Genomic DNA, 55394 nt, shown 5'->3' with positions numbered 1-55394 from the left:
TTTCATTTTATAGGCCCAAAATAAGATTAGAGTTTTACTAAGTACACTCCTTTTGTTCTCTTTATATTTCTGTTACCAAATATACCCTTTAGATCCTATTTGTTCACCAAATTTTAGTTATTCTTTAAAACCATATTTTGAAACTCCCATCTTTACTCCATATTTATTATTCTTTAAATCCTATTTATATGATACCGTGTTTACCTCTACGTGGCACTCCATTTCAAAGTACATTTAATGCCAACTTCATTATTAATTAAACGTTTCACAAGGTATGTGTCCTTCGTTTTAGTGACAACTTTCAATTTACAAACTAACAAATAAGCTTTCAATAAGTTTCGCAACATATTATGGTAGCCTCTCAACTTTTAGTTTTGTTTCACAAAAGACGCGTGCATTCAACTTTCAATTTTGGTCACGCGTTTAGTAATTTGAGGTGCGTATGCGTTCAATTTCATTTTCTTTTATTGCTACAAAAAAATACTTTATAGAACAACATATCCCAATTACATAAAGAAATTTTCAAGACTGTGTTTTTGGTTAAAGCATAATTTCAACAATTACTTTCTAAAATCACATATCAGATTCCAAAAATTACTTTTTAGAATTGGGCTATGCTATTCCATAATGTAATTTCCTGTACTTTTTAATGTTCATTTTCCCAATTATAATTTTTTAAATCACGAAATTGATTCATTTTAAATTTGTATTTTAAACCATCACAAAATATTAAAAATTAATATAAAATATCAATTTATTATACCAGGGACTAAAAGAACAATTTATCAAAATTCAAGAATTAAAAAATATTTTTAAATTCCAAAAACAAAAAAAAAAAACATATTCCTTAAATTCAATAACTAAAATAATAATTAAGTCTAAAATATATTAAAGAAAAAGAAAGGGGTGTACTTAGCACTCTTGGGAAGTACATAGAAAGTGCTACAGCTTATCTTGTGACCTCTAAATTGTCACATATTTAATTACAAATTTTACGTGATCTACAATTTAAAAAAATACGTAAAATCTATAAGTAAATAGACACTAAACTGTTAATTATTATCTTTAATTAAATATGACACTAAACTGCCAATAATTTTCTAAACTGCTAGCATTTCTTTACAATGAATTATAAAATTAGAATTTTAAAATTAATAATTATTATCTTATATTTTATCTTTTGAAGTATATCACGTATTTTTGGGGATAAAAATTTGTGATTTTATATCCATTGACAATTTCACCTTTCCTTCAAAAAAATTTCCATGACAATTAAAATAGGTTTTTTATTTATTTATTTGTTGTAATTTCAAACTTCAAAGTTTAGAAATAGACTTATTTCACACATATACTATTTTATTTTTACTTATTTGCTGTAATTTCAAACTTTAAGTTTAGAAATAGAGTTATTTTTCAAAATATGTAATTTACACACACATTCTTACTTTCATTGTTACTGATTTTCACCCACCCACCCACACCCTATTTTTTTTCTTTTTACTTATTTGGTTCAATGTCGAATTTTAAGTTTAGAAATAGAGTTATATTTTCAAAATACTGAAAATAGATAACTTAAACATATTTTTCACACGCGCACATATTTAGTTAGATACATAGACAGAGGATTCTTTTTTTTATTATTTAAAAAAAAATACATAGATAGAGGAAGCGTATAGTGAGGATACTTGACTATTGTGATGAATGAAAATTTTAATTATGAGGAATAAACACATATGTCTTTTTTTTTTTTTTGCAGAATATACATACACACATATTTAATTATTATACTTTATGTCAGTTAAAAAAATATTATACTTTATCTTTTAAAATGTATTGTTGACTTTAATCAAGTCAAATACAAAAAAAGTACCCCATACATCATTCTCATTTTGTGGGAAATTATGGAAGTAATCTATGATCTTGCTTCACATCACTTAAGCTTAATAGAATAAGTTGCAAATTCGAGTAACGATTATTTTTTTAATAGATTCCTTAGTTTTTCCGGAAATATTTAAAAATACAAATGAATTTAAAAGTAAAAATGTAATAGACGTATAAGAAAAATTAGGGTGTGTTTAGCAGGAGCCCAATGTAATGGACGTATTCCTTCACCATAAGAAAAAAACTATAACCAGAATATCGGATTGAGGGTTTTAACCATATGGCTACATTAGAAGAATCAAGATATCAAGATATATATAAGAAAAAGGTAACATTCCCATCTTGTTAATCTACATGAACGACAAGGTTGTAGATATCCTTGAGATTAACCTAGAACTATATGCAGTTCTTCCATGGTAAAAACGACAAAATGGTAGGAAACTTCACATTTAACCGGTGATTAAAATGTCTTTGAGAAACATAAATAAATTAAATTGATATGTAGGAAGTACTGGATATTTGACAGCATCATCAGCATGTGTATCTATTATTCTTTTGTCTCTAATTATAAAATTATTTTCAAAAGTTTACTTGTTTTTCTTTATTAGATTTTATTTTATTTTATTTTTTAATGTATTAATTATATATATATATATATATATATATATATATTCTTTCTTAATTATTTTCTTTTCAAACATTAATGAAAAAAATAAATTGACAGAGAGACAAGAAATGAATAATTTTAAAACCATCATACAAATAATTGATAAATTTAAAACAATAATTATTTTTTTAAGAGGTGTGAATTAATTAAAAAAAGTCCAGAAAAGGAGGGAGTAAGATGTAATTATCACTAAATGTGATAAACTATGAAAATATAACTGTCCGGCTCTCTTTGTTGAACATTCCCAGTTGCCAGTGGCTATGCCAATGCCTACTGTGTGATTCCCAATATTATATAAGATCATAATGCTATTTACTTTGGAATTCAACCAAATTATACTGAGTAAAATTGAGTTTATTTTAAAAATTAAATCTCTTGAATTTGATATGGTGCGTTAAGATTTAATATTTAATTTAAAATATTTTTAAAAATAATAAAATACTTAATATAAGAGATGTCATGTGATTTAAATTAATGAAAAATAATTTAAAAAAAAGTAATTATTTAAATTTATAATATAAAATTAATTAATCAAATACTAACTGAAATTCATTTAATAGGTGAAATTTATTCATTATAAATAATTTTATTGAATATTTACGAGATTTAGGTTGAATTATCATTCTTAAGTAGAACTAAAATAAATACTAAGTTAGAAAAATTCAAATTTTAGAAAAGGTTTAAATTATATTTTATTAGGATATTTACCAAACTAGTGAAGTTTTTCTTGGTAAGCGTCTAACGATTATGGGATGAATTGAATTGGAATGAAGAGAGAGAAAAGAAGTAAAAAGAAAAATATAAAAAATGATAAATAATGCAATAAAAAAGGAATAAAGAGTAATAAAAAATAAAATGAAAGTATATATGATTATATAACATATTTTTATGTAACTACTTGAGAATTCAAAAGTTCGGCCTATTTCCAAATGGAGCTCTCATGGTTCTATCCTGAGCCTGACATTAAACTTTTATTTTTTTGAGTAAAATTGTTTGTGTTTCTTTTTAATCTTTTTTTGAAGAAATTATATATATATATATATATATATATATATATATATATATATATATATATATATATATATATGTATATTGAACGGAAAATGAATTGCAAATAATTTTTGTCGTTAGTATTTAAAAATCTTATATCATAGTTGAGCGTAAAGCTAAAATGTTCATAGGTAGACTAGTTAATTATACTTTTTACAAAAAAAAAAAGCATTTAAAAATATTACTGCTCTACTAATATTATTAAAACAAATAATATGTGTTTGAATTCTAACAAAATAAGTTGATTCTAATAAAAAAAAATAGTAACCTAACCAACATATCTCACCGATGAATTTCCCGTTGTCCAATGCAAGATTAAGCAATTCAATGCAAAATACCAAATTATATAACGCCAAAAAATAAATGACAAACTATACATACTAAAATGAAATACTAGTGGATAGATGTACTAAACATAGGAAGATTCATGTTCCAACGTTAAGCCTTGTAGTTAAATAATTCGTGCCTCAGAACAAGCAAGTACGAGATTTTCCCCATCTTACTACCAGCACGTAATTACTATATGATTTTTTTCCTTCTTTGGTCTTACTATTAATTTCATTTTTACGTACTGTTTAGTATTATAATTAATATCTACAATAAAAGTTAGAGTTCACCGATTCCCAAATTCCCATGAAAATACCAACACATATCCACAACAATAAATTAAATTTATAACCTATACGTGGCTCAAGCAAGCAAAGAGGTTAGGAAAATTCCGAGAAGCTTCATAGCACTACATGGCCACGGACATTGGAAAGCCACCATGGCACCATGGCACCTTGGTTATGTGTATACAATGAAAGCACCAAAACATTTTTTTCCCTATAGCACAACTTATCGTACTCCATAATACATTCATTTCAATCCAATTCAATTATAAGCTTCTTGTCCTACATATTTAAGCTCACTTACACTTCACTACCAATAGAGAAAATTAAGAAGTAGTCCAAACCTTCAGTTTTTTTTTTCACTCTCAAATTAATGCACATGAACACCTACTCGGAAGCCACCACATCACAATTACCAATACCACCAACCATGGACGAAGATTTGGAGAATAACACGGAGGTTTGTGACGGTAACAATGCAATGACACCAATGGTGAGAAAGAAGTCAGAACTAGTTGTGGTCGCAAATAATAACTCTCGTTTACAAATGCTTAGGAATTTCATGACCAATTTGCAAGAGGTCTTCTTCGGCACTAAGCTTGTGGTGCTTTTTCCGGCAGTCCCTTTGGCTGTTGTTGCAAATTTTTATAGCTTTGGAAGGGTGAGTATCATATCATTCATGCAAACTATGTTGTTATTTCCAATTCAATTTGCACATATGCTATTTGTTATTAGTTGTGGTAATGTATCTGAATTGAACTAAATATTTACTATGTTTCAATATAACTTAATTCACACGTAATTTTTTTACATAATTTTTGCACCAAATAATTGATTGTAAGTTTTGTTAAACTAAATAATAAATGTGTTTTTTTAGAGAAAAATGATAAATGGTATTATATATATATCATTAATAAGAGTTTAATATTGATACACTGATAATATAAAATAATTTTATATTGATATTCAATCATAAATTACCATTAATAAAACTTTTAAAATATAATAATTTTATAAAAGTCAACAAACTTATGATTTATTATGATTTATGATTGAATAATAATATAAAGTTCCTTTTCTCATTTTGTAGACTACTTTTATTAACAATTATTAAAAATAATGTGTAATACTTCATTTTTTTTAACTCTATAATATAAAATTTTCATTACTTAGACAAAATAGTGTATATATTTACAATTTAGTTTTTTTACATTGTCATCCAATAAAAATTAGTATATATAATAAATTTAGAAAAAAAAATAATTATACACTAACAATATATGATAAGTTTATTGACTTTTAAAATAATTATCTTAAACTAATTAAAATGATAATTTATAATTTGATAACAATATAAAATTGTTTTATACGATTAGTATATAAATATTAAACTCATAAATTTATTGATTTTTAAATAATTATCTTAAAAGTCATATTTAGCATAGTTTCTAATTAATTAAAAATACTATTTTTTTTACAAAATTAAACTCTACTGCATTAAGTAGTTTATTGAAAGGGTTCACCATATCATATAAGTAATTAAATCTGAATTATTCACCAGAAAATCTAATTGCTATTTTGCAACGTAGCCTTGGATTTTTGCTTTCAGCCTACTTGGACTTGCTCCGCTAGCTGAACGAGTTAGCTTCCTGACTGAGTAAGTTTGCATGTCACCTCCTAATTCTACAGACTCACTACAATTTTATATACGTTTCTAACTTCTTTTTTTTATAATTCTTATTACTCAAAAACTTCAAGGCAAATTGCATATTTCACCGGCCCAACAGGTACTGTAGAACGAAACTTCATTGTATGCACTGAGAATTACTTTGCATATTATAACATGGTAAAGAAAATTAACCAATTTGGTTTTGGTTTGTGTGGATGTTAATTTAGTTGGAGGGCTTCTGAATGCAACATGTGGAAATGCAACCGAAATGATCATAGCATTGTTAGCACTTCACCAGAACAAAGTTCATGTTGTGAAGTTGTCCCTGCTGGGTTCCATTCTCTCAAACCTTCTCTTGGTTCTTGGAAGTTCACTCCTCTGTGGTGGTTTAGCCAATCTTAAGAGAGAACAAAGATATGACAGAGTATGCATCCATTCTTAATTAGTTTGTTCAAATTAGAGTTCAAATTTAAGATTAAGAAGTGTTAATAATATATTTTCTAACACACCATTAAATATTTTTTTATTTGGTTAAAATTTATTAAAATACAAAATCAGAGAGAGAATCATTAACATAATATAAGCTTACAAAATTTTGTTATTTTCATTAATTTTAATGAGAAAGTGTGTTCAAAAGAGTATGTATGTGTTTATATTTTATAGTATTTATATAAATAGTATATGCATGATTGTCATTCAATTACTCCCTCCATTTCTTTTTATTTGTCTTCTAAGGTCATTGTCTGAAACTAAGAAATGTAATATATTTTCTTGATTTTGATAAAATAGTTGTGAAATTTCTTATTTTTACCTTTTTTTTTCATTCTACAACAAATACATGAATAAATTAATTAAAGATTACGAGACAAATGAATGTATAATTGATAAAATAATAATTAATGTGATATTGAATTTTGCAAATGATAGATAAATGGAAACAAAAATTCTTTAAAAATCCAACAATTAAAAAAGAATGGAGGTAGTACAAATTTTAAAGTATAGTAAGTTTGTTGATTTATATAAATAATAATTTCTGATTGATTGATAGTATAATTTTTTTAGACATTACATAGAAATTAGACTAAAATGAAATTTTTGTCTTTCAATTTTTTTAAATAAGTGATTTTAAGTCCTATATTTTTAATTGAGATATTTTGTCTTTTATTTTTTAAAAATTTATAATTTTAAACCCCTATTTTTTTAATTTAGATATTTCGTCTCTCATCTTTTAAAAAATCAATGATTCTAATCCTTTTTTTTCAAATTTAAACTTGACTATGTACTTTTGTAATTTTTTTTAATAAATTAAGATTGTTAGTAATTAAATAATTTAAATTTTTTTATCATGTATATAATAAATAAACACATGTCAGATAACATTTTAGAAATGAAGGAAAAAATATCTAAATTAAAAAATAAGAAACTAAAATCATTAACTTTTTAAAAGTAAAGATAAAATATTTTAATTAAAAATATGGGAACTAAAATCACATATTTTAAAAAATAAAAAATAAGGAAATGAAAATTATATTTTAGCTTATAAATCAAACTCCAAATTTAATTAATTACAGTTCATCTTAATTTTTTCCTAATCAAATTGTTTTTGTTATTTAATTACTGAATGAACAGAAACAGGCTGATGTAAATTCACTGCTTTTGTTGCTGGGGTTGTTGTGCCATTTGCTGCCATTGCTGTTCAAATACGCCTTAGGAGGAGGCGATCATTCTATAGCCACTAGCACTCTTCAGTTGTCAAGAGCAAGCAGCGTTGTTATGCTTCTAGCATACGCTGCTTACATCTTCTTCCAATTGAAAACCCATCGTAAATTGTTTGATGCACAAGAGGTGATTATGATTCATAATTTAGCATTTTTTGTTTTTTTTATACAAAAATATTAATCATTAATTTATTAGTTTTCATCAGTCGAGAATTTGAATCATTTACTGTTTATCTACAATTTATTTATGTTTCATTTTTGCTGCATATAATTAGCTACTACATCATTTCTGTAAATTAAAGGTGTATATATACCACCAGAAAAGTACGTAATAGTTAATTAATTATAAGCTAAAATAAATATTTAGAGAGGAATGTTGCCGTAGTTTCTGCCTCGCACAAACTAGTACACTCTGTCTCTTTCTATATATGGAAATAGTGAAAGGAAATATAAATGATGAGTCTTTACTTTATAACATTAGAAATTAAAAAATATAGAAATAAAAATAAATAAAAAATAATTTTATGCTAAGAAATAAAAAGAATATATTTTTAATTACTATACAAATATTATTTATATAATTTATTTATTTCCTTCCACTCATACAAGTAAGCATAAAGAAACATTTTTCACATTTTTTCTTGTTATTTTTTTAATTTATTTAGCATTTGTAAGTGGGGTCTTATATTCTCTAGTATATCTCAATGTATTCTTATAAGTTTTAATCCTTTGGATTGATTATGAGATTAATCTTCGATAAAAGTTTAATCACACTTAAAATTCTTCATTCCTCTTCAAGAATGTATTCTCAGATTCATCATTTTCGTTTTTTTCTTATTTTTATCCCTCCAAAACCTTTTTATTTCTTTTCTCTCGATTCATTTCTAATCCAACCAAAACAATAACGTACGAGATAAGCGCGGTGGTCGAGCTAATGATTCAATCTCTAAGAAAAAATCGATAGAAGTACCAAAGAAAAAGTTGAATTTGTAATTTATATATGTTAGCGTTTCACCCGTGACACGGGATATATGCTTGGTTACGAAGTGATACAGGTTCACCAGTATTTCTATTTTTTTAGGAAATGTCTTACAAATATTATAATCTTGTAATTCAATATAATATAATATAATATATAACTTGTTTACGATTAAGGCATTAACCTTTTCCCTCACATTTTTAAGAGTTTAATTTTAATATATTGTTAGTAAAATAAGTTATGTGAAATATTGAGTATGCAACCACTTTTAATTAGGTGTGGCGGGTTTGATTCGTCATTTGCAGGTGGACGATGATGAAGAGAAGGCAGTTATAGGATTTTGGAGTGCATTTACGTGGTTGGTGGGTATGACATTGGTCATATCTCTGCTTTCTGAATATGTTGTGGGAACTATTGAGGTATCTTGCATAATATTTAATTAAGGATTTTGCAAATTATATTTCTTATATATTGATTAAGAAATTAAAAAATATATATTAAAGAAATCATAGAATAGGATAAAAAAAATCATAAGTAGCACAACATCTAGATGATTTTTTTAGTTCCTTAATCAATATCCTAATAATACTAGTTAACATTTTCTTTTAATTAATTATAATTAAGTAATGATTATGATAATCATTAAGAATTTGAATGGCATGAGCCAAGCATACATTAGATTAACGGGTTATCATTTTTTTATACTTAACCAGGCTGCTTCAGATTCTTGGGGCATTTCTGTAAGCTTCATTAGCATAATTTTGCTGCCAATTGTTGGAAATGCCGCAGAACATGCTGGTTCAATCATATTTGCTTACAAGAACAAGTTGGTAAGTACGGTTTGTCAATTTGTATATAGGCTTAAGTTTATTAATTGGCTTTTAAATCAATGAATTAATGGCGCTATGTGGTTGATTTTATCATGCAGGACATATCGTTGGGTGTTGCTATGGGATCTGCAACTCAAATTTCTATGTTTGTGGTAAGGTTGAATTATTAGTATTACTATTATATACTAATATGATCATGCTTAGAATAAATTCTATAATGTTAATTACCAACAAATGTTGATGATCTAATGACTAATGAATTTCAGGTTCCATTAAGTGTAGTTGTTGCATGGATAATGGGTATAAGAATGGATTTGGACTTCAGTCTTCTTGAAACTGGATGTCTTGCTTTTACAATTATAATTACAGCGTTCACTTTACAGGTATGCACAATGCATTCTATATAAGCCATCTTCTATTTTCTTTCCTTTAACCGTGTTATTTGTTGTCTTTCCTTATAGGATGGAACTTCACACTACATGAAAGGAGTGATTCTTACTCTCTGTTACATTGTCATTGGAGCATGTTTTTTTGTTCTCAAAACTCCTCTAATTGGTAAGTATGCACATATTGAATCAACATTTAAGACTTTTAAATAAAGTGATTATTGAATTTACAAGGTTTTAATATGTTACAGGGCAATCTCCTAAGGCCAGTTTTGGAGTTAAACCATCCTTTGAAGCCATCACCACTTAAAATGACTGTTTCCCCTACTAATATAAACAATGTCACCCATGGATAACTGAACCTCGTCTCAAGGATCAATTGCAGAGATGGACATTTTTATTCATGGTGGAAATTATGTGCCTTTGACTGAGGCTTTGAACAACATCATAAACTACAAAAAAAATAGAGACTTCAATGCTTTATATAATTCTTTCTTCGTAATAAAGCTTAACAATGACGTTTTGGGTTTGAAATCGCGCCTATGCTCTTTTTCTCTGTTTTAATTTTCTGTCTTCCCTTCTTACGCTTTATAGATATGATAATTTTCCGTGTACTTAATTCATGATCGCACCACTTTCATGTACTAATGAATAAGAATTTCTTTTTGTATAGGATGTAAAACATATTTCTTAATAAATTTGTCTTTGTTACAATGTGTACATCTCTATTACGTCTTTCGCAAGTAATAGTAATTATTCATAAAATCGCACACATCACGCAACTATTAATTTTTGGATGGGGATAGGCATTTATGAATATGTGGCTCATAGTTGTGTCAAGGTCTGATTTGGGTTGTAACTATGGTTTTGCGTTTCGCTTATGTACGTAACTTTTATGATCATTTAGGAGACATATTTTATATATTTGTGGTAGGAGATTGCCACTTATGCATGGGCACGAGGCAAGACAATTGCTGTTACAACATTTGCTGAAACACGAAAGTGAAAGAAAGAGCTCAATGTCTATGAGCAGTTGAGCGATAATAATGCTATGAGAAGAATTCAAGTAAATCCGAAAATTCCAAATTTATATCGCTTCAGAATTTGAATTCCTTTGACAATTAGCTAAAAAAGAAGAGAAGAAAAGAAAAACCTCATCTGTTAATAACTCATGTATTTCGAGAGCATCCAGAACACCTATACGATGATCCAATGTGTTGTGCTGTGATATTAAAGAGCCACCTAATTCTCTCATTTTTTTCAAACTATATATCCTCCACTCATCTCTTTTGGAAATTCAAGAGTTTGACTGATACAGCAAAAGAACCAAAGAACAGAAGAATAAATCCAAGAAGCACAATCACTGAAAGGCCCACAGCTGAAAATCCGTTGATTTCAGCTTCATATCCAAGACTAACAGCTAAGTATTCTTTCATGGTGCCCTCAAATCCAGGTCCTAGAATTTTGGTTTCCACATCACCAAGCTGAGGCATGATGATACCACGTAACGTCCATGGAATCGGGCAAATATAATAGAAACAAATCCACCACCCGGGAATACTCAGAGACATTGCAAGGAGTGTCATTTGAATCCCAGAGAGAAAAGACAACTTTTCATATTTACAAAAAAAAACCATGAAGCTACTTGGATTTTAGCAGCAAAGATTGATCATTTCTCTATTTCTTTCTGGAATAACAACGTAAAAGCATGGAAATCAATACACAATTGCTCTTAAGAGCAATACATACAGAAAACAGTTTACCAGTGACTGCATTAACAAAAACCAAAGTTTGTACTACAGTCAGTATCAGCTCCATGATTCCGGGTTAAAAAAAGGGATATAAGTAACTGAAACTAGATACATGTTTTGCGAGTATGACATTACTCACCGCTTTTGGGATGAGAAAACCTGAAAGAAGATTCCACAGGGAGTAAAATGCTGAAGAAATAACCGCTGCTAAATGTTGGGAAGATGAAAGGCCAACTGCCATAAGGCCGTAAAAGGTGAAGTAGGTGAACGTTAGGAACATGAACACAAGATAGAGAAAAAATTTTCCTGCAATAAATAAAAAATTATCCACTTAAACTTTTATTCACATGTAACATCTAAAACCATTTCTGCCTTCTCTTTTCCATTTTTAAAAGAAAGCACAGTTCAAAAAATTAAATTACAAATTTAAATTATAAAAAAAAATCAAATGTAAAAATGTCATTTCCCAAGAAAAACTAAAGAAAATGATATGCATATTCACCTTAAATTGATATTAGAAATCTGAAATGTAAAAGAAACTAATAAGGAACACTTATCTTTCATCACACATCAAGTTGAGTTACAACATTATTAGAGCACTTTACAATTATGCATGTTACTCATCTTATTCCATACTTTTGTCTTTCCTCTTCCAATCTCTAATTTGTAAAATAAAATGTATACAAAGGATGTACAACTGTAATTTCTCCATCACATTTATAGTTTTTTCTCTTCCTATCTTTTCCTTCTCCCACAAGATAGATTTTACACCTCTGAAGGGTGCAAAAGAAAATCTTTCGTGAATAAAAATATGGGACAGCTCAGTTTGAGAGGCTCCCATTACTACAAGCTTAAAGCAGGGTCATATATATGTATCCTTACCAACAACTACCATATTACAAAACATCAACATTACTCTTCGCAACAATGTTGTCCACATTCTGAACCCTCATACAGACATATTGGACATTATAATGGTGCAAGTAAATATTAGAATCTAATCTAGCATCAGTTACCTTTGGTTTTCATCAACAACAAAAAAAGTTACCTTTGGCACAACTGTGTATTAGGGAAACAAGGCAATATAATAAGCTAAAGAATGTGAGATGATGCCTCCAGGTTTAAGACTGGTATTGAGAGAAAACATCCAATAAATTTGTTTATGAGTTGGATGACAAAATAGTTAACATCAATCATCTATTTAATTAATGGATCATTTTGCTTGGCTCGCATTTGACTACTTTAATATGCCCTCCGACATTATAAAACAATAGCATTTATGGAATGACATACGAAATACATTAGGTTTCAAATGTAAAAGTACTGTCAATTTTTTAAACCATGTATGAAAACATATCTTATTCACAATTTCTGGATGGAACTAGTTCCGATGAAGTTTTGACTCTTGTCAATAATCAATCTATGGATGTCAACGTGAACACCAAAAGAATCATGCGCTATGATTCAAAGGTAAACAATTCAACTATGAATTTCAGGACACTGATTGATTTTGGGTGGAAGGAGAGGTGATGGTCCCTGTTTGCATCACTAAATTGTAAGGTGGATTCCAAACAACATAAAGCAATAAATATATACAAATGGAAAGTTGAAATATTACTGGGTGCCCTTTCAAAATTGATCATGAAATATGTGATTACACCAAATACTACTGTCTGAACAGCAATGTATGGTATCTCTATAAGCCCCTGTCAATCATATTAAGCAATTACTACAAGCAATATGCATAAAACATCTAACCTTGGAATTAAATTTTCAGTATTATAAGACTTACCTGGGCTGCCGCATAAGTGATTGGAGAGTACATTCCAGCAGCTTTCTCTCTATAAAACACTGTCCTTTCTATTGAAACAATTGGCTGTACCGAAGAAGAGTTGTTTACCCCAAGAAACATGCATGCAGAATAAAGAGCTCCCATAACCACAAACAGCTCTTGAGTTGATTCCCTACAGAATAATAATGACAACTGTTTTATTAGTATAGGGGTTAGAGATTAAACAGAAGAAAGTTCTAATGCCTTGGAAAAATCCGATTTAAATATATAAAGGTGACTTTATGTGTGATTTTGTTTTCATTAATAAGAGATCCCAAGTAATAATCATTTTATCAAGCCTCAGTCATTCCTCTGTGTACTTAAGACATTCCATAAATTTCTGTATTCCAATTCCAATTTGGTCTCTTCTTTTAGTTTAGTGTTATACTTTAAGACAATTCCCTTTACAATAAATGATAACAGAACAATTACCTTTTTGAACCAATGTCCCAAAATAGGGTACCAAATATCAAAGCACTTATTGCAGTGAAGTATAACCTCATGGTATTATATGCTGGAATTCTCCAGTACACTAGATTTTGTTTTCATAAGCATCGCAAAAATTGGTTAAACAAGTTTTGTGAATATGTGGTGTCAAACGTCAGTGGTTCAGATTCTGCAGGAGGATGTCCATATTGCAAAATAGAAGACTCCACCCCCCTGAGAAAAACATTGAGGAGTCTCTATTTTCTCTGCTCAGTTGATAAGCCAGAACTATCTGGCATACCAACCAAAGCATGTCTCAAAGTATCAAGCTCAACTAGTTTCATCACTTGTTCAACAAATTCCTGTAGAATATTTCAGTGAAAAGTTGGAATAACTGCTTATAAAATAAAAGTTTGGAAATAATTCAGCAAGATCAGATAGACAATGTGTTATGAAACAACTTACATGTCTTTTAACAGTTCCAACTTCCTTTGGCTGTATTGCAGGATGACTTTGCTACTAGGACCTCCGTGAGCGGGCAAAACCTCCTTGCTTCTAGCACTCGCGGGAAAGCTTGATGGCAACCTTTTAAGGTTTGTATCCATAAATGATGAATAGTGTGGATGATATTTACTTTTCTTTTTCTTAGTGGAAAATTATCACTAAACACGCTTATAAATGAGGGAAAGAAAATTTCAACTCATCTTTTTGTATAATTCTGCTCCCATAGCTTATTTTAGCAACATAGTTTATAATTATGAGAAAGATAGGGAAGAGAATGAGAAATTTAGAATAATAAAAAAGAAAAAATAAAACGACTTCAAAATGACTTGTAAACAATTTGAGAATAATATGGATTTGTTTAACTCACACAAGGTGAAAAATGAGTTAAGTAACCATCTTTAATTTTCAATAAAATTTAGATATTTGTCTTATTATTAATTCTATTATTAAATTGATTAAGACTATATTTAATGTATTTTTTTTCTTTCATGTCATTTATATTTAAATGTGATTGAAATTACTTTTTTATATTTTAATGTGATTGAAATATATTACAAATATTTTTTCAATAACATTTGACTTCTATTTTATTTTATTACTTAAGGGTTTGTTTGGGGTGGTTATGAGTTTTTGGTTTTTGGGTTTCAAATATAATTTTTCAAACAAAATGTTTTAAAAAAAATGAAGCTCGAATAATTTTTAAATCATTTTCGAAACATTCTTATACTCATTTTGAAATCCAAGAAAAATTATTTTGTGAATTTGATTTTGATTAAAAACAACACATATTTCTCTCATTTGACAATAATATTTTTTGTTATCACCACTGCTACCATTATTACCATCGCCACTACCACCTTCATCATTTCCACCATTACCATCATTGTCACCTAATAACTACTTGTCACCACCACCAATGTTGTCACAACCAACACCACTATTATTATCACTGACATCACCACCACCACTATCAACAATACTACTTTTGTCGTCGTCACCACAACCACCACCAACGTCATCGAAACCACCACACTGCTAACACATGTTGCCACCACCAGCCCACCATCGTCATTGTGACACCCTCTACCCCATACATATGTACAAATAATAAAAGAAATAATAAATCAAACTTAATTAAAAAAATTTAAAACACGTTTAAATACAAGTCTTTCAAAAGGGTAAAAGGCTCACATTCACCTTTCTAACATCATAATAAAATTTATCCAAATCAATAATAAATTCACTTCAGCTCAAAACAAGACCATCTAAAACTTCATACAATTAATATAGAACATATACCCTAATGTCACATCCTATCAGAGCATTGTGTTCCCGTGTCCTCTAGGATTAGGTTCTTCATAGTCATCCACCTATTCATCTGCTCCCACGAACACAAAGTTCGAGATCATCACAGGATCCAAACACAAATAACACACTGGGAGTGAGTTATCACATTCTTAACTAATAAAGAGTAACAAGGTAACATATAGGTGTAAATATCATAAAAATAAAATTAAACTTACTTAAGCATAACTCACATCATTTCACCACTTTGTCACCCAACATCACATCATAACACAACATGTCTCATTCAGTTTCACAACATTCACGTACTTAAGGATCAACACACAATATCACCAAGCCAATCAATATCGATCAATACACAAGCGTTATGCAACATATACACTAAGACTTAATCTTATATGCAATGTGATACCATGTCAATGAAAAACCTCGTCGGACGCCTAGGAGTACATGACAAGACAAATCACACACTAGCAAGTCAGGTCACTCTCACTAGGTAAGATCATAGGGAGACCAGTCAGGGTCACAATGTTTTGCGAGAATGCTCCAACCATATGGGATCAACATAGACTTAAAGGAGCACTCAAACCGGGTGACCTCCAAGGCCTACACTCCGAAGAGTCCGTCAAGGCCTCTCCCTCCTGATTCAGGTCCAACCCAGAAAATATTTTAGCACCTAGACTATATCTATGAACTGTACAAAATACACGACTCCTCAATTGTTCTCAAAATAGTTTATCTCGTCGCCCTTAAAGGGTCTTAGCATTAACTCGTCGCCCTTAAAGAGACTTAGCATTAACTCGTCGCCCTTAAAGGGACTTGACATTAACTCGTCGCCCTTAAAGGGACTTAACATTAACTCGTCGCCCTTAAAGAGTCTTATGGTCATGTGATTGTACAATTCATAGTTCACAACTCAATGCACACAACATCTCAATGCACATATATATCTCAATCATATACATACTCAATTTGTCAGATACACTTGATCTCAATCACAATGATATAATCTCAATTTAACACGTTATCACACCTTATGAATCATATACACTTTATCTATGAATTATGCAATACACACAACTACTCAATTATTTTTTCAAAATCATTTTGTCTCATCGGGTTCCCACAGTGGATCCCATCACAATACCCGTCGCCCCTTAAAGGGTCTTACAGTTTTCTGATTGCACAGTTCATAGCTCACAACTCAATACACACATCTCAATACACATTTATTTCACCATTCATCACAGGTTTAATTTATTACATACTCACAATTTGAATCATCATTTCATAATCTCACTGTAACAATTTATACAAAAGGTTTATCACAACATGGGCAGTAAAACCCCTCAAATAATTTCACACAATTATATCAAAATCATGGGTCAAAACACAAAACATCAAGAACACTCAAGTTTATCAATTAATTCTTATTAGAACATCAATTGGTATGTAAGGACAATAATATTGTATTTATAATTGTAAAGGAAAATTATAATTTAATAAACACCACAAAATAAACCCCAATTTAATCCTCTAAGTATCTCTACACATGTTCTCATTAATCTCCAATTGTGAATAACTAATCCCTTACCTCTAAGCGGGCTCACGTGTCTTTCGACATCGATAGCGGCATCTCTAGTGGTTTCCTGAGATTTATCATGTTTTTCCTCCCACTGCTCTGATAAAATTTCCAAACATCAGAGAGACAGAGAAGGGATTGAAGTCTCCACTTATATTGTCTTTGTGCGATTCAATTTTCTCTCTCCTTGAATATTATTTCACAAATCCCAACGGTGAAGGTGTACGGAATTGAATCTCAAACCACATATCAAAATTTTATGAAAATCCAACGGTTAACGAAATAGGGGTCGTAGTTTTATTGAGACCGTTTTGAGTTTTTGCGGGAAAAGAGAAAGCTACAGTGCGAAGGATATTTCTCTTAGCTCTGACATGTGTTTGCAGTTCCCAACAGTGAGAATGCTCGGAATTGGGTTGCGAACGTGGTGTTTAAATTTCACAACGATCCAATGGTGAATGAGTCCGAGATCATCATTTCTCTGAGACAAGTTTGGTGGGTTGTAGGAAAAATAAAGGATTTTGAGGAGGAGGAGAGAAAAAACGAAATTGAGGGGATAAGGAGTCCTAAAAACTATCGTCTAACCTAACATATCGTTATTCATACCTAGGGTACTCACAACCTATTATTTTATTTATTTTTATTATTTTATAAAAACAAACTCTATTTTATTTTGTATCAAATGAATAAATAAAATATCCTTTTTATTTTTTTATCAAACTATTATTTTAATATACTTATTTCTCTTTATTTATTTAATTACAAAAATCTTATCATAAAACTCTATTTATTTACCAATAACAACTCTTTTTAAATTAATCTATGAAAAATAGGGATGTTACCGTCATTGTCACCATTACCACCAATATTGTTACCACTACCATCATCATCACTGTCATTGTCACCACCACCACCATCACCGCCGATGCCGCTACTATCATTGTCATCGCAATCATGATCACCATTGGTATCTCTATGACCGCCTTGATGTATAACATTATTACTATCATCATTATCGTCACTACACACAAAAATATTTTTAAAGTAATTTTATTATGATATGAAACTTTCAAAATGAATTTATTTAAAACTAATCATATTTTAAAATTGATCTAATTTTTTAAAAAAACTAAAACTAAAAATTAATTATTATTTTTAAAAATTTTGGAACTTAAAATTAAAATCCACCCAAACGGACCCTTAATGTCTCATTATGTTTAGTTGTTAAATTTGAACTTAGTTCATAATTTTTTAACCACTAAGAAATTGGTTTATATTTCAGTAATATATACTTTTATATTATAAACTTGAATAGTCATTTGAATGAGAATGTGTTTTTATGAGTTATTCTTAGTATTTTTAATAATTATTTGTGAGTTAACTAAGAAATTGTGAAACAGTGAGTTTTTTAAAAAAATTAATTTTAGATATTTAATTCAAATTAATAAATTAAAACTATTTTTCTGATTTTAAAATTAAATGAAAACTATTTAAGTAAAGTGAATAATGAGTAGTTTCTTTATAATTAATTAAGAAATATTTATTAAGATTTAATATTTTTATATTATATTACATATACTTATGCATTTTAGTATAATTCAAATTATTAGCTTTTAATTAAAAATTATAACTTAATTATTTATCTATTAAAGTAATAAATAATATGACATGAACGTGATAATCAAAATGTTATAATTTCAGATTTTCAATTTTCATAATTTTATCTATGAGAGAGAAAGGATAAAATATCAAATGATAATAATTACATCAATGATAAAATTTAAAATAAGAAAAATGTCTCTAGATTCTATTGTTCATCGAGAGGATGAATTGTTTAACCTCATTTTTACCATGGGTGAATTAGACAAACGCAATAAGACAAACCTATCAGGCCTTCTTTGATGGTGGAGAGGAGGCGGTAGTTCTCTTGGTCGTTGGTGGCGAGTGCTTTCTTAACGACTTGTTCGCAGCAAGAGCGGCTGAGTTTTCTGACATACATTAAGTTCTCGGTGCTGGTGCCGGTGCCGGTGCCGGTGCCTTGCGTCGGAGGTTGTCGGTGAGAAGAGGAGAGCATACTTGATGCGTTTTTGCGACGGCAACCTCGACAGCACCGCCAACTGCAGCTCCTCCTCGTCCTCCCTCACCGTATAAAATGATGCGGAGGAGTCTCTCTAGGTTTTTGTGAGCGAGTAAGTTTCTAGAATTACAGTTACTTATTTACATTGATTTAAAATTTATAAATTGATTATATTAACTTATTTTATATCAGATAAGTAGATTATAAATTTTATATTTTTTACTAAAAGTATTTAAATATTGTTAATAATTTACATTATTTTATCTCTAGTTATTAATAATTTGTAATCAAACTCTATTTTAACTCGTTGGATTCAAAACGAAGTTTGCTTGAAGAAGAAAAATTTTCCTTCAGCAATACATTATACAATAGTAACAAAAACGTATATGAAGCATGCTCCAAGTCGGTTTTACATGCATGTTTAATAAAAAAAAAAAAAATTCACAGCCTTTGAGGTGTAAAATACCTTAAAAAGGATAGAAAAAGAAAAAGAAATTAGTAAATATAATTAATGATATGATAAATAAATAAAAGTAAAAGATATAAAATGAAGGTAAAAGGGAGAACAACAATTAGAATTTATTTGTAATACGTATTCCACATGTGATATGGGCAAAAGGATGAGATCAAAATCAAATACTTGGATTAAAGGACTGAATGGGAAAAAAGAAAGGGAAAAAAAAATATTGATTAGATCGTAGTGTCAAAACTATTTCAAAAGCACACGTTAATGCATCGGTCGTAAAATGAGGAAGGGTTGTTTTCTTTCTTACGATTTCATTTCCTACATTGCCGTAATACGTAGTCATCACTGTGAATTTTGGTTTAAAGTGATTTTTGTCCATGTCCTTGTCCAAAGTACAAGCCTTTGAAAAACTGGTTTAATTTCTTGATTTGAAAAACTGTTAATAATATATCCAATACATGTTATGTGGTCTCTAAAAAGAGTATTAATTCAGTCCAAAAAAAAGAGTATTAATAACAATTTTAAACTATTTTTTAATACACTATATTGTAAATTAAATTATTTAAATTACAAATTTTTAATAGTTATTAAATGAAAAAGAAAACTCAATCGTATGATTTTGATTTTTAATACAGTTCAACTATTAACAAAAATGATATTTTAATATGATTACAAAAAAAAATGATTAAACTTATTATTGTATAATAAGTTTATTAATTTTTAAAATAATTATCTTAAATAATAAATTTATTAACTTTTAAAATAATTATCTTAAAATAATTCAAATGATGATATGCGATTTGAAATAGACTTTTAAACTATGCTACAAAATTTAGTTTAAAAAATGTTTTTCTTTTTTAAGAAAGCATCATTGATATATTAAAAGAAAAAAGAGGCTATGTACTACACAACAGTTATATGCTTTAATACTCCCTATATCATTTAAATTAATACCGACGAGTAAAATTATAAAGATCCTTGAAATAAACTGCACCTTTTCACTAAAGCATTCATTGAAAGACAGATTCATAGAAAGACAAAAGCATGAAGATAATATGCCAATCTTAAGCTTGAAGAGACTATACCATTTACAAACATCAACAAAAAGGTACAATCCAACAAAACACTATTACTATATCCTAAAATGCTATGGTGCATTATGTCCTAAATATGATACGCTAGCACTACAAAATACAAAAGCCAAAATGGTGGCATAAGGCTTGTATCTGATACAAAATCACTACTTCAAGAAAAACATCAAATCTTACAACCAGGGGAACAAGCCAAGAATGTGATAACAGCATCCATCCCATTTCCTAAAAAACAAAACAAGGAGGGGAGGAGTTTGGCCACCATACAGGGTTAGCAGTTGGATTGGAAAACCTTACAAAAAAAACTGTAGGAAAATCCTCAATGCACTCTGACTTCATTATTCAGCGATTATCCTTAGTAGTGCAGCGAGACAATTTCCACTCTGTCTTTTTAGACTTAGACTTCTTGGACTTGGACATGAATCCTTCATCATCAGATTCATCGCTAATATTGCCATTTTTCTTTCCACGTTTCTTCTCAGCTTTTCCACAAACCACAATTTTCTGTTCATCCTTCTCCTCAACAAGCTCTGACTTCTCCTTGGGCTTCCAAATGAACAGAGATCTGAAAAGTTATGTCAGGTAAGTCCAAGAATCTAGTAACAAATCTGACATAGCACACCTCGGTACTATTTTTTTTACATCCATTATTGAAGAAGTCAAATTCTGAATCAAACAAAATAATAAGATTGTCAAAGCATAAATTTGATGACAATTTGCATAATGATACTCATATGTCAGAGAGTTCAATACAATGCATCTGTACCATCTACAATAACAATACTCTTTTGGAGGAAAAATAATAATAATTGTTTTAAGAGTTAGTTGAAGAAAACTTGAAAATTTTACTTTCTACTTTAGAAGTAGCATCATCACAGAAGGCTAAAAAGTTTGAATTTCATCCATAGACATGTAAAATCTCATCAGCCAAAAGAATTCATCAGTAGTTCCTTCATCATTTTCATCATCCAATATATTAGGACAAAAAAGATAAGTCAAACCTAGAACTCCCAGTTGCCAGGATATCATCACGGGGATGCAGCTTATTCACAGGACTGATGGTTGTGATGTTTGGGTCCATCACTTCGGCTACCAGTTGCCCTGTACTTGTATCTATAAAATCAATGGGATGGAGGGCAGCTCCATTGTAATTTTCACTTATATAACGACCAACAACAGCAAGGGACTCTGATGGATCCTGCAATTACATAAATAATATTGTTCCTAAAAGGCAGAAGAACAAAAGTAAACATCATAAACAACTGGAAGACATTTTAGAAAGAAAAAAAAGAAAATCACCTTTGGATCCCATTCAGCTTTAAAGGGTGTCAAATGCCGATTGAAATCATGACTATGTACAATTTCTCGGCTGGGAGAGTCCACATTACCAAAGATAGAATCCCATACACGAAGACGGTTGTCCTGCGATGTAGTGAGAATTTTGGTTCCGGATATTGGAGAGAAATATGCAGAGTTAACAACACGTGTATGCTTGAGGTCATAAAGGGATGATCCAGCTTCTATTTGACGCAGGTCCCAAATACGAGCCTAAATATAGAAACCATTGCACATCCAACAGGCAATGCAAGTTCAAATATCAACTGAACAAATTAAATATATGAATAAAACTGAAAAACTCACAAAATGATCATTTCCACAAGTCAGAAAGATGTCTGGTTGAATTGGATTGCAATGGATACCAACAACTTTTCCTTTTTTGTGGATCAAAATTGCATCACCACTCCTGTTGTTGGAGCGAATGTCAACCCTACAAATGCCACAGGATGTTATGTATACTTGGTTAATTTTTCACAAATGAAAAGCATTCACTGACCAAGAAAAAACAAATATAGAGGTTCTCATGTTATCATCTCCCATGAAAAATTCTAAACCAAATTAACAAAGTCAGATCTTGCTGTCTGCAAATATAGAGGTTCTCATTAAAATAATAGGATGTTCATGGTGCTCTCCTAAACAAGCTCCTAACAGATGCTGTGTGGCAATTGTATTGCACTTTAACTGCTAACCTTCACAAATGACCATGTGATGAAAAGAAAATCAGAAAAAAGTTCAAAATTCATAGCTAGCAAAAATTGGTGTGAGAATAAATTTCAATTGAGGATTATGTGCACACCTAGAAAGATTGTAAAAAGAAGATACTGTGCACATGGAACATTTAAGTAATAATTTATCCTTCAGGAGAAAAGAACTAATTACAAGCCTGGAGATGGCAACTAAGAACAGTGTAGTGTAAAAAAGAAACAGTGAAGTATAAAAACTGGATAAGCTTTCAAAAAGTGATGCAATTATTCATAATATTATGAGCAACCAGCTTGTATTCTTAAGTATTTCTTTGCATTATAATTAACTAATTTCAAGAGGAGGAGGTCCAAAGAAGTTACTTACATGTGAAGAAAACCAAAGCTATCAGCAACAAGAACGAGACCTTTCTCAGAATTAATATCCAAGCCATTGAGCATTTTCCAAGTGTTTGGACCCTAATAAAAAAAGCATATACAAACAAATTTTACTGCCAAAATTTAAGATAAGCTTTTACACTATAAGCTAAAGACAAAATATTATGCCACTACAGATCTTTCCAATTAAAAGCAAAAAATCCAGCCAGGTTGAATTGGCTCACTCTCTCACCTCCTTCTCACAGACAGTAACATCGCCCAAGCTACCCACTATCCCCCTCCAAAAAAATTAAAAAAAGATCACCAATATCATGAAAAAATTTACAATCTTACATCATAACCCAACTGGAAGTGGATGGCAGGGCCAAAAAAATACATCATAATAGGCAGTGTGTCCAAATTTGAAGATGTTACAATTCACAAATAGTGCTTCCGAATTACCTTGGCCATATTCAAGAGGGCACAAAATAAGAAAATGCTAAGACAAATGTTACCTGCCATCCATCAGGATTCAGGTTCAATGGAGAAGATGATATTCCTGTCTCCAAGTCAGTACAACTAATGGTTCCATCTGAGGATGCAGAATAGACCATACAATCATTTGTAGGATTAAACCTACAAAGTTTTCCATTTTAGAACCTAACATTCAGACTTCAGGCTAAGACAAAAAATAATAAACCAAAAGATGAAGAAAGGCAATGGGACAATTACAAGAAGACCATAGTTTAATGAAAACAACTTACCTCATATTGTTCACTAAACAAGAATGTATGTTCCCATAGACTACCTTCTCGTATACTTTACCAAAATCCCATACTCCAAGTTGCCCTTTCTTTTAGGATCAATGCAGGAAAAAAAGAAATCAGTGGCCAAAAAACAAAGGCAAACATAAAATTAATCTCAACAAATGTGATTTGCTGTGATAACCTTATCTCCAGATAACAGGATGTTATTCTTTGTGGGGTGGAACTCCAAGCATGTTATCCGTCTGCTGTGATATCTGATGACAGCACAATTCACTTGGTCTGGGATCACATATTTGGGCTTGATCTAGCGTAGAAAAGAAAAACAAAAAAAAATCATCACAATCAGAATGCCAAAATACTAGGATGTGAGATAAATAACCTGAGACATAGAAACATAAACATTATGGAATGATAGATGCCTTAATGCCAAGAATGTCTGTAGAATTTTATCAATTGTTGCAACTTGAAGCATGTATAGTTCACTAGTTCAGTTCATAATTCGCAGATCCTTAGCTGGGTAAGACTAAAAGGATATACTAGACTCTCTCTTGAAGCAAAAGTAGATTGAGGTGAGAATGTTAAGGAGCAACATAGTTATAAATACCTACAAATGCCAGAAACAACTAAAAAGAATAACAGATAAAACTCGGCAAATCAAGGTTGCTTTAGAATAATTTCAATGTTGTAATTAAAAGTTGACAATACTGACTAACTTAATTAGATAGACCAAAGAGCCAAACTAATATATGGTGTGTATTACCACATCACAAGTAAAGTATAAACATCATAGTAACAAAGCAAACAGCAAAATAAACATACACAACAAACTCGATTCTTGACACTGAGCAAACTAAAAAAAAAAAAAACAAATAAGTTAGGCTTACTGAAGGTAGGGATGGTCGTAGCTGGCGTTCAAACACATATTCCAAAGGTTTACACGCTTTCCTGCGAGGTGCTGGAACAACTCCATGCTCAGTAGAGACACGATGCGGGCAAGTCAAAGTGGTATGCCCTTCAATTCAAAAACACAATGAACTGATGAACTAAAATTTAATTTCTACGCATAGTCATTCAAACGCTATCAACCATTGAGAAATCATGCTAGGATGACTTTTAAGGTAGTTAGTGCAGTGTAAAAACCCTTCAAATATGAGTCCACTATTTATTTACTCTAAAATCAACGGCTTAACAAGGTACGATCATGCCAGAAAACAAAACAAATTAAGCAAAGGTCACAAAGATAATCATCCTAATTGATAAATAAAGATTAACTGCAACTACTTACCAGGCATTTTACACAAAAAACAAGGCTTCATGGGGCAATCAATATACGCGGCACCCTTAAAGCCCGCTTCATGACCAGGCTTCTTACACACCTAGAACATCACCCAGAAACCATTACGGTAACAGAATTTCAAACAGTGAGAAAAAAAAAAAAAAGCAACTTTGTAACGAATAATAAATAATAAATTAAAAAGGGGAAAAAAGAGTGACCTTGCAAACTTTTTTTAGACTAATAGTGATGGGGGCTTTTCCTTTTCTGTTTGCGTCGGAACCCAGTTCCAGTTTCTCGGTCTTCTCATTTGCAGTAGAAACCCCAACTTCTTCTTCTTCTTCTTCTTCGTCAAGTTTTTCTTCTTCTTCTTCGGATGAACTCTGTTCGGAGTCAGAGTCTCTCTCGATGAGAACCTTGGGGAACGCGGTTCTTGGAGTAACCGGTGCCATCAGAGAAGGGGGAAACTTAGCGGTGATGGTGAATGGAAGCGGGAAAATGAAGAGACTCTGAGGCGGTAGTGGACAAACCAGTTATTTTATTTGGCTTTGGATGACACACGTTGTGCGTAATTTCAATTACACAAAATGCCTATGTTTCTCGTACGGACTGACGGTAGCACACTCTTTTTTCCTTCTTTTTTTTTTTTTTTAATAACATGTTATTGATAAAGGAGTAACTATCCACTTTTCCAATAATTTATATTAGTTGAGAACTTGATTGATAATTTTTAATAAAATTCTCAATTCTCATTTACATTTACCACTCGCAACAACTATTCTGGCACTCTTTGACATACTTTTTCTTATTTGTTAAAAAAAGTATAATTGTAAATCTCATATCTTATTCAGAGTATTTGATTAAGATTTTAAAAGATTTTTTGATATACAAAATTTATAGATTTTGAAAGATAAGGTAAAAATATAATAATTTTAAAAAAAAATTAAAAGACTTTCATAATCAGAATTTTATAATTTAAATTTTGATGAAAATTTCTTTTTATTTAACAGGAATTCACACCCGTGACAAAGCTCACCTTTTGGAATTAAATAATAAAAACAACCACAAAACAAATATCAATTTTTGGCAATGAATTCAAACAACTGAAGCCAAATAAACTAAATTAAACTGAAAATGAACAAAACCCAGGAAGGATTTAATGGAAATTCCTTGAAATAAAGAAGTGGGTAGGAGAAGAATGGGTATTTTACAAAATTATTTACTTGTGATAATATTTTTATCACATATATGTCATTTATATGTCATTTAAGTTTTAAAAAATACAACAAATTAGGGTAACACCCTTAGAACAAATAAAAAATATAAGGTATTACCTAAGATAACATCTCATATATCCTACTGACAAAAAGTACACATGACAAGTAAATAACTACTTTTGTAGAATAACTACTTTAATTAATTTTGCAAAATAACTATTTTGATAAAAAAGAAGTTAGAACATCATTTATGATGTCAAATTTTGTAAGTGAGTCTTATCTATTTTTATTTTATTCTTTCACTTTTTTGTGTAAAAATTTTTAATTAAAATTTAATATTCAAGTAATATTTTTACATTTCATTCAATAGTAATTTATTCTACTTTATCTTACAATATAAATTATCTTAAATTGAATTTAGAAAAAATTAATTTTAAATATTTTTTTTACCATGACAATATTTGCAAGTATTATTAATTATATTTTATAAACATTAGATGCGTATAAAAAGGATTAATTTTTTTAATATACTTTTATATTTTTAATAAGATATTATTTTTTCTGTCAATATTTCTTGTAATACCTTCAATTTACAGAGAAAAGTTAAGACCAACAATATCAAATTAATATTGATTAAAACTTAAATTTAGTTGAAGATAAATATAATATTTTTTTCAATTCACTTTCTTTTACCGTTCTTAATTACTATGATTCAAATAAAAAGTACAAAAGTAATTTTATATTTTACGATAAGAAAAATGCGTAATCTCACAACTCTAATTTTCATCAAAATATACATCATATTATTTTTATAATATTTAATCACTATATTCATTTTAATGTTATTTTTTTAAATTTAAAGTAAATGGAAACTAATTTTTCTATAATTTTCAAATGAATTATAAACTTCTCAAATGATTTATAATATATTTATGTGAATACATATATTAAAATTTTATAATTTTACTAATAAAATAATAGTAAATAATATTATAAAATATATTACCTAATGATTTAAATTTAAATTAACTTTTATAAATATATATATATAATTAAGAGGTTGGTGGGAGGCCTAAGGCAATGACCTTGGCCTTACCATATCTTTCACGTCCAACTACAATAAATAAAAGGATACAAATTGAAAAAAAAAAAAAAGCAAAAATTCAAAAAAAAAATAATCTCACGTCCATTTATAATCACCAAGTAGTTCTTATATAAGTAATTCTTCATAGTTGTTGCAACTTGCAAGCCCGCCTTCGGTAATTTTCGTGAGTGATCTCATGGACTAAACAATAAGGAAAACAATGGCACGTAAGGTTTTTTTTTGGTTCTCTTCTGCATTTTTTTCTTCTTTTCTCTTTTTTTTTATATTCTCTTTTGCGTTTTTTTCTTCTTCTTTTCTATTATGCTAACAGAACAATCTACATCATTAAAATAATTATTAGTCGATAAAACTTCATGGATTAATGCACCAGTCCCTACATTGCTTGACTAATTGTTTTTGATTTATTCTCTCTGGTGCCACCATCCATCGAATCAATTGAGCAAAGCAAACAAAAAATGTTATATTCCCAGTTTTTTTTTTATTTGTTTTACAACAAAGTAATGTGTCTCATCACTTTCTTTTTCTTCTTATTTTCATAGTTCTATTTATTTATATTCTTTCTGTTGTTTTATTGTATTTCTTTTTCTTTTTCTCTTTTTATGTTTTTATTTGTTGTTTGCTTAATATAGGGCGTGTCATCTTCTTTCTTTTATTCCATAATGACCAACTTTGTGTTTGACGATTAACTGATTAAGGTTTTCTCTTTTTCTTTTTTGTTCGTTTGTAATGGTCATTTTTTTCTTTTCTTTTCTCTTTTTTTCCCTACTTTCTCCTATTTTTATGTTTGGGATATAGGACATATTAAATTCATTAATTGCTATATGATAGTACCATTTCATTCACCTTTTCTTTTCTCCTCCTTTTCAGGGTTACTCAATGGGATAGAAGGAATGATGCACTTTACTTCTTCTTCTTTTTTTTTTTTTTCAATTCTTAATCGTGTATTATCAAATAGCTTTTGTGCATACCAGAACAATTATAATAGTTGTATATTTCTTCTTCTTTTTTCATACATAACAGATGTTTTTACTTTATCTAAATCGTTATTTTACTTTTTAGATTGTATACACGTTAGTTTTTTTGGTGTCTAATTAAATTAATTACTTGTTACATGCCTCAGTTTATTATTGCCTTGGTTGTTGTTCTTGAGTTGTAAGGCCATTGTACCGTGAAAAGAAAAGGATTGACAAAGATTAAAAATCCATGCACCAAAGCATTACATTTGTTATCATGTTCAACAACAACAAAAATTGTTAAGACGTGTTAGTTTATTCATATACACAATTAAATTTCATTGTATATGAATGGTGAGATATTATCACGTCCAACAATTCTTGCTATGTTTTTTTTTCTTATTTTTCATTTTAAAAAACTGTGATTGATCTTCTTTTCTTTTTTCTTTTTGTTGGTTAATAGTGTGTTTTTTGTGTGAAAGATTAATATATAGTGTTTAACTTTTGTATTTTTCTTGTTGGAAATAATTTAAATCTCACATCGACTAATAATACAATTATATTAGACTTTATAAGTAAGGGGTAATCAGAGTTAGATTCAACAAATGATGGGTACTTGTCACCACAAATAAAAATTTGATGTAAAACTTGATTATTTTCAAATTTACTTTAAATCAGTTTCAGTTTTAAAATCAAAATTAAAATGGATAATCCTTAAAGACTATCAACAAGGCAGCATCTCTCACATGGAACTTGATAGCTTCTGATGACCCTTGGGCGAGACTCGTCATAGCTCCTACATCAAATCCTCAATTTGCCCAGGTAATTAATTTTAGTTTAAGAATCTATCCGGAAAATGTCAAAAAATTTAGAGATCACCTGATTAATTTAACCTTTTCAAAAGTAAATATAAGTATATTTTTTAAAAAAAAAATCATAGATTTCATACCTAAAATTAATTTTATTACAGTAAAACTTGAAAATTTTCGTTCCTATCAAAATCTTTTCTTATCCTCACAAAATTAATTACCACACATGTTAATATAATGTGTAAGAGTCTTTTCTTTGTACATTTTTTTTTGAGAAATTTGAATTTATGATATACTTCTTTGTTTTGTTACAATTGTTATATAAGAAAAAATATTATCTAAAAATAATTGTTATTTTAACCAATGTAATATTAATTATTTTTTATTTATATTTTTTATAATATTAATGATGAATAACAAAAATTATAAATAAATTAATGATAATATAAGATTAATTTTATAAAATTATTATTTTCTTTCTTTTATTTTTTATTTTTTTTGTTTGTGTAAAATAACTTAGGACAATAATTTTTTAAAACGAACGACCAATTATTTTGGAACACAAGAATAATGTAAAATAAATTACCTTAACCTACCAAAAATAATATAAATACCCTAACTCTTCAAAAAATATATATAATCTTGAGTTTTAGCTCAATTTTAGAGGCGTATCGAAGCTATATCTAAATCATGTAAGTTGAGTGGCTATTTCTTTTTCTAATTTTTCTTGGTTTAATTTTATTCACCTTTTTTTATAAATGCTTCTCTTATACATTTTTCTCTTTTATTTTAATTTATTTGATACATGTCACACATCAATCCAATTATATATATATATATATATATATATATATATATATATATATATATATAAAATTAAAACTTTACAAGATAAAATAAAGATTTTGAATGAAGTTTTATGGTCGATAATACATATTTCAAATTTCGTATTCAAAATTTCTAAAATAAAATTAGCTACAGGTGACACTAAAAGTTGCACAAAAATACCCATAAAAAACTTATTCATAGTTACTTGCAATTACTAAAAGATCTGTCTATATTAAAGTGAATTAAAATAAAGTAGATTTAATCTTTTGAAAAAAAAATGTAATTTACCATTATTATTATTATTAGGTTATTTATGTTAAAAAGGTTTAAGGAAAATATCCTTTCCAGGCTTAAAAAATATCACTAAACAACTTAAAATTATCTTAGTCGTGGGATGGTTTTATTGGTTTTTTTCTTTGCGGTCCAAATATCACATAGACTAGAGACGGATTATCAGATTATGTTTTCCCCTTTCTAGAACTAGAATTATCTTCCACTGCATCACGTCATTTTAGGAACATAAACACCTCTGATAAGATGTTCATTCAAAGACATTGGAAAATATTCTTTAAAAAAAAGACATTAATTTTGTTATGATCATATCTATATATATTTTTTTCTTCTTTTTTGTTTTTCCTCTTATATCAATATTAATTTTGTTTTTCACTCTATAATCATTTCTTTATTATAGGAAGGAAAAGAATTCAAATGTCTGTAATTGGAGATTCATTAAAATTGTCTGAATCTTTACAAAGAATGGTAGCTATTAGCTAGAGCAGAAAATGATACAAAACATAATTTGAAATTTCAATTTATCATGGCAATAAGCTACATTGGGAAATATGATCTCATCCAAGCATGTAAAAGTCTAGCAAAAAAAGTTAAAGATGACCATCTTCACTTGAATGATGAAAAGATTATTGAACAGGAATTGGAAACTAAGTGTACTGACTTTTCTTATCCTGATCTACTAATACGAACTAGTGGTGAACTTAGTTTAAGTAACTTCTTGTTGTGGTAATTGGGCTATACAAAATTTTATTTCAACTAGAAACTCTGGCCAGATTTTGGGAAGGATGAGTTTGTAAATACATTAAGTTCATTTTAGCAGAGACAAAGACAGTATGGTGGACGATATTCATAAAACATGTGTATTGAAATATGGTGGTTACCTTCATGCATAAGTCATAACATATTCATTTATTAATCAAGTAATTGGATACAAATGGTTAATAAGTTAAAATTAATGTTAAATCATTCAGATAATATTTAAATTCGATTCTTAACAAAAGTAATTATTAATTAGACTTTATTTACTTTTTAATTGAAGTTTGAATTAATCAAAATTCTTTTTCTAAATTGTTAGTTGAAATTTATTGAAAGCATCTTTAAAATAGTGTGTTAGAGAATGTGTTGTTAGTATTTCTCTTAATTAAATGATAAGTAACATAAATATTGGTAGTTGTCTAACAACCAATACCATGTTTTGGAGATTAGAAAACAACTTACCTGCAAAGACAATTATTTTTTGGTTTAAATATGTTTTTAGTCATTTCAATTTGACTTATTTTTGTTTTTGGTCTCCCAAATTTAAATTAGCTTTTTTTTATCCCTTAATTTCAAAAATATGTTTTTTAGTTCCTCTTGATATACTTTTGGTGGTTTAGACTCTAAGGTTTTTATGTTGAGATTTCTCTTTAGATGACTTATGACGATCAAAGTGTTGTAACTGAATTTTTGCTTAACCCAAGACTTCCCAAAGGATTCCAAACATTCAAAAACATACCTCAAAGATTTAGGGGCAATTTCTAACAATAATTAAACCAATTTAAGATAAAAATAACATTATAATTACAAATTTTATACAATTACATCATAAATCAAAAGATTTATAATACTCAAGAACATAAAAAAAGAAAAACTCAAATCATCATAATCAACAATTTAATTACAAAATCCAAGTACTCCAAAGTATTTACAACTTGTCCAATCATAAGAAATATAAAATCTAATTTATTTGAGGGGTTTTGGGTAACCCCTCTACCCATGGCTAATGCCATTAATTCTAACAATGAGAAGCCACTCCCCCTTTACCTTAAAAGAAAAAAAATACAGCAAAGGAAAAAAGATGGCACAACAACACTCCTCCAATTCCTCCTTCACAAATGTGGTGGTAATTTTTATGGGATCTCTTGCGACAACTCTATAGTGTCAACACATGTTTCTAGAAAGAGTAGAAGAAAAGAATGTTTAGGTTTTTAGAAATAGCAATACAACTTTTAGACATTATTGGATTGTGAGCACGAAAGCCTAGCTAATAAAAGAGACTCACAGGGGAAAAAAAGGCTTGTGCACCACAAAACAATGCCTACTTCAATAATCCATAGAATGCATTTTTTTTTTGTTTAAATACATTTTGTTTCTATAACTTAGTGTTATTTTCATTTTTGTCATTGTAATTTTATTTATTTGTTTTGTCTTTATAAAATGTGTTTGTTTTATTTTTTATATTTATTGTATTATAGATAACATTTTTTAAAATATTATTTAAAGTTATTTAATGATGAAAAATAAAATAAACACATTTCGTAATGACTAAAACAAATTCAGGAACAAAAATAAAAAATAAATTATAGGAAAAAATATTTAAACTTTTTTTAACGTATTTAATTATGAAAATCCAATTTTGATATCCATACTCATATTCCCAAATCACTATTTATTTCATTGGAGTATTATTTATTTAATTTATTCCTTAAAAGCATTTCCACAATAATTATTCACATGTACATATAAGAAAATAAATAGCGGGGTGCATGTTACAAGTTTCCAAATCATTTTCTACAATTTATAGCCTATTTTTCTATCAAAATTCGTCTATTTTCCATTTACAACCATGCATCAACCGTTAGATTAATTAGTCTAAATAGTAAAAGGTGTGGTTTTTTTGCAAGACTCCAATAAAACAATATTTTTCTCATTATTTGACTACTTACTCAATTTGATACATTTACCAATAGGTCAACATTATTTATTATTTGTAAATTATATTTTTACTACGGAGAAATGCTTATATGACCCTACACTCCTCTATTTTTTTAACGTTACACTCTTCTTCCTACAAGGTTATTTTAATATAAATGAGCTATTCCCCTGTTATTAGTGTTGGCATCATTAATGAGTTTTAATTACTTCTGCTACAAAATTTGGGATATTAGTAGTTGAACTAAATATTTTGAGTGAATTAGTTCCAAAGTGATTAATGTGTGTGTTCAAGTTTTCATTTCATTTTTTAAGTTCTTAAAGTTAATAATATTGCATTTAAAATTAATTGGCTGTGACATTAGAACCTGTGGAAAGAATCCGAAGAATTGGTAGAATGAAACAAGATAGAATCTCAGATTTGATCCATCACAAATTTAAAGTCTTGCTCATCTCTTTAAAGTGATGTTAATATAAGTATCCTTTTAAGTGTTATTTGAATTTGAGAATTTTTTCTCCCTTAAACTTGGGTTGAGTCATGCTCACCGGCTGACCCCTACACCTCACCAATTTTTACACTAATTAAAAACATAAAAGAATTATCTTATGAAATTATAATAAAACTCACTAAACGAGTCAATCTAAATTTATTTTTCTGGTAGGTTGAGAGGCCCAAGGAAGTAGCCGACTATAGGTCTATAGCCCTTAACATCTTTGAAAATCTAGATAATTTTCGTACACAGTCATTAGTATCTTACCAAAATAGTAAATGCTAGTTTTTAAGCACAAAAAATTCGTGTTGTTATGTTTACATCAAAGAATTCAAATGCAGATGCAGTTATGAAAAATAAATGGCACAAGAGACCAAATCAGTGGCCGACCTACATAGCTGTGAAAAAATGAATTAAATTTGTAAATAAAATTTTATATTTTTATATTTTATTTATATTTATATAATTAAATCTACTCAATTTATTTTTTATAATTTGGACTAACTATCTTGGGGTCTTGTATTCGCCATTGGACCAAACAAAGTAACTATCCATCACCTAATTGGAGCCAAACGTCTACCATCTTAAAGAAAAATAACGTGGACCATTAACAGTCCAACACTTACCAATCGTGCTACGATACGGCAGCGTTTTGTCGCCAGTGTCGAAAATCATATTTTCTCACTCTTTATAAACGAAAACGCCCTTCAGAATTCTGCAGTGGCATCCCTTATTCCCATTCCAGTGGTGAGTTTGCCGAACCGGGATAACCGTATCCCCATTCAGAAAATACAATGTTCTCGTTAAGACTCCCTATTCCTCTCGTTAAAACGCCACCCTCTTCCTCTTCTTATTCTCCTTATTATCTCTGTCCTTTCCATGACCCTTGCCAAACGCGGGGACTTATCGTCTCCAAGCGCGGCTCCGCCACCGCCAAGTGCCACGCTGACGTGACACTTCGCCATGACAGAGTCTCATTCGCCGGAGAGTCGCCGGATCCATTTCCGGCGGAACTCGCGGCGGAGATGATGCCGAAGCACGTGGCGGTTATAATGGACGGGAACGGGAGGTGGGCGAAGGTGAAGGGGCTGCCGCCGTCGGCGGGGCATCAGGCGGGGGTGCAGTCGCTGAGGAGAATGGTGAGGCTGTGTAGCAGTTGGGGAATTAAGGTTCTCACGGTTTTCGCGTTCTCCACCGATAACTGGGTTCGACCCAAGGTCATTCTTGTCTTTTCATGTTTCCAAGTGCAATTGCATTACCGTGGTGTAGTTAGTATTTTTGTTTTTTTTTCTGAGTAGTATTATTTGTGGTGATGGTGTGCAGTTGGAGTTTGATTTCTTGATGAGGCTGTTTGAGACAACAATAAACTCTGAAGTTCAAGCTTTTAAGAGGTAATAATCTTACCAAACTTCTTTGTCCTTGAATTGAGTGTACGAAAAAGTGAGCCAAAGATCATGCACTTACACTCTATCATTTCATCAAGATTTTTCAGATTTTTTTTTTTAAAAATCAACATATTTAATATACATAATAAATATATTTAATTATAATTTATAGTTAATGCATAATCTTTCTTCTCATTTCTTTTGTGTTAAATTAAAGATATTTTAAGTAAGGAAGGGAAAACATAATTTTATATTATGATTTAATCATAAATTATTAAGATAAATTTATTGATTTTATAAATAAAATAATTTTATTTTTAAAGGAAAAATGTCACGTGTCAATCCATTTTGATATATATGGGTATCTAAGGGAATATTTTCACTGAATTTCTTGGCATCACAGCATTTTATTTTGAATCCTTATTATTTGTTTTAAAATTTTACCAAGCAAAAAAATTGAAGATTTTGAATGAAGTTTCATAGTGATAATAGATATATTTAATCTTTCATATTCAAAATTTCTAAAATCAAAATTAGCTACAAGTTGTTTGGTCTAGCTCGGTAGTATTATTTTTCTTAGCTTATGCTAAAAAGGTTTAACTTAAGAAAAATAATCCCTCAAAAGGCTTAAGAAGTGTCACTATACAACTTAAAATTATCTTGGTGGACAGAGGGTTCTATTTTGTTTATTTCCTATGTTTTTTTCTTTGCGGTCCAAATATTACATAGAGTAGATACGGTTTTCTTTCATCTTTTTCTAGAATTTTCTTACTCTGTATTACGTCATTTTAGGAACTTACCAGAAACACAATCTTCTCATAAAATGTTCATTAAAAAATAATACATATTGGTGACACTTGACATTGACTGTAATGAGTTATGAGTTGTGGTCACAAGTCACAAACCAAGTATTTCTTCTTTTATTTTTTTACTTTTTTTTCCTTATATCAAGCAAGACTTAATTATAATTTTTGTTCTTAAAAATGAAAAAAAAATATTTTAGTTTCATAAATTAAAAAAATATTTTAATCTCTTAATTTTTTTTTAAAAATGTGTTTTAAATCTCTAAACATTAAATTTGACGACTAAAATGTTTTTTTCGTTCAAAATAATTGTTAGTCTCTAAATAGTAAATTGAAGAGACTAAAAATGTATTTTTTTTTAAATATAAAAGACAAAAATGTTTTTTTTTATTTTTTTTATTTTTGGAAGAACAAAACCAGATTCACTCAAAAAAAATTTGGATTAAAAACACAATTAACCATATCAAGTAATATTTGATGAACTTTTTTTTGTCATTCTTATAACTTCTTTTTGTTATAGGGAAGGAATTCAAATATCTGTGATTGGAGATTCATCAAAGTTGCCTGAGTCTTTAAAAAGAATGATAGTTAGTGTAGAAGAGGATACAAAACATAATTCGAGACTTCAACTTATTGTGGCATTGAGCTACAGTGGCAAATATGATGTTGTGCAAGCATGTAAAAGTGTAGCCAAGAAAGTCAAAGATGATCATCTTCACTTGGATGACATCAATGAAAACATTATTGAACAAGAATTAGAAACTAATTGTACTGAGTTTCCTTACCCTGATCTACTAATACGGACTAGTGGCGAGCTTAGAGTGAGTAACTTTTTGTTGTGGCAATTAGCCTACACAGAACTTTATTTCAACCAGAAACTCTGGCCAGATTTTGGGAAGGATGAATTTGTAGATGCATTAAGTTCATTTCAGCAAAGAAAAAGACGCTATGGTGGTCGACATGCATAAACATTTATTTGTTATAGGCATAAGAAAGTAACATGGAAAGATAGTTTTTTTTTTTTTTTGTTATATTGATCAACAAACTTGTTAATAGCATTTGGAGAAAAGATAAATGATATTATAGAGTTACTATATTCTTATAATATTGTTTTATAATTTCCCTTTTCTTCATTTCTCTTACTCAATTTTATGTTTTTTTTCTTCTCTGGACTCTCTTTCTTAGTCATAAAAAACATTGTAAACAACACAAGTAGAACCTTAATGATAATTTGATGGATTCATCCTCAACCAAAATTCATTTATCAACTTAAAAAAATGAGCATGTACATTGTATTCATGGATTCTCTAGCTATCATGGTTCATGTCTAACCTGAACGCTGAGCTTGTAGTAATTTGGAAGGGGCTAACAGTAGCTAGGGAGAGGGGCTTGCTTTACTGTTGTTATCTGGGAAACTCAAATTCGAAGCTTGCTCTCAAGTTGGTCAATGATGGAGACCCTTTTCATACTCATCCTCTTGCACCTAATTTGGTCAACAACATCCAGAGTCTTGTTTCCTTGTACTGTAATATTTCTTTCATTCATACTTTGAGGTAAGGAAATAAAATAGATTATTGGCTTGCCAAGTATGGTGCCTCATCCAACGATGCGCCCAAGACTTGACATTCTTGCCGTACTCATTTTTACCAGGCTCTTTTAGGAACTATATGATTTGTTGATGATGAAAAATGCTTCCTTGATACTTAAAGCTTTGTTCTTTGTGATTTTTTTTTTTGTCTCTGTAAAATGTGTTTTAGGGTGGCATCTTGCCTATTTTGATGTGCTCAAATGATATATATTGATATGTGTTGAAATGATGATGTTCCATTATTGTTTTGAATCAAAAGCTTCAAGCTTTGAACTTGCCATAAAACTTCAGAACACAAAAATAGGATTTTGGCATGATGAGAATTTTTTGGCATTGGAAATAGAGAATAAGGCATTTTTTTTTTAATTTGAGTGATTAAAATGAGTTAGAAAACTTTAATCGAGTGATTGGAAGAGTTAGTAAGGATTTGGTTAAAAGGATTCATAAAAATGTTACAATGCCTAATAATTTTTTTAATCATTAATACACTTAGATTAATTAGTAAAAAATGATTAGAAGGCCTTTCTAATAAATCAGTAAGCTTTTGACAAAAAAGAAGTGAATTTAGATTAATTTTGAAGCTTAGAATATGTATATTCAAACTAAACAATATTCAATTTTTGTGATTACTAATTTAAAACATGATTTAAAATATTAAAATTTATTTAATAAAATTCATTTAGGTCCAAATTCAAAGAGGATTGATATTTAGAGTTAAAATAATAAATTTAAGGACAAAATGGTGAATTCGTCCTTAAAATATTTAGAAAACTTAAGAGGATCATATATTCTAAAATAATAATACAATTATACATTTTTGTGAAAGAATCAAGCTAAAAAATATGGTGAAAACTGTAATACTTAGAATTTTGTTTATCTATTAAAAAAATCATGAGTCTATCGTTATTGAATTATTGATTAATCTTATTTGTAATTTACGATAAATTTTAGTCGACAAAATGTAAAAAAATAAAATGAAATAATAATTAAGTGGCAGGGTATGTGCAATGTAGTGTACACTTCGTAATTTTTATTTGAGTCAAAAACGTTGTTTGCCCTAACCATTTCACATTCCCCGATTTCCCTCACCGGTTTGTGTTGAGCAGATAGAGAGAGATGAACCCGCTAACACTAGTGAAGCGCACTCAGAACATCAATGCCAGAGAAGCTGCACTCGGCATCGGCGAGCAAGCCTCCTGGCACACCAAGTACAAGGATTCCGCTTACGTCTTCGTCGGTGGCATCCCCTTCGATCTCACCGAGGGTGACCTCCTCGCCGTTTTTGCTCAGTATAACAACTCTTTCCTCTTCCATTTCAATTCGATTCATCAACTCTTTTGTTTTTTTTTTTTTAACAATTTTTTTTATTACTCAGATACGGAGAGGTTGTTGATGTTAACCTAGTTAGGGACAAAGGCACCGGAAAATCCAAGGGTTTTGCGTTCCTTGCGTATGAGGATCAGAGAAGCACGAATCTTGCTGTGGGTGGGTTCCTGTTCTATGATTTTATTATATGTTCTTTTTTTAATGATTTTTTTTGTGTGTGTGTGCGTGGATGCATTTGTTGAATTGCGTTTTGATGTTTGTTTTTTGTGGCTCAGATAATTTGAACGGGGCACAGGTTTTGGGGAGAATTATTAGGGTGGACCATGTTGATAAGTATAAGAAGAAGGAGGAGGAGGATGAAGAGACAGAGCGGCAGAAGAGGGAGGCGCGTGGCGTTTGCCGTGCTTTCCAAAGAGGTGAATGCACTCGGGGAGCTAGCTGCAAGTTTTCTCATGATGAGCAAGTAAGATAAGCATTTCATGATCATGCCACAAAGTAATTCGACTTTTTTTTTGTATATATATTATGTTTTTAGATGTGTATGCTTCGTGTGACTTGAAAACTTGAGTATTAGGGTTCGAGTTTTTGTAAGGTTTAATTGAAGTGTTCGAATGCAATACTTTTTGGTTTATTGGAATGATTTATTGCTCTTTGACTCTTTGATATCGTGGGAGTGGGATTTTGGTATTGACCGTAGATTGTAGACCATAAACTACAAATAGAGCTGCATTTTATTTTATTTAATATTTTTGTTATTTGTTAAGGTTGTAGTCTTAGATATGTCGTTGGTCACATAGAAGTTTGGTATTTCAGCTAATAAGTTGTTCATTAGTAATAATAAGATGCTATGATACTAACAACAGGCATGCATTAGCTTTGTTGATGCTCATGGGTTTATTATATGGTGTTTCTTGGTCATACTTGCAAAGGGATTGGATTTTCCTTCTTAAGTTGATGTATATTCTTTTTTTTTTTATTCTTTTTGTGGCCTTATGATGATTCATGAATCAACTGAACACTGCAGCTCAGGCCAATAATTCTAGTAAACAGTTATGTTCAAATCCACCAATTCTAGTCACTTCATCTAGCTGTGACCTCTAACTTCATTTTACCTTGTTGCTTGTGCTTGCTCAATTCACCTGTCTTTTCACAGTTTTATGGTTATATTTACAATTTTAATATACACACTTATCTGAAATTTTATTTGTGCTTGCTGCTGGCTAGGCTTGCAGTCAGGTTTTATTCTCCCCACTGTTTCTGTAAATGAGCAAGCACTATTGTAGACAAAGATATTCATTACAGGGTTTTAAATAGCGTTGCTATAGTGGCGTAGCGGAGCAGCCCCTTGCCGCTACAGGGACTGCTGTAGCAGAACAGTTTAGATTACTGGCCGAAGTGGACCAAATAGTGGGCTCAATAGCATCTGTAAAAAGCCCTCTAAAAAGAGTGGTTAGAGCTTTTTTTAGGGGTGGTGGTGGAATTTTTGGAATTTTAATTTCTAAAAATGATATCTACTGCTATATTAGTTGGGGAAATGATAAAGAAAACTCGAATTTAGAAGATGATGATTGATGATTTCTATTTAGGAAATTTGTATTTGACTTTTGTTAGTATTTACTTGTATGTTTTATTTAAGACACCTATAACTTTTAATTGTTAATTATGAATGTCATGAATTTTGAGCAATTTTTTTTATCATTTTTGAGAATTTATATGTATATATTATTATATTATATATTATAAAAACTATAGACTATATAAAAAACTTCAGAGTAGTGGCTATACTGCTACCCTCTATCCTGCTTTAGCAGATTTTGGGCCAGCTGCTACTCACCATCTGAGATTCAAAACATTGATTCTGTATTTCATTTTTATGGATTTGGAACTTTGTTCTGTTGATGTTTTTGTTTTACTATTATTTTCCTTTTATTGTAATGCACTGTGTGGTTCAAAGGAGGGGGAGACAGGGGAACTAAACAAATTTAGAATTATACACTTAGATGGTCAAACAAAGCTATTAAATTAAGGATACTTTAGTCTAATTGGTACAGAAGTTTCTCTCCCTCCAAAATTTTGAAAACATGTAAAGTTCATAAAAACCCTCCCCTCCCTTCCATTTTCCCTTCAACTAAACATCATTAAGGAGGATGATCATTGTATATTGTATAATAGAACAGAAAGTAAAGAAGACAAAACAGTAGGATGATCAGTAATTCAGTACTCCTCATCTCCTCCTAGGCTACAAAGAGACTTCAGAGGAAAGAAAGGAAATTGAAAGCATTAATACAATAGAGTAACATTGTCCCTTTGCAGGTCAGACCTTTAAAGATCCATGAACAGCCATCCACAAGTCATAAAACAAGCCTGTCTCATTAAAGCTTTAATAAGAAACTTAGTGCTAGAAATTCTGGAATCACTCCAGCAAAGAGAGCACAATACCAGGGAATCTTATATTCCATTGTACTTCCAAAACCTTATAATGGAGGGAAACAAGAACGTTGATGGTCATATTTAAGCAAATCTTCCAAGTAGAATGGTGCAGAGAGGTGGTGAAGAAGTTGCACATTGAAGTCAATGTACAAAACTGAAGATTGTTGAATGAAGTTTAGCTATTTCCTTTATTTTGATGATTGATATATACATTTTTGTGGTTAGTTCAACCTGGTTTCTTTTAGCTTCATCCTTCAGTTTGTTCAATTATGCTTTTACATAATAGTATAATACTAATAAGCTCTTGTACTTTTGCCGGGGCCTTAGTCTATGATAGTCATTTTTGAAGTAATGAAAACTTTACCAGTAATGGGAAATTGTAGAAAGATTTCGAGAGGTAAATTGTAATGGGAAATTGCAGAGTTATTGTTCTAATCTTTCTATAAAACAATAACCATGATTTTTTTTTATGGGCAACTACCCTGTAACTACCAGTTATAAAACCCTTACTAACTATAGCTGCCTAACTAACATTCCTTTCCTATTCGTATTTCACATTTATATAAAAACCACAACAAAGCCTTATCCCACTAGTTAAAGTCATCTATATGGACCGCATGATGCCGTTTAGCTACATCTTGTATTTGTATTTACATATCAGATTTAAATTAACTAAATAAACTAATCATAATTCCAAGCTACATAGTTTACATATATGGTAAAGTCTAAATAGGAATATAAATTTGAATTCTATAATGTAATCCTTAATGCATTTCAATGATAGGAGGACCAATGTTTTTGGATGGGTTTTTTGTATTTCCTGACTGTAATGTATATGCTTAAGTTTGTGAGCTTGCTGATCCTAAGATTGATAATATCATATTTAAAATTTTCAGTGAATTTCCAAAGTGATTAATATGGGTGTTCAAAATTTTATTTCATTTTTTAAGATCCTAAGATTAATAGTATTGTATTTAAAATTAGTTGCCGGTGACATTGGAAGTAGTGGAAGGAAAAATGTACTTGAGCTTGAGGCTCATTTAAAGTTGTTCATCACCATAAAGAGGTTAATTTATGTTAAAATGGACTAAAATGTAATATATATGCATCTCTCAAGGAGAGAAATGTAATTATCAAAATTAAAGGGAGGACATTGTAATTTAAATATATCTGACGGAAAAGGAGTGTAATTTACCCATAATTGTTTGCCGCTTTATTGTTCAGGTTCTCTGCTTTGTATAATTTCTTGTCATTTTTGCTTTCCTTATAGTTGACCTTTTGAAGTTGTGTATGTTATATAATGTGCTGAATTTTGGAATAAAATCTTGTTGGATGCAGATGGTTTATGCAGCTACTTTTTATATTTGTTATTTTGTTCTTGATTGTCTTTGTTTCCTTTATCCAGAGAGCTGCAAATACAGGTTGGGGTCGTGAGGAAGACAAGCCAAAATGGGGTCACGACAAATTTGAGGGTCCCAAAAAAGAGAGAAGATCTGGCAACAATCAATCAAATCATATTCCAGAAACTAGAGACAGAGATTCACGTACTAGGGCCCGTAACTTTGATGCTGAATTAGACAACCAACCTAAGAAAAGTGATAGAAGAGAGACGGCAAAGCGGTGGCATGATAATAATGATGATAAATTTGAGGGAAGAGAAAATAACAGTAGAAGAGAAGAAAATAGATCAAGAAGGCATGAAGATGATGACAAATTTGAGGGGAGAGAAAATAACAGTAGAAGAGAAGACAAGAGATCAAGAAGGCATGAAGATGATGACAAATTTGAGGGGAGAGAAAATAACAGTAAAAGAGAAGAAAAGAGATCAAGAAGGCATGGAGATGATGAATTTGAACACAAGTCAAGAGAAGATGGGTATAGGAGAGAAGAAAAAGGATCAAGAATGGATGATTATGATGGTATGGAGCTTGAGCCAAAAGATCAACGCAGAAGGGAAGACAAAAGGTCAATAAAGCCAGATGATGTTGAGTTTGAACCAAAGTCAAGAGATTCTGATATAAGGGAAGATAAAAAATCCCGTAGGAGGGATGATGATGATTTTTTAAGCAAGTCCAGAGAACCTCATAGTAACAGGGAAGACATGAGATCAAGAAAGCACGGTGAAGATGAATCTGCACCAAAGTCAAGAGAAAATTATGCTAGGAAGCAAGATGATAGATCATATAGAAATGATAGCAGTCGAACAGAGTCAAAAGAAAGATATGATTTTGACAGGAGAGAAGAGAAAAGGCCAAGAAGGTAAGGGCAGTATCAAGGTCTGGATATGGCATGTCATTCCTTTGTTATGGAGAGAAACGAGTATTAGACTAAGTTGAACAACATTTGATAAGCTGAACTGTGATTCAAAGCTTCTAATATTTCCAAGGTCATTTTGTTTATCATGATCGACACTGCTGAGAGCACTGAAAATCTTCTTTTTGGCATGTATGATAAATATTTTGTTTGGTTCAACGGTCTCCTACTACCAATGCTAATGTACCATGAATTCTCTATATTTGGTGTGTCTATCAGCGATGCTATCTTCTCTAAAGGTAGCAAAAAGCGAAATGCTTTGGCATAGCGAAGCTCCCAATTTTTACGGTGCTGGTCTAAGATGCAAAATTTGATTCCAAGTATTATATTGTAGAACGCTTGGTTCAGTTGGTTGTGGATATTTTATATTTTCATTTGTTTTCTTCCCATTTTATTAATGTTAACTTGGAGTTGTTTAAAGATTAAAAAAAATCTATGCAACATTCATCAATGCCTTTTAATGCGATTCAGGAACTCATTCAACATAAATTGAGGATTTTAGCTAAGAAAAGTCGAGACCATCAGGACTGCCTAGTGCCTACTTTGAGAATTTGGTTCACATTCTCCCATTTGGGAGATTTTTCAGGGGCGAAAAACACCACAATTCACTATATATATATATATATGCACACTTGACTTTAATTGAAGCATATTACAAAAGTTCATTAGTCACAAGTTTTGTAGTTTCTCTTTCTCTTGTTGAGTCCATCCTTTGAGAATTCATTTATATTATATTTCCAACAATTTTGCTTGAACTGGTACATCTTGCTTGAGATTATACAATCCACCCATCTCTGCTAAAAAGAGAAGTGAAGACCCACGCATACATAGGTAAAAGGTTTTACGCTTACTTGAAATCCAAATCACTTGACTTAAATTTAAAAGGTTTAAGAGAGTTTGTAAACTTTGATAGTCACAATTGTCGTTGTATTGATTGAGGTTAATCCATTCTATTTCCCCAGTTCAGATTTGAACGAACAATTTAATATAAACCACCCAAAGAAAACGCAGAACAGAAGAATATTCATAATTGCTCAAGCAAATTCGTCATACACAAACTGCAACCATTTGATTATTCATCTAACAGGAAAGGAGCAACTCCATCTAACATACACAAACTGCAACCATTTGATTATTCATCTAACAGGAAAGGAGCAACTCCATCTAATAAAACACAACAACTATGTTATCAGTTGCTTCCCAACATATTATCAATTAGTTTCCCAACAGCAATGTAAGAAGACCCACCAGTAAGGACAGCATTCCTAGCCTTCTCTTTCATCTCCTTCACATTCTTGTGCACCACATTATCTCCATCCATCAATTGTTTCAAGCCTTTCTCTATCTCCTCTGCCATCACAAGATCACTACCCCTTCTATAATCCACTTTAAGCTCCACTGCCAATTCGTATCCCCTCACCATCCAAAAAGCATTCAGCTGTTGTTCTGCATAGATAGGCCATGTCAATATTGGTACCCCAAACCACAAGCTTTCCAAAATAGAGTTCCATCCACAATGAGACACAAACCCCCCAATGGCTTTGTGTGCCAAAACCTCCACTTGGGGTGCCCATCCACATACCATTCCTTTACCTTCCTCCATCCATTCCAAGAAACCTTCTGGTAAGGTTCTGTCTGCATTGTCTGAGGTTGGGGGAGAACGCATAGCCCACAAGAACCTTAGCCCACTACCCTGAAGTGCTAGTGCTATTTCCCTTGTTTGAGAAGGACCAAACCCTCCCATGCTCCCAAAACAAAGAAAAACAACAGAAGAACCTGGCTGCTCATCCAGCCATTTCAACACTTTGTCATGCTGAGCTTGATCCAAATTAGGGTTAGGCTGACCCTTGAGATCAATCAAAGGGCCAACAGCGTAGACAGGAGGGGTTCGACTTTGACCTTCTTCAGACAATGCATCAATAGCATACTGCTCCAGCTCTGAAAAAGAGTTGACAATGATCCCTTTGGTATCCATGAACCTCTTAGCAAGCTTGTAATACGTGGCGTATCCACCGTCTTTGTTGAAAGCAGCATCAGGCAGAACACTCGGAGGAACCGGATCCGGGAACCCGGGAATCGACAAGTCAGGATCAGAATCACTGAACACATCCTCCATCCGACGGCTGAGGAGGAAAAGCATGAAAGCTGTGAATGCAACATTTGAAGTCATGAACATGTAAGAGGGTATGCCAAGTTCATCTCCCACATCAACCATAGACATAGTAAAGATATCAAGGACTAAACCAACAACTGGGTGTGATAAAATGTTTTGCATGATGGCTCTGACGTGGGGTTTGAGGCTTTCCATGAAGGTCCATATGTAGTGTTCAGGGGAGTTGAGAGCTAGCTCCCGTGGTGGTGGCTCCACTAGAGGGAGATCAATGAGCTTGATTTTGGGTTGTGAGGCTAAAGCTGTTCTGATGTAAGAGTCTGCAAAGGGTGTGAAAGGGAACTTGATGCAGAGGATTGTGACGGAAAGACGGTTGTCACGGTTGATTAGAAGCTGTGCAAATTCTAGAGATGAAGTCAAGTGCCCAATTCCTGGCGAGGGAATCAAGATCAGCTCTGCGTTTTTGTTCTTCTCACTGCTACCACCCATTTTCTTTCTTCTTTCTTCTATCTGAAAACAATCTTGTTAAGAAATATTCTTTAATGAACTACGAATAAATTGAAAAACTTAAATATTAATATATGTCAGTGTTACAATAGAAATAAATCTAAATGATCAACATGGGATATATTTATTATACGGATTATTAAAATCAAACTCCAATTCTGTCACGAGAATCCTAGTCAAGTTGGATTAGACATGTACATTCACGCTGGCATGCATTATTCAACTGTTGCGGAGGATCCATCCAGATCTAGACATGTACGATGTCATGATAAGTGTTATAACTATTTTTTTTAAACTAAAGTTTTAAAATTATTTAAGACTTTAGTTAAATCTTTTCTACCACTTTAACGTTGTAAGTAATTTTTTTTTTATAATTTTAAAGTTGTAATTTTTTTTTTATTTTACGACTTTGAACTCGTAATTTTTTTTTTAAATTTTATCACTTTGAAGTTGTAAATCTCTCTTTTTTTAAAATGTTTTAGTTTTTTGTTTTTTTTCAAAGTGTATAAAATTTTTACGGTTTATTGTTTTCTAATTTTTTTTAAAATTATTTAAATGTATAATAAATAATATTAATTTTACTTATTAATAGTATATTTTTTATGGTTTAGGTTTTATTTTATATGTTATTAATTTATTTTAATGTTTTATTATTTAAAATATGTTATATATTTTTAATATTGTTTTATTTATTTAAAATTTAGATAATTTATTAATAAAAATACATAATAAAATTAAAATGAGATACTCAAAATTTGAAACACTTTAATCTAAAAATTGATGAAATTTAAATGAAAATTACATATTTTTTTAAACTAATAATGAAATGATGTTCTATAACAAGTTCTTCTAAATATGTATCTGAGTCTCTCTTGACTGATTTGTAATGTGTTTGTTGTCCTCTTGATCTACATCATCTACCTCCCTCTTGTTCTATGATGTTCATCTATAATTTTTATTTAAATGTCATCAATTTTTAAATTAAAGTGTTTCAAATTTTTAGTATCTTCTTTTAATTTTATTATGTATTTTTATCAATAGATTATCTAAATTTTAAATAAACAAAAAAATTTAAATAAAACAATATTAAAAATATATAACATATTTTAAATGATAAAATATTAAAATAAATTAATAACATATAAAATAAAACCATAAAAAATATACTATTAATAAGTAAAATTAATATTATTTGTTATACATTTAAATAATTTTTTAAAAATTATAAAAAAATAAACCGTAAAAAAATTATAAACTTTGAAAAAAAACAAAAAACTTAAACATTAAAAAAAAAGAGAATCAAAGTCGTAAAACAAAAAAAAAAGATTTTACGACTTTAAAGTCATAAAACCAAAATAAAGAAATTTACTTACCACTTCAAAGTCGTAAAATAAAAATTTGATTAAAGACGTAAATAATTTTACAATTTCGATTAAAAAAAAAAAGAAGTCAGGACAAATATTACGACTTCTAACTTAAAAATTATAATATCTTACCACTTATCTCTTTTTGGCTAATTTTTTAAAACTCACCCCAATTAAAAAATTACACTTAAAAATACCCCTCTTTGTAAAAAAAAAAAAAAACCACTTTACCTCATCTAAAGCATATTCAGTTAACAATACTCACTGGCAGTGAAATATTGTGTCGGCTAATTTCTTTCTATGAACCTTCATAAAAATTGGTAAGCACTTATTTTTCAATGTTTATAAGAAACTAAAACAAACGTTAAGCACGCAAACTTTTAGGTTAATATAAGATTGTGTAATTTTCGTCCTCAATTTTTTTATTACACATTTAATCTTTAATATTTTTAAAATTTAATAATTTTAAATTATTATTATTGTGTCATTAATTTTTTTAGCAAAATTTATTCATGTGGCACACAATCATCATCAACTTATCTAAGGAGGAAGTCTATCTACTATACCGATGTGCTCAACCTGCAGTGCTCCTAACTTGGCAGAAAATTTATGTTTTCTAGAAATAAATTTTGTATTTTTGTTAGAGGACTCTGCTAAGATAGAAAAAAGGTCACATTACTGAAATTGTGCCTAAAGAAATTCGCAGTTCACTAATGAGGGGAGAGAAAGAAAATAGAAAAGGAATATTATGTCATGAAATTAACTTCTTTTAAGGAACTTACAATTAATGTCCTAATAAAGTAGTTAAGCTTATAAGACTGAGACAATCCAGTTTCTTTCCTTAGTTAAAATACCAGCAAACATTATTATTGCAATTATCAATCCTTCCAAAAAAAATAAACCAGGACAATATAGAAAGAATAGTCCCAATTGCTTAACTATATCTGTGATACATTTCAATTTTCAACTTATATTCAGCAAACACTATTGTCTTATTAGAATGATAATCTTTGTGGAATCAATTACTTACAATACTTTAGCACTCACTGATTCTAAGAAAGTAGGCAACCAACCCCATCTACGAATTTCAACAATAGTCATCAAATGCTACCAGACATCAATAGTTCTCCAACAGAAATGAAAGAAGATCCACCAGTAAGAACAACATCAATTGTTTGAAGCCTTTCTCTATCTCTTCTGCCATTACAAGATCACTACCCCTTCTATAATCCACTTTAAGCTCCACTGCTAATCCAAATTCCCTCACCATCCTATAAGCATTCAGTTCTTGTTCTGCATAAATAGGCCACGTCAATATTGGTACCCCAAACCACAAGCTTTCCAAAATAGAGTTCATTCACAATGAGACACAAACCTCCCAATGGCTTTGTGAGCGAGAATCCCCGCTTGGGGTGCCCAGACATTGAGGAGACACTTACCTTGATTAATAAATTAAGTATGATTAAGTGACTAACATTGAACCCACGGGATTATACACAAAAAAGTCTTTAGTCTTCTGATTTTTACAAAAAATAATAATTTATTTGATAATTAAATTAGAAAATTTAATTTAATCAAATAAATATTTTAGTGGAATATTATTATATTTTTTCTAACACCAAAAATATAATTAATATAAAAAAAAATATTATTTTATAAACGTAAAAGTTGTCCATAAAATAAGAATAATATTTTATTGTTATGATACATATCAGGAATGTGATTAATTATCGTAATTAGTCTTATGATTAATTTTGAATTATCTTTGTCTTATATAAAAAATCTTCTTAAAACAAAATATATGAAATAATTTTTATTTTTATAAAGATAAATAGATATGAAATTATTTTAAATCTTTTGTTAAGGACCCAAATCTATATCTCTTTAACATTATAAATAAAAACATTTGGACCATTTCTCGATTTGTCGGTGTCATCCTTGCGCATTTATCTCAAGCAAAGTGCACTAGACACAAACTAATTAAGCCTAATTTTAGACCTGAAAAGTAGAGAGAGGATTTACTCTTTAGAGTTTCACTTATCAAAAAATTGATAGTAGAGATTGGTCTCCGTGTAAATACACTCCTCACACTATTCAAGGAACATCAACATCAATAAATCCTAACATCAATAAATCCTAACTAATTAACATCCTAAGGTATCCAAGTGCAATTCCTTATTTAATCATAACTTTGAGTAGAAACAAGGTTGCATGTATAAAAAATGTCATATAATTGCCTTAAAAAATGTGTAGAAATTAGGCATATTTGGCGATTATCACTGACTCTATGCAGCAATTACAGTTTTCAACTTATATTTAGCAAACATTGTCTTGTTAGAATGATGATCTTCCTTGTGCAATCAATTACTTACAATACATAGTTACTGAAATAATTTGACATTTTGGCTTTTTCATTCATTGATTCAAAGAAAATGGGCAGCCAATCCCATCTATGAAATTAAACAATAGTCATCACTTGCTATCAGTCATAACATCAATGAGTTCTCCAACAGAAACGAAAGAAGACCCTCCATTAAGGACAACTTTCCTAGCTACCTCTTTCATCTTTTTCACCTTCTTGTGCACCATATTAGCTACATCCATCAGTTGTTTCAGCCCTTTCTCTATCTCCTCTGCCATTACAAGATCACTACCCCTTCTATAGTCCAGACAATAAAATAGAACAGGATAGAAAGAATAACACAATTGCTTAACTACATCTATGAAACACAAACTAAAACAATTTTAATTTTCAACTAATATTCAGCAAACACTTTCTTATTAGAATGATCAGCTTCCTTGTGCAATCAATTTCTTAGAATACATAGTTACTGAAATAATTTGACTTTTTCTTTGATTCAAAGAAAATGGACAACCAACCCCATTATGAAATTCGACAATAGTCATCAAATGCTACCTGTCATAACATCAATTAGTTCTCCAACAGAAATGAAAGAAGACCCACCATTAAGAATAGCTTTCCTAGCCATCTCTTTCATCTGTTTCACCTTCTTGTGCACTGCATTATCTCTATCCATCAATTGTTTCAGCCCTTTCTCTATCTCCTCTTCCATTACAAGATCACTACCCCTTCTATAGTCCACTTTCAGCTCCACTGCCAATCCAAATTCCCTCACCATCCTATAAGCATTCAGTTGTTGTTCTGCATAAATAGGCCATGTCAATATTGGTACCCCAAACCACATGCTTTCCAAAATAGAGTTCCATCCACAATGAGACACAAACCCCACAAGGGCTTTGTGAGCGAGAATCTCCACTTGGGGTGCCCACTCACATAACATTCCCCTACCTTCCGTCCACTCTAAGAACCCTTCTGGTAAGATTCTCTCTTCATTGTCTTTGGTTGGTGGAGAAAGCATACTCCACAAGAACCTAACTCCACTATGCTGAAGTGCTAGTGCTATCTCTCTTGTTTGAGATGGCTCAAAGCTTCCCCTACTCCCAAAACATAGAAAAACAACCGAAGAATCTGGCTGCTCATCCAGCCATTTTAATATCCTATCATGTTGGGCTTGATCCAAATTTTGGTTAGGTTGACCCTTCAGATTAATCAATGGACCAACAGCATAGATAGGGGGTGTTTGAATTTGACCATCACATAATGCATCAATAGCATACTGCTCCAACTCTGAAAAAGAGTTAACAATGATCCCTTTGGAGTCCTTGAACCTCTGAGCAAGTTTATAATAAGTAGCATATCCACCTTGTTTGTTAAAAAAAGCATCAGGCAAAACACTAGAAGGAACTGGATCAGGGAGACCCGGTACCAACCACTGAGGATCAGAATCATTGAATGCATCACCAACTTCACGTTTCTGAAGGGAAAACATGAGATTCAAAAACCCAACATTTGAAGGCATGTACAAATAAGAAGGGATACCTAAGTCATTTGCAACATCAATCAAGGGTGCACAGAAGACATCTATGACCAACCCTACAACGGTGTTTGAATGAGATGATGAAATGTTTTTCACTATGGCTTTGACATGGGGTTTGAGGGTCTGCAAGAAGGTCAAGATGTAGTGTGGTGGTGATCTCAATAGTTCCTGTGGAGGTGGTTCTACCTGAGGGAGATCAATGGCTTGGATTTGAGGTTGTGAGGCTGTAACTGATCTGATGTATGCATCTGAATAAGGAGCATAAGGGAGCTTCATGCAGAGGATTGTGATTGAAAGATGGTTGTGGTGCTTGATTAGGAGTTGTGCTAATTCGAGAGATGAAGGTAAGTGGCCACTCCCAGGTATGGAAAAGAAGATCAGCTCTTCTTTCTTGTTCATCTCAGCCATTAATTTTTAAGTATGGTGGGTGGAACTGTGTTTAACTCTTGCCTCTTGAGCTGTGGCAGTTTGTGAGTTCATTTCAACTTCAGTTTGGCCTTTCATCGAACAACATGAATGCGGATGGGAAAAGAGAACTGATGCTTTTCTTTGTTGGATCTAATGGTCAATTCAGCATATTCAATCATTATAAGCCACGCATTCAATTCAGCATTGTCAATTGTTATAGGCCACTTGATCAATTGCAAGAAAGGAAAAAAAAAATAGAACAAAGTAATAATAATAAAAAAATAGAACGAGTGTGTAACACACTGGAACTAGCATCGTTGAAAAGTAATAATTTTTAAAAAAAATAATGAAGAAATATTAAATAATTAGAACGTGCATTTAACATCAATGTGTTATTATAATATTACTGTTGAAATTCACCAAAAAAAAAAAAATATTCCTGTTGTTGGAGACACCCACGGACGACTTTGTCACATAATTACACTATTTATTTTATCCGCAGATATTTATAATATCATCGTCCCACGTCTCGATCAAAAGTAATCTCATATTAGATTATATAAGTAAAGGATAACCCTCATTTTTTGAGCTAGCTTTGTAGTAAAAAACACTCATCATTTCTTGTTTACGCATTAAGCCTCAAAAAATACTTGGCGTGAGGGCAAGACACAGAAAGCCATGACATATAGTATTTATATTTATTTATGATGTAATGTGATTATGAAGAGCTTTTGATTTTGATGAAGAAAACCTTTCAATTGGTTTGGTGTGTGCTAAGTTGGATTAGAGAATCTTTAGAGATTATAAATTACGAACCTTATACCCTAGGATTAAAGATCTTTTTCATTTTTTTATGATTACACCGTTTGTTTTATCCGCAGATATTTATAATATCATCGTCCCACATCTCAACCAAAAGTAATCTCATATTAGATTATATAAGTAAGGGATAATCCTCATTTTTTGAGCTAGCTTTGTAGTGAAAAGCACTCATCATTTCTTGTTTACGCATTAAGCCTCAAAAAATACTTGGCGTGAGTACAAGACACAGAAAGCCATGACATATAGTATTTATATTTATTTATGATGTAATGTGATTATGAAGAGCTTTTGATTTTGATGAAGAAAACCTTGCAATTGGTTTGGTGTGTGCTAAGTTGGATTAGAGAATCTTTAGATATTATAAATTAAGATTTTAGATCACGAACCTTAAACCCTAGGATTAAAGATCTTTTTCATTTTTTTATGATTACACCATTTGTTTTATCCGCAGATATTTATAATATCATCGTCTCACATCTTGACCAAAAGTAATATCATATTAGATTATATAAGTAAGGGATAACCCTCATTTTTTGAGCTAACTTTGTAGTAAAAAACACCTATCATTTCTTATTTACGCATTAAGCCTCAAAAAATACTTGGCGTGAGTACAAGACACAGAAAACCATGACATATAGTATTTATATTCATTTATGATGTAATGTGATTATGAAGAGCTTTTGATTTTAATGAAGAAAACCTTGCAATTGGTTTAGTGTGTGCTAAGTTGGATTAGAGAATCTTTAGAGATTATAAATTAAGATTTTAGATCAAGAACCTTATACCCTAGGATTAAAAATCTTTTTTATTTTTTTATGATTAAATTTTAAGCAAATAAAAAATACATAAATTTGATAATAAAAAAATCTAACACATTAATAAAAAAATTAAATTTTATTATTACTGTGATTATAATATGTCCAAATATATTCAACTTTAAAGTTGTTGATAAATTTGGCCTGTATGTAAAATTGTGTGAATCTACATCATAAAAATCATAAAAGATATTTTATTGCTATAAAAATCCCCCAAGTTCTAGCCTTAAAGTAAATAATTAAAACTTTACGCGGCACGGCACCGCATAAACTCGTGTCGTTACGTGGAAAGATGTGTGTTTCTGTATCTTCTATGAAAAGTTAAGATCCACTAAACCAATGAACAAATATATTAATATATTATTTTATTTTAAATAGTAATAAAGTGGTGTTTGCTGTGAAAGAGGAATATAGCGTTGGCGCGTTCATTTTTTTTACATTAGTGTAAATATTCACTCCAATAATTATGTTTAAAATTGTCTATAATCATCACTATAAATATTACATTCAATTAAAGTGTGTTCTTATTTAATAACTTAAAATCATAACAATTATACTATTTTTTTAAAGTAAAACTGCATTAGGATCCAATACCAAAATTTTGAAAAAAAAAACAAATAAATCCTTTTGTTTTAGTAAGTTTAATATAAAAATATTATAATAAAATCATTTCTCTCTTCTCTCCTCCCTAATCAGCATTAAATTTTTAAACATTATCTCATCTCTTGTCAACAATAAAATTTTAATCTCTCTCCTCTCATCATAATATTATGAAAATGAATGTATATTCTATTTTTTTTAGTGAATATGTATATTTCAATTTATTTTTTAAATTGATAAATGACATGAATAATGAATATGTATATTATGAAAATGGATGCATATTCTAATTTATTTATTTTAGTGAATATGTATAGAAAGATTAAAAATTTATTGGTGATAAGAGATCAGAGACAAGATAGTGTTTAAAAATTTAAAGCTTATCAAGTTCAAGAATGGGAGAGGAGAGAGATTATCTAATGGTTTTAATTTATTGAATAAAAGAGGTAACTTGTTTTAATACACACCAATTGAGTGCGTGCTTATTAGCAAATCAGTTTCTTTTTAATAATTGGACTTTTGGAAAAATTTAGTTTTTATTTATATATGGTTATTAAAAATTAAGATCACATTAATTATTATTTTCTCAATCATATTTTTACTTGTTTTTTTTATTATCTTTAATTAATTCATATATCATATTTTCTCAATCGTTATTATATTGTGAGTGAAAATAGAAAGGAATAAAATAAAAAATTTCAAAACAATTTTATTAGAATTAATTTTTTTTATTATACTTCTTAATTTTTATAAAAAAATCTTAAAAAACAGATAAAAAGTAACGATACAGTATATTAAAGTTTTTGACACTCCTCGATCCTCAATTAGCCACTGTCAACGACTTACAAAATTTGTCTGAATGAATCTCATAGATCGATAATCTTACATTCTTATCGCATTTAATTGCCCGTAACATTTATTATTATTTTTAGGTTTAATAGATAGTCTTTAATTTTTTTGAAATTTTAAATCAGATTCTTAAATTAAAAAAAAAATTATATAATCAGGTCTTTAATTGTCTACAATTTTTATAATTGGATTTTTAGAGTTAGTAAAATCGACGAAAATTTCTAACGGTTTTAAGTTTAAAATCGTCATAAACTATTTTCAAGGACCCAAATACAAAATAAAAAACTTAAATACATTTTTTTTATGAAACCTATTTAAAAAAATTAATATAATTAGGTTTTAAGTTTGATCGATTATAAATATGACGAAACTATACGTAAAATTTATGAAATAAAGAGTGATATTTACTTAATTTTATGATTCTCAATAAATCTCAATGAATAATAAAAATTACTGTGATTTTTCTTAGAAAGTGTTAATAATAATAAAAATTATTAAAAGTTACAAAGTTTGATGTGTTAGGACCAAAATAA

The 55394-nt window shown here is 30.1% G+C and overlaps 6 protein-coding genes across 8 annotated transcripts; 3 read left to right on the top strand and 3 right to left on the bottom strand.

Moving 5' to 3' along the window:
- The first annotated feature begins 4430 nt into the window (after window positions 1-4430).
- On the top strand, window positions 4431-10490 carry LOC100802344 (vacuolar cation/proton exchanger 3). Its single transcript, XM_003518257.5, has 11 exons — window positions 4431-4870; window positions 5799-5866; window positions 5968-5996; window positions 6106-6302; window positions 7508-7723; window positions 8881-8994; window positions 9289-9405; window positions 9504-9557; window positions 9672-9788; window positions 9867-9960; window positions 10043-10490. Exons 1-11 carry the CDS (start codon window positions 4583-4585, stop codon window positions 10099-10101), a joined length of 1353 nt encoding a protein of 450 aa, XP_003518305.2. The 5' UTR covers window positions 4431-4582; the 3' UTR covers window positions 10102-10490.
- A 10304-nt stretch (window positions 10491-20794) lies between these two features.
- LOC100793506 (protein DAMAGED DNA-BINDING 2) lies at window positions 20795-25908 on the bottom strand. Of its 2 annotated transcripts, none has more exons than XM_006575342.4 (11): window positions 25479-25908; window positions 25270-25360; window positions 24869-24996; window positions 24166-24288; window positions 23982-24070; window positions 23733-23853; window positions 23228-23319; window positions 22463-22589; window positions 22121-22243; window positions 21823-22019; window positions 20795-21386 (listed from the first exon to the last, which is right to left on the bottom strand). In XM_006575342.4, exons 1-11 carry the CDS (start codon window positions 25707-25709, stop codon window positions 21164-21166), a joined length of 1545 nt encoding a protein of 514 aa, XP_006575405.1. In that variant the 5' UTR covers window positions 25710-25908; the 3' UTR covers window positions 20795-21163. The 2 variants fall into 2 exon arrangements, with proteins under 2 accessions (XP_006575405.1, XP_003519249.1); XM_003519201.5 differs by having other exon boundaries at window positions 22121-22369; window positions 25479-25904.
- Window positions 25909-34336: 8428 nt separating this feature from the next.
- Window positions 34337-37538, top strand: LOC100801810 (dehydrodolichyl diphosphate synthase 2). Its single transcript, XM_003518256.5, has 3 exons — window positions 34337-34859; window positions 34966-35033; window positions 36351-37538. Exons 1-3 carry the CDS (start codon window positions 34437-34439, stop codon window positions 36796-36798), a joined length of 939 nt encoding a protein of 312 aa, XP_003518304.1. The 5' UTR covers window positions 34337-34436; the 3' UTR covers window positions 36799-37538.
- Window positions 36855-43850, top strand: LOC100792988 (RNA recognition motif and zinc finger domain-containing protein). Of its 2 annotated transcripts, XM_041006180.1 has the most exons (5): window positions 36855-37383; window positions 38525-38707; window positions 38794-38903; window positions 39020-39207; window positions 42580-43646. In XM_041006180.1, the coding sequence occupies exons 2-5, from the start codon at window positions 38535-38537 to the stop codon at window positions 43435-43437; spliced, it is 1329 nt and encodes a 442-aa protein (XP_040862114.1). In that variant the 5' UTR covers window positions 36855-37383; window positions 38525-38534; the 3' UTR covers window positions 43438-43646. The 2 variants fall into 2 exon arrangements, with proteins under 2 accessions (XP_040862114.1, NP_001241083.2); NM_001254154.2 differs by lacking the exon at window positions 36855-37383 and having other exon boundaries at window positions 38320-38707; window positions 42580-43850.
- A 639-nt stretch (window positions 43851-44489) lies between these two features.
- On the bottom strand, window positions 44490-46269 carry LOC100791935 (UDP-glycosyltransferase 71D1-like). The gene has a single exon (NM_001253974.2). It carries the CDS (start codon window positions 46084-46086, stop codon window positions 44677-44679), a length of 1410 nt encoding a protein of 469 aa, NP_001240903.1. The 5' UTR covers window positions 46087-46269; the 3' UTR covers window positions 44490-44676.
- Window positions 46270-49816: 3547 nt separating this feature from the next.
- Window positions 49817-51981, bottom strand: LOC100792458 (UDP-glycosyltransferase 71K2). Its single transcript, XM_003519199.5, has one exon. The coding sequence runs from the start codon at window positions 51773-51775 to the stop codon at window positions 50375-50377; it is 1401 nt and encodes a 466-aa protein (XP_003519247.1). The 5' UTR covers window positions 51776-51981; the 3' UTR covers window positions 49817-50374.
- Window positions 51982-55394: the final 3413 nt, after the last annotated feature.

This window comes from Glycine max, chromosome 2 (assembly GCF_000004515.6).
Source record: "Glycine max cultivar Williams 82 chromosome 2, Glycine_max_v4.0, whole genome shotgun sequence".
Lineage (NCBI taxonomy): Eukaryota > Viridiplantae > Streptophyta > Magnoliopsida > Fabales > Fabaceae > Glycine > Glycine max.
This window is presented reverse-complemented; position numbering and strand designations above follow the sequence as displayed.

Excerpts from the sequence above, each read along its gene's own strand:
- LOC100792458 (XM_003519199.5), bottom strand. The coding sequence starts at position 51,775 with ATGGCTGAGATGAACAAGAAAGAAGAGCTGATCTTCTTTTCCATACCT.
- LOC100793506 (XM_003519201.5), bottom strand. The coding sequence starts at position 25,709 with ATGGCACCGGTTACTCCAAGAACCGCGTTCCCCAAGGTTCTCATCGAG. Across the intron at positions 24,071-24,165 it reads TCCTGTTATCTGGAGATAAG|AAAGGGCAACTTGGAGTATG; the intron begins GTTATCACAGCA and ends TGATCCTAAAAG. Across the intron at positions 22,590-23,227 it reads AGCTTTGGTTTTCTTCACAT|GGTTGACATTCGCTCCAACA; the intron begins GTAAGTAACTTC and ends TGGCATTTGTAG.
- LOC100801810 (XM_003518256.5), top strand. The coding sequence starts at position 34,437 with ATGTTCTCGTTAAGACTCCCTATTCCTCTCGTTAAAACGCCACCCTCT. Across the intron at positions 34,860-34,965 it reads ATAACTGGGTTCGACCCAAG|TTGGAGTTTGATTTCTTGAT; the intron begins GTCATTCTTGTC and ends GATGGTGTGCAG. Across the intron at positions 35,034-36,350 it reads GAAGTTCAAGCTTTTAAGAG|GGAAGGAATTCAAATATCTG; the intron begins GTAATAATCTTA and ends TTTTTGTTATAG.
- LOC100792988 (NM_001254154.2), top strand. The coding sequence starts at position 38,535 with ATGAACCCGCTAACACTAGTGAAGCGCACTCAGAACATCAATGCCAGA. Across the intron at positions 38,708-38,793 it reads CTCCTCGCCGTTTTTGCTCA|ATACGGAGAGGTTGTTGATG; the intron begins GTATAACAACTC and ends TTTATTACTCAG. Across the intron at positions 38,904-39,019 it reads AAGCACGAATCTTGCTGTGG|ATAATTTGAACGGGGCACAG; the intron begins GTGGGTTCCTGT and ends TTTGTGGCTCAG.
- LOC100791935 (NM_001253974.2), bottom strand. The coding sequence starts at position 46,086 with ATGGGTGGTAGCAGTGAGAAGAACAAAAACGCAGAGCTGATCTTGATT.
- LOC100802344 (XM_003518257.5), top strand. The coding sequence starts at position 4,583 with ATGCACATGAACACCTACTCGGAAGCCACCACATCACAATTACCAATA. Across the intron at positions 9,558-9,671 it reads CTCAAATTTCTATGTTTGTG|GTTCCATTAAGTGTAGTTGT; the intron begins GTAAGGTTGAAT and ends AATGAATTTCAG. Across the intron at positions 9,961-10,042 it reads TCTCAAAACTCCTCTAATTG|GGCAATCTCCTAAGGCCAGT; the intron begins GTAAGTATGCAC and ends AATATGTTACAG.